The sequence below is a fragment of the Natrix helvetica genome, assembly GCF_964273705.1.
Source record: "Natrix helvetica genome assembly, chromosome: Z".
Classification (NCBI taxonomy): Eukaryota; Metazoa; Chordata; class Lepidosauria; order Squamata; family Natricidae; genus Natrix; species Natrix helvetica.
Genome location: NC_138554.1, coordinates 123,916,922 through 123,977,869, shown reverse-complemented (window position 1 = coordinate 123,977,869; position 60,948 = coordinate 123,916,922). Strand labels below are relative to the sequence as shown.

The window sequence follows — 60,948 nt, the reverse complement described above, 5'->3', positions numbered from 1 at the left end:
TCCTGTTTTTGAAGGAATTAATTGCTGCTGGAAGCAGAGGATTAAATTTGAGGCCCAAAACTCCATCTTGAATGCTGACATTTAACCACTAAATATTAACCCATTGTATTATAAATGCGTTATCAAACACCATAAAACCCCAGTAATTTAACTGGAAAAGTACCTGAAGTTAATATGAGCATAGTACTCATGGTATTTCTGTTCTGAAAAGAGTGCTCCTAAGCAAGATGCACATATAAAACAATAGTATTCAGTTCAATTTTTAAAAATGTGTATTTTGTAAGATCACACTACTTTTTGAAAATTTGGTTTCAGAGTTAGCATGTCAAGAAAATTTGGTAAGACATTTAAAATATGACGTGAAATTATAATTTTATTTACTTACTGGATTTATATTTGTATTTATTTATTAAAATTGTTTGCCATTCATCTCACCATTAGGTGACTCTGACTTACAATATTTAACAGAATAAAACTATATAGAAACAAGCATATAATAATAAAATATTATAAAAATAAATAATAATAATAATAATAATAATAATAATAATAATAATAATAATAATAATAATAATAATATCAGCTGTAACTATAAGTGGGGGAAGGGAGCAGGATGGGCGGGAGAGTGGGTGGAGAAGTGGGATCTGTTGTTAATCTATCAATCATCTCCAGCCTGATGCTCCCCTATTGGACTAAGCCAACCAACAAGCTCTTGCAAAAGGGCAGGAAGGCAGGAGCCAATCTCACAGGGGGGGGAGAGGGGGGGCGTGAAACTGACCAGAATTCCCTGGCTGATGGGGCCTGCAGCATGTTCCCTCTGCCAGCATGGGTGGGGCAGGCCAATCACATTGGGATGAGACAGTTCATTAAGTAACTACCCATCTTCCTATTCAAAGCAACTCTGGTCTTCAATATAATACAATTATATAAATATAAAAGCATTAAAATTAATAGCAATTACATAAATATAAAAAACCAATAGCATGAACAGTACAGGAATACACTTTTGTCTATTATTCCACAAATACCTCCAGTATAGCATGTCCCCCATTGTTACCCAAGACAACTGGCAAGCCAGATTTTAAGGCCCCATCTGGCAGTAATATGTTCCAGAATAAGATGTTCCAGAGAGCAGGGGGTCCTGGTATAAAAGGCTCTTTCTCCAAGATCTTGCTAGTTGAAATTCCTTGACCGATAGAATCTGCAGCACGCTCCTTCTGTTAGAGCAAGTGGGATGGGCCAGTCCCATTGTATTTAGTTATGAATGACCGGCAAACTAGCTACAATTAAAAAACAGCACAAAAAGCAGTCTCAAATACAATAAGGTCAATAAAACCATTGTGCAATTAAAATGTGTAACTATAAGGAAATAAAACACAATTCAAAGCAAAATAAGAAAAATAAAAACAAAATAAAAAGGATAAAAGGAAATTCTGGTGACATCATCCCAAGGTTAATGTCTATAGAGATTCTCAGTCATCCAGGTCATGGTTGTTCCAAAGGTGCTTTTTCAAGAGGTACCTGGACTTTCTCGGTTTTTTTAAAGACATTTCGCTTCTCATTCACTTCATACATGCATGGCACAACATAGAACAAACCCATCAGGACTAGATTCAGCAGTCCATCTGTATTTAAAAGAAAAAGACCACTCTTTTGAAGACCGCATTTTAGACAGAGAGGATCCTTGGTTTGAAAGAGGCCATCTATGTTAAAATTGAACAGCCCTCTCTTAACAGAGGGGGGGGTATATGACATCATCTATCTCCAGTCTACAATACAATCCTTTCAACAGTTCCAAGAAGGCTTCAGGCCCATTTGCACGACACAGGTGACCCTCATGACACAGCTAAACCTTCAGGTGGCTTTAACAACTCACTAAAAAAAAATGCAACTCACCAGCTGTCTGCAAGGAGTATAAATCCTTCCATTCCCCACCATCCAGTCAGAACTAAAGAAGCATCTTGGATGAGAAGCGAAACATCTTCAAAGAAAAACCACGAAGTCCAATTGCCTCTTGAAATTAGTACATTTGGGACATTCCATGGTTAAGACACCACAAAACATTCTTACAGCAATAGTTGTTTATAAAAACTTGGCAACTTTGTGATAACGGTTCCATCAGAGTATAACAATATAAGCCACTTTTCCCTCGCTGAAAACATGATCTGTATTAAAGAGTGGCACTTATTCTAGCTCATAAATTCTTACAGAAAAGTCAGCGATGAAATATATGCACCAGAATCTCTGGTTCATTTTGATTACAGGGACAATTTGTCTCATTAAACATTTTATGAAATCTTCCATTCAGTACTGTTGAGGGTAGAACACTAAAGCGAGCTCAAGAAGTGTAAGCAGTATGGATTGCTAAGCATGCCAGACTGAATAGGTAGCTTGCAGGTCTAAAAAGTTTGCAGGAAGGAACCCTATCCTACAAATTAATTATACTTTGGTGAAGGAGGAGGAAGGTGTGTGGTACATGTTCGCCGTCTTGAGTCATTTATTTAGCGTATGGGGATGTATAGAAAGCCTTATGTTAAAGAAAGTAGATGTCAGCAGCCAATGGGACCTGGAAGCAACCACCAAGGCGCTTCCAGGTCGAGAGATATTAGTTAGTGATGTCATCATTGCCCAAAGGGAACTCAATGGGGGCCTCCCCTCTTTTATCCCCACATGAGTTCCAATTTATCTACCTATTTATCTACTCACGTTTTTATGTTTTCAAACTGCTTAGGTGGTCAGAAGCTGAAACAAATGGCAGGAGCTCACCCCAACACGCTGTACCCGAGCCTCAAACCTAGACTTGCCAATCATCAAGCCTCAGTTCTAATCACAGACCCACCATGTCCCTTTGCCGCCTTCAGCTATTTGTAAAAATAATATAGGTGGGATAGAAATAAGATAAATACAATACAATAGTAGAGTTGGAAGGGACCTTGGAGGTCTTCTAGTCCAACCCCCTGCCTAGGCAGGAAACCCTATACCGTTCCAGACAAATGGCTATCCAACATCTTCTTAAAGACTTCCAGTGTTGGGGCATACACAACTTCTGGAGGCAAGTTGTTCCACTGATTAATTGTTCTAACTGTCAGGAAGTTTCTCCACAGTTTTAAGTTGCTTCTCTCCTTGATTAGTTTCCACCCATTGCTTCTTGTTCTGTCCTCAGGTGCCTTGGAGAATAGCTTGACTTCCTCTTCTTTGTGGCGACCCCTGAGATATTGGAACACTGCTATCATGTCTCCCCTAGTCCTTCTTTCTATTAAACTAGACATACCCAGTTCCTGCAACCGTTCTTCATATGTTTTAGTCTCCAGTCCCCTAATCATCATTGTTGCTCTTCTCTGCACTCTTTCTAGAGTCTCCACATCTTTTTTACATCGTGGCGACCAGAACTGAATGCAGTATTCAAAGTGTGGCCTTACCAAGGCATTATAAAGTGGTATTAACACTTCACGTGATCTTGATTCTATCCCTCTGTTGATGCAGCCTAGAACTGTGTTGGCTTTTTGGGCAGCTGCTGCACACTGCTGGCTCATATTTAAATGGTTGTCCACTAGAACGCCAAGATCCCTCTCACAGTTACTACTATTGAGCACGGTACCACCTATACTGTACCTGTGCATTCCGTTTTTGTTGCCTAAATGTAGAACCTTACTCTTTTCACCATTGAATTTCATTTTATTAGATAGTGCCCAATGTTCAAGTTTGTCAAGATCCTTCTGTATCTTAAGCCTATCTTCTGGAGTAATAATAATAATAAACCCCAGCTTTTGCTTTTTTTAGATTTAAAGGTAGTAATGAGTCACAGCAACAAAGAGGTTAGAGAGACAGAGACCAGCTGAGATTTTTACCCTGCAAAGCCACCAAGAGGAATTAGCGGTGTCAATGGACATCAGAATATGTAAATGTGAGTCAATAAGAGTTGAGGGTATAAAGACTCTTTCTACCGTACTAATGAGATCATTCCCAATGACATGCAAATTAAAAGATTATAAACCATCCAGAATTATCCTGTAGTAAGATGGGTGACCAATATATTTTTTTAAAAACTTATTTTTTAATGTAGCAGCTTTAGATGACGCTAGATTGTTCTTACCAACTTCTAGAAGATTGAACAATTACTTTTACATATTTTAAAGAGGAACTTATTTTATTTTGTTATTCCTGTTTATCACTGAAGTTTATGGAAGCTAGATGTTCTCAAGAAAAGAAAAGAAAATAGTTTTGGAGTAATTAATTGTAAGCCTTTTGCCCCTGCAGAATTTTGCTAAAGCCCGAAATTTATCCCAAGGACCACCTGTGTAAGCAAGAAAATTGAACTTTCAGGGTATACCAGTATTTCCAAATGTCTGTCCCTGATCTTAGTAAGATAAACTTTTCTTACTTTTTCTTTCTTTCTTCTTCTTTTTTTGATAAGTACAGCAACCACTAAATATATATAAATATTAAAATGTAGGGAAGACAACATGCATCTCTTTCATTTCTCAGCAGATTGGAATATCTGAGGCATATTAGAATAGCCAGCTTTAATGTACAGTATCTAACCCTAGTCATTAAGCATGTGATAAAAGGAGCTGCAGCTCACAAAAGCTTATGCCTTTAAATAAATTCTGTCACTTGGAAAAAGTGTTTTCAAAATGTCCTGATTATTTGCACATGATTCTCCTACAGAGAATATAAATTTCTGTGTGCAGCAGGGGGCAGTGCATAGTTTTCCTGATCTCAAGAAAACCATGAAAGCTGTACCTGCATGGAGAGACAACTGGAAAATAGCAGGGTGGTAGAATTTAAAAGAATAAAATGGAAGAATCTCTTGCTAAACAAATTACGCAGAATATACCTGCAAAGTCACCAAGATTAAGTTTTATGTTGCCAGGAAATAACAAGGCTTTTAAGTTACTTTGGCCAGATCTATTCTCACTAGAGGTTATGTGTTTATTTCTCCCTCACCACTCTCTCCAGCAACCGTTCACTTGGGGGCTAATCACACAAGGTCAGAGCTTAAATTAAAGATGAAGTTTAAAAATTAGGCACTTTTATGCCTTCCTATTCCTGCATTTGTTGAAAGCAAAACAAAACAAAAATAGAGGGTGGGTTGTCCCTAAGGTGCTTTTTTCAAGAGGCGCAACTGGACTCTGTTTTTTTCTTCGAAAGTGTTTCGCTTCTCATCCAAGAAACTTCTTCAGCTGACTGGATGGTGAGAATTTATATTCCTCAATAACGCTGTAAAAGGATGCAAATAACCAGCTGTCTGCAAGGAATATAATTTTTCCCATTCCCTACTGTCCTGTCATCTCTGTCCTGAGATGAAGAAGCTTCTTGGATGAGAAGCGAAACGTCTTCAAAGAAAAACCAGAAAGTCCAGTTGCCTCTTGAAAAGCACCTTTGGGACAACCATGACCTGGATGACTGAGAATCACTACAGACATTTAGGGAACGGGTAATAAAATACCTGGAGTTCTGAAATAACAACTGTCAGTTTTGGACTTCAGGGACAGTTTTTACATAAATTTCAAAACATCTTTGTCGGGGCTTATGAAAAAACAGGCTTTCCAACACCATATTTGATTATATATCACAGTATCTTGTCAAATGTTGTAGCATTTGGAAGATAAATCTCAGCAGGGACCCTTGGGGGGGGGGGGAGAAGTTTGTAGAAAGCCCAAAGAATCAACCGTGAAATTGGAGTCACGATTATGCTGCAAAGTTACAGCCCCCTCCTCAGGTCTCGGAGCCCAGCAGTTTTCGATAAGGTACATCCTGTGGTCCTTTATATCAGGGGTCTCCAATCTTGGCCACTTTAAGCCTGGAGGACTTCAATTCCCAGAATTCCCCAGCCCCTGCTTTATATAAAGTCCACCAACCAGCCCTCAGTCGCAGAAGCTCCCTGGGTGACCCGATGTCAGCTGGCTGGGGAAATCTGGGAGTTGGAGTCCTCCAGGCTTAAAGTGGCCAAGGTTGAAGACCCCTGCTTTATATGACCTGGGTTAAATCTACCAACCAGCCCTCAGTCGCAGAAGCTCACTGGGTGACCCGATGTCCGCGTCCATTCTCAGATCACCTCAAGGGGGGCTTTTGTCGGGGAAACCGAAGGCAGGCGAATGTTGAGTTCCTGAGGGAAAAGCGAAATATCGTAAATCTAGGAACCGAAGCAGCATTTAACCGGACTATTGTTTCCCTCCATAGAGAAATCGATTTTAAAAAACTATTCTAAAAAGGCTTCTCTCAAAAGAAAGGGAAAGAGAGAGCACACCCACCCCCTCTGACCGGAAAGCAGCGCGCTCTCACCTGAGACTCACTTGAGACGGTGAAATCCCACCGCACAGGTTAAAGTCTGACTGCGCCTGCGCAATCCAACCCCTCCGTTAAGCCGGAGGAAACAGCAATTTATTCATTTATGTGAAGGAGCGGCGGCGGCGTGATTGTTTGGCCCTTCTCGTGCCCCATACACGGGGCGAAACCAACTCTCCCCGCAGCCTGGGAGGGAAGGAGAACTATAAAAAAAAAGCGACGAAAAGGAGTCAGGTTATTATTGGTGCCAGTCCAAGGCGCGCTGTCTGACAGGGCGTCTTGACATGCTGACAAAAAGTTTGTGGGAGGGAAAAAAACAGCTTCGGTGGGCGTCAAAAAAAAGGGTTGAAATGGTTGCGCCCGCTCTGCCCCACAACCCCCACTGCCCGCTCTGAGCCAATGGGAGCCTAGTGGGCGGGGCTCAACGGGCAGCCGTGGCGGCTGGGTAATGGCAACCCTGTGAGGAGGGTCTGGGAAATCAATCTGCGCGCGAGATACACACGGTGCAGCGAGGGCGTGGGGACGCGACGCTGACCCAGGCCTCCCCTTGTTGCCAGGTAACAGCGAAAGGGAAGAGGTTACGGGGATCTATATGTGTGTCTGTGTGATGGTGGGGGGAACGCTCTTCCTTCTCCAATCTCCCCACCCCCGCGAGATCTCCTTTCATCGCTCCCCGGAGGATCCGGTGCCTCCCTGCCTCCCTCTTTAATTTACCGCTGACCTCCGTCTTCATTGCACTGACATCCCCCCAGTCCCTTCGGCAGCCTCTCCGTCCGCATCCCTTAGCCGATCGCCGCCGCGCTTCTCTCCTTTTCCCCGCTGCATTCGATGTGAGTATGCGAGCCACACGCGTGCCCGTGTCTGGAAGGGGGTGCCACGAAACCCCTTTTCAAGCGGATCGGCTGGCATCCGTGCCGGCTGAGTCCCGTGAAATCGGCAGGACGTTTAAAAGGCTGCCGGGTATGGATGCTGGAAACGGGCACCGAGCAGGCCCTGACCCCGCAAGGCATCCGCCAGATCCGCGTGTATCAGTGGATGAGGGCAGAAAGTACATACAGGGTCGCCCCGTCCACACACACACACACAGAGCAGTGTTTTCGTTTCTATCCATAATCAGGTGTTTGGGGGTTGAAAAAGAAGATTTGCGAGATCCCGAAAGCAAACCGGCAGATCCAGTGTTTTTTTTTTTTAACCGTGTTATTTCCTTTAATCTCGGTGATGAGATATAAGGTAAATTGCCTTCAAACTCCGGGGTGTCCAAACTTCTGCCGATTTATTTATTTTATTTATTTCTATGTATGTATGTATGTATGTATGTATGTATGTATGCATTTATTTATTTATTTATTTATTTATTTATTTATTTATTTATTTATTTATTTAGTCAAGCCTTAATTAGAGAACAGATATAAGTATAAACTTGATTATGAATACATGACATGAATAAGGAATACAAGGGAATATTAGGACAGGGACGGTTGAGTTTGGTTGTTTTGTTTTTGTTTTGCTTGTCGATTCAGAAAAAATGCGAAAATGATGATTAAATGTTGGCTGGATCTTTAAAAAATTAGAGAGTTATATTTAAATGGTACATCTCATAAGACATTCCACACACCACCTCCCCTAATAGCATTTTTTCTCCACGAGAATCTTTTTTTTCTATCAACCAGACAGAGGATATTTACTTTGCTTTTGCAATGGGAGGGGGAGGGGTAGGATAAGAGGAGATTGTGCTCTAGTTTAGAATTTGTGATATAAAAGGGCAACCAGATTATAAAGCACGTGGGAAAAGTAATTTGCTGTCAAAACCATGATGAATATAAATGTTATATCACTTGTACTTATTCTAGTAATGTAATGTTTTTATAAAAAGTCTCAAGCTGTGCTTATACACCATTACTCTCAATTACAAGTCAGTGGCCATGTCAAAAATGATTCACCAATTTGGCCTTTTTTGTCTTGTTTCAATTGGCCATAAGAAAAGTTAATTTGGGGCTCCCCTAGTAGTCTAGCTATTTGCTTTAATTAAACCTTTATAATAGCCAACCTGCTCTGCAGATTTTATTGTATAATAGAAATAAACACATTTTCTTGATACTATGTTATTTTTATGCTTCCTTTCACCTAAAAGGTTTTGCTGGAAATTTATCTATTCAACTTTCATCCAAAATATTCTACCCTGATTTAGGATTTGTAATTCAGGTGGCAGAAGTAATGATCATATAATATAAGGATAAATCACCAGTAATTGCAACTTTTTAGGAGCTGTGAATGGTAGAGTTCAGTAGGAAGGTTCAGAGGAAATACCAGCCTTTCCAGCAATGTAAGATGTTTTTGACATAGATATTTTAACAAAAAAAATAAGATTGATATCTCAAAAATATATAATCATATTTGCAGCAGAAATAATTAATAATTTGGATTTTTTTTCCAGATTCATTTACTTCCCCACAATGTCCTTGAAACCACGAGTAGTTGATTTTGATGAAACATGGAACAAGCTTCTCACAACTATTAAAGCTGTTGTTATGTTGGATTATGTTGAAAGAGCAACATGGAATGATCGCTTCTCGTATCCTTTTATTAGAGGACAGATATTGATTACACAGGATTAAATGATGTACAGAAATTGATTTCTTTACAGAATTCAGAGCTGAATAAAATACATTCAGCATGAGCTCTAGCACCAATAGATTTTATAACATAATGTCTATAAAATACATTCAGCATGAGCTCTTGCACCAATAGATTTTATAACATAGTGTCTATTAAGAATTATGTATGGTATATACAGTAGATTAAACAAAGTCTAATATTTGCTAAGAATGGTAAGTATGTCTAAACTATAAAGAGTATGTTTAGTACATGATTCTGTCCAATCTGTTTTAAATAGAAAATGTAATTTCTAATTAGGAAAGTATGGTTCTAATCAAACCTACCAGTTGCTCTGGCTAACCTCATTTGAACTACTATTAAGCTTTATTATGGTCCCACCAAAAACCAGAAAACAGATTTTCATTCGGAATTATTTTGAAGGAAGACTAGCTAGAACTAGAGAATCGTGCTCTAGAGCATTGATGGCAAACCTTTTCTGCACCGTGCCGAAAAGGAAGCGAGCGTGTGCATGGCACAGTGCCAAAAAGGGAGAACTTTGCAAAGTGCATATGCACTTGTCTGGGCCACGATCAGGAAGAAGAGTTTCCCAGGGGGCACGCGCATGCTGAAAAATTTACTTCTGGGTTATGGCACGCACATGTGTGCCAGCTTGAAGTCTTCCGGTTACTGCCATGCATGTGCACGCGCAGATCATCTAGCCAGCACACATGCTAACGCTGTAAAACGGAAGACCAGCTCTTCCAGTTTCCGCATGCACAAAGGCCAGTTGATCTTCGTGTGCGCATGCATGCCAGAAACCCGGAAGAGGAACAGCTGACGCTGTACGTGCCAAGCAACATGGCTTGACGGGCCACTTCAAGCTCGCGTGCCATAGGTTTGTTATCATGGCTCTAGAGGAAATGATAGATTCTTGTCTTCCATCTCACTAGCAATTTTGGATCTTGTAAACTTCTGTTTCAAGGGCAATACGTTAGTAAATGACCTATTATTTGTGCTTGACCTAATGAGTTGTGCTGAGTTGGATATAATCTATCTGCAGTTCATAGATAAGCTTTATTATTATATTAGGATGTCCATGACAGGGAGATTAAAGTTGTTTATGGAACAGAAAAAAACAACTAGGAAGTGAAAGTTCAGAAAATCTTTTTCAGGGACTATGCATCAGTAGCCGTAGATCCAGTCAGATTACTGAACTGCAATTTATATGCCATCCTTCATTTTCTTTAGATGTAGGATGTTATATAATTCTAACCATTCCAGTCTGTAAACCTTTGCTTAAGCTTAGCATATTTTGTGTTGTAGGATGCTGTGCTTTATTGACTTCAGGTAGCATGGCTAACTATAATGTGACAAGCTAGCAATTGTTTCATGTTAGTATCAACTTTTTAAGTGTGTTCCCAAATGACATGTATGAATTTTTACTTTGAAGAGGGGTCCTATTCTCCTATCTCCAGCTTTTTCTCTATTAACTTAATTCATTTATGTCTTTTAACTATGGTTTGGGAAAGCAAACAAATGCTCTCAAAGGTTTTGGTGCATAATTAATATATTTGTGAAGGAAGGTAGAAAAAAATTTCAATCATGCTTAGTAGATTTAGATGTAGCCTATACTCTATATCTAGGGGAAAATACCTTGTATCCTTCTTCAAAATATAGGTTGTTTTACTCTTTTAATCGAAAGCAGTGTTTAGTTATATCATAGATTTTAATCCCACTTTTAATTAAGAAATGCTCCTTATGGATCTGAAAGCAAGATTAAGCACGCTTGAGACATTGTGTGTCCAGAATAGTGTCTAGTCTTTTGGAAAAAAGCAATGAAAGGCCACATAGCACTTTTATTTAAAGCAGTAACTCACTTTCTCTTACCTTTTGACCTTCACATCTCCTCTGTTCGAACCTCTTTAGAAGTGAGATATTTCTGGCCCTGCTATGTTTGTGTCACCCTCCCAGCAGATGTATGACAACTTAAATCTGTTTCTAGAAATAACTGAATGTTTTATGACTTCATTTTATAAAATGATAACTCTTTTTTTAATATATTTGGTCCAGGTTACCTTCAGAATGTTGTTTTTTTCTTCATATTAAGGAGCTGTTTTAAATTTCAGTTCTGCCCTCTCCTTTATTTATTTATTTATTACCAAATAAATAAGACAATTTCTTTTTGCTCAGGGACTTCTGACTTCCTGCCTCTGGCTTAATTCAATCACTTTTCACAAAATCTTGCTATTTATTTGTCAATGCTAGGGTTACAATACTGGGGTTACAATTGAAAAAAACTACAAGTAGTCCTCGACTTATGACCACAATTGAGCACAAAATTTATGTTGCTAAGTGAGAAATTTGTTAAGTGAGTTCTGCCCCATTTTATGACTTCTCTTGTCACATTTGTTAACTGAATCACTGCAGTTGTTAAATTAGTAACACTGTTGTTAAGTGAATCCAGCTTCCCCATTGACTCCTTTTGTCAGAGGGTTGCAAAAGATGATCACAAGACCCTGGGACACTACAACCATCATAAATGTGAGTCAGTTGTCAATCATCCAAATATAAATCACGTGGGGATGCTGTAAAAGTCATAAGTGTGAAAAACGGTCATAAGTCACTTTTTTCAGTGCCTGTGTAACTTTGAACAGTCACTAAATGAACTGTTATATGTCAAGGACTACATGTATACAGACACTTAAACCCTGCCCTTTGGGTAAAAGTCTAACCTTCATTTGAACATTGCAATAAATAACATCATCAGTCTTGGTAATTGTTTTATTGTCAACTTGCTGTGTTAGGAAGTTTTTCCTGTCTTTTAGTTAGAAAGTCTTTTTTCTTACTGATTTGTTAGGGTTTTTTAAATTCACCTTTATTACTTTATGAGTAAACTCAAGGTAGTGAACCTACATAATACGCCTTCCTTCTCCTATTTTCCCACAACAACTTATGAGATGAGTTGGGTTGAGAGAGTGACTGGTCCATTGTTTCATGCCTATAGTGGAATTAGACCTCAAGGTTTCTAGCCTGAGCCTTTAACCACTAGGCCAAGTTGGCGCCTGTAGTTTCAAGTCTGTGGTCTGCAACAAGGGAAAACATTTCATGGCCTTTCAAGTGTTTAAAAAAAGTGTTATATTTTTCCTCAGTTATATTTTTTCCAAGGCTGTTCCAAATTCTTTGACGAAATTGGACAATGTTTTTATGAACTAAGACCATGGTGATCTATAAACTGCGAATGGGGGTGATCTTCAACTTAGCACAGAAAGAAAACTTTTTTTTTTTTTGCTGACATACAATTCCTTTTATATTGTATTTTCACAGTAGTGGTATGTAGTCAGGTTAAAAACCCACAGAAATGCTAAGTAAGCCCTTTAAGATGTTGGCACAGGAAAGATAAAATTTGAGCATTAGGATCAGGCTTTCTAGCCCCAAGGAAGGCAACTATGCCAACACATTTGTTGAAATACTACAGCTAGGTTTGGTGGGTTAGTGAGTAACAGGCTTGTGCTCTAGAATTGAACAAATCATCTGGTCTTTAGAAAACAGTGATTTGAAAGATAGTTTCCTTCTCATAGATTCAGCCCAAAGGGCTTTTATCAAATATCCTTTGAATATGTGGATGCTTTGCACTTAATTCCTTGCAGTGCTGTAATTTGGAGAATGTTCTATCTTCCACCCCAAAGTATTCTCTACACTTTCTGAAAGGCAGGGATCACAGAATTCCCCTCCAGTCCCGTAGCCTGAAAAACTTTGAAAAGTGTCTTGGCTCTTCAAGCAGCTGGAAAAGGCCAATGAATCAATCTCTTTGGAACTCCAATAAGGCATTGGTTTTCTTTTTCCTTTCTGTCAATATTTCATTAGAACTTGAGTTGCAAAAACATAAAATGTTTTAGCCTTGACTTAATACCCAGGGACATATACGCTCTGTGTGTGGCCTATCCCGAACCTCTTGGAGAGAGACTTTATATGGAAACTAAATTTTTTTTGGAAAATCATGTACGCCATTTGCACAAGGTAACTGGAATGGATAAAAATAAAATGTTAATGATGCATGTCAGAATTAAGTAATGTGCAAGCTATTTTATGGTCTGCTAGAAGAAAACAGCCACTTGGTTTTTAAAAAACTTTTATTTTCTGAAACAAGATATAAAGGTGTTAATATAGTATCTCTCAAATGTTTGAAATAGTTCATAGAACTGAATTTATTATGTAGGGAGTTGCTTTTTAACATTTCAAATAAAATAGAGCATGTATAATAAAATTAATCTATTTCCTCTGGGTTTTTTTCCCCATAGAAAGTCTTGGACTCTGAAGAAAAAATATTGGTAATGTATCATAGAAACTGGGATGAATACAGTAAAGGGGCAGACTATATGGACTGTTTATACAGGTAAATGCATTTTGAACTTATTCTGGAGTTTGGAAATGTGATTACTCTTAATTGAGTTATGGTTTTGATCCAGTGGTGGCTTCCTATCGGTTCGGCCTGCCATGCCCCTGAACCAGTTCTCTTGTTTTTTGCTTCTGTGCATGCGCAGAACAATTTTTATTGCATTGCGCATGTGCGTGCAGTGCACATCAAGCACGCATACACAGAGCACCTACGAGTAAACTGGCAGTAGTGTCGGCCGGAACCCACCCGTGTTTTGATCCATTGTTTTGATGTTTGCTTTGAACATGCTTACTAAATTTTCATGGGGAAAATCTTGCAAGTGTACAGAGTGGAAGGTTTTGAGGCATGGCTAATCACATAATATCCAAAAGACAATTTATTGCATTCAGGCCACATGTTTTCCACTCCTGCTATTATATTGGTAAAACAAAATAGGACCCCAAATCTGTTGGAAACTCTCTTTTTTTGTCTGATATCTAGTGTGTGTTTGTTGGAAGGTGGAAAATGGAATAGGAATTTTAGAGAGATGTTTATCTCTACAGGAATTTTAGAGCACAGTTGTCTAAAATTGCAGTGATGTTTGTTTGTTACAGTGCTTTTAGAAGAATGATTGGTGTTTACTTCTAATAGATACCATGACCTTAGCTCAGTGTTTCTCAGTCTTGGCAACCTTAAGATAAGTAAGACCAATTCCCAGAATTCCCCAGTCAGCCAAGGTTGAAAAGCGCTGTCTTAAAGTTGCCAAGGTTGAAAGACACTGCCTTAACTTATTAAATTTTGAAGGGTCCTTGATGCTTTCTGAGCATGGTTTTTTTCTTGGTAGATGTTTCATTACACAAACTAGGTAACATGATCAGTGCCAATGTTGCCATCAGTTTGGGCAATGAAACATCTTCAAGAAAACAACCAAATTCAAAGAACACCAAGGGTCTTTTATTTGAACCCTGAGCTACGATTATTCTCCTTTATTGGTTAACAAATTGTACTTTTCAGTAGAAGATGTGTGTAACATCTTCACATGAAACTCCACAATCTTACACATTTTCTTAATGTTTTTTATTGTCTCTTTTCCTCCCTCTCTCATTCACACAAGATATTCTTATTATAGATTTTTTTATGCTCACGCCAGTCAAGAGGTTCAATACATTTATTCTCAGGCTTGTTCTTAGTCTAGAGAAATGAAAGGGGAAAAATGTTTTTCTAAATAGTTTGGAATTCCCACACCTTTGTCAAGCTTTCTTGTCAAGCTATCAAATCATAGTTACCTTGTGCATCCTTATAAAACTGTTACCTGCTCTATCCTTACTAATGCTTCAACATTTTTACCAGCCACTCCATAGAGCTGTTTTTTTAAAAAAACATTTTTTTTAATTTGGAGGAAATGTGAATCTTGGCACAGCTATCTTTAGGACTGATCCTCTCTCATGCTGATCCTTCCAGAAGTCTTATAGGAAGTTCTCTTAAAGGTTTTTAAAAAGAACTGCTCTTCTTCCAAGCAATCATGATCTTGATTCATGATCTCGTTCAGCTTTCAGCTCATGCTGCATCCTGAGTTGCAGGTTCCTCCTCCTGCTATACGGTTTCTAACCGCTAGTGGTTTGGCGGCCTGTGTCACTGTAGCTGGCACCAACCCAGGCCTACCACACCCCTGTACTGGTTCCCTGGGCGGCGCCATGTTGTTTTTCAATTTTAATTGCACTGTGCATCAAGCACGTGCGAAGCGCACACATGAGTGAACCCCCTCCTGATGTATACTTAGTGCACATTCAATACCAGCCAACCGCCAACTGTCTCCTCTAGTGCCTATCACTTCTGCCTTTTTATTTGTTTTCATTAAAAGACAGAGGTGTCTGCCTTAAACAGACAGGAAACTTCAAGATCTCTGCATGACAGTTTGCCCTAAAAAGTCTGTAAACTTGAAAACATTTTACATCATCCAGTAGTCCCCCTACCAGAAAATGTTCATTATGGGGGACAGTTTACCTGTGGGAAACCTTAATTGGAAATAAAACCACAGGCTGAAAGCTCTCTCTCTCTCTCCCTCTCTCTCTCTCTCTTTCTCCCTCCCTTCCTCGCTCCCTCTGTGTGTGTGTGTGTGTGTGTGTGTGTGTGTGTGTGTGTGTGTGTGTAGGCATACCAGGGGTTGTAACACAAATACATACCTATTTCCCTGGCTCAGCTGATAAGGAGAGCCTGTGGCTTAGTGGCTAATACAACTGCCTAATATGTAATACAGCCCTGGTTCGAATCCCAGTAAGGGTATGGCTAGCTGATGAGAGTTAAATAGCTTGAAATAGATCTATACTAGTCTCCCTTTATTTATTTATCAGCACAAATACAACATACATACATACATACATACATACATACATACATACATACATATATATGTGTGTCAACTGAATTCTCCAGGGTCAGCCAAAACCTGAGCACCAGTCAAGCGTGGAACATGGTAGAGATTCGTCACATTACATGCGTCCAAAAATGTTTTTAAAAACTGCTCTGCATTTAGTGTTATTTTCTCTTCCATAGAACAATTTTATAAAATATATTACGAGAATTTGTTTTTTCATAGATACCTCAATACGCAGTTTATTAAAAAGAACAAATTGACTGAAGCTGATCTTCAGTATGGTTATGGAGGTGTGGATATGAGTGAACCATTGATGGAGATTGGAGAAGTAAGTAATATGGAAAAGAATTTTGGAGAAGTAACTGTAAAGTACATATTTTCTGACTGCCTAATCATCCATTAAAATAATTTCTGCCTTTCAAAATCATGTAGCTTATTTTGTTCAGACCATAAAACAAAGCTTGCTTTTATTATTTTCCTGACTAAAATAAACATTTGCAGCTATTATTGGCTTTTAACTAGCTTTTGATTTACTCGTTGATAGAAATTGAAATTTATGTAGTTAGACGGAAAGGAGCAGATATGGGCTGCAAGGTTCTGACAAAAGAAATACCAAGTATAATTAATGGTTGTGATGTACTCACTACTTATTTATTTAAGGTAGCTTTAATTAGAAGTAGATAAGAACAGAGTTAGTTGAGACCTTTTCAGGACCCTATGTGACAAAAAGTTAATTTTTTCCACAGTATTTCTCAACCACAGCAACATTAAACTGCACTTCAACTCTCAGAATTCCCCACCTGTCATGGCATTCTGGGAGTTGAAGACCACACATATGATAAGGTTGAGAAACACTGCTTTAAAGCCTATTTTATATCTTTGCTTATATTGATAAAGTAAACAGTAAGATCTGTTTACCTACAGTATCTATATCACATTTCTGTCTATCACCAGCAAATAGTAAATAGTTCTCATCCTCCCCCCCCCGTCCCCCCCCCCAATGAAATAAAAAGTCAAATGGAATTAGTTGAAGATAGAGTCAGGAATAATTCATGGGTAAAAAGCAAAAGGTAGGATTCCATTGCAATCAGTTGGATTAAATTAAGATTAAATTACACTGATTTCTGAGAGCCCCAAACCAACTAAAGTTGTTGTATTTGTTGATAGCTGTTCATAGTATGTCAGACAGAGACAATAATGGATGTAAACCTGGCCTTTGAAATAGGGAGGGAATGATCAAATTGTTAAGGAGAGGCTCTCAGAAAAAAATCATTAGTCTTGGGAAAGTGGAAAGCGGAATATAAAATTTAAAAAATTACTCTGACTTGATTTTTGTTTGCCATAAGACGGGACATACAGAAATCCTAACAGGCTTTCAAGATCTTTTATTCTATTACAATAAGGAACATTTGTAGAGTCCCTGCCATACCTGCTTACTGATTCGTTTTTAATTTTTTGGTTGAAAGTAAAAGGGCTACTTAATTATTGTACAACATTAATAATCTTTTCCTTGAACTCTTTTTAAAATCCTGTATTTTAAACAAAATATTTACCTTATGCAGCAAATTTTCCTAAATTTATTTCCCAGAATTTGGGGTCATTCCAAAAGTTCCTCTTACTTGTGCTTAAAAGTTAGGTGTAATACCAATCTCCCCCGCCCCTGAAAGTATGAATGGTATTCATACAAAATACCACAAAATAGTATTTCAAAACCATGTAAAATATAGTATATTTCCTTTTATCAAGGAATTGAAACTCCTGTTTTACATATGTAACGTATAATCTATGGAAGTAATGTATATCAATAATGTAAGCATATCCATGTAAGCATTTTTGAATTCAGTACACGTACTGTAGTCCTTGACGTACGACCACAATTGAGCCAAAAATCTATGTTGCTAAGTGAGAAATTTGTTAATAGAAATAGCAATAGCACTTAGGCTTATATACCGCTTCACAGTGCTTTACAGCCTTCTCTAAGCAGTTATCAGAGTCAGCCTATTGCCCCAACTATCTGGGTCCTCATTTTACCCACTTCGGAAGGATGGAAGGCTAAGTCAAGCTTGAGCCTGGTGAGATTCGATCTGCCAAACTGCTGGCAGTTGGTGAACAGCAGAAATAGTCTGCAGTACTGCACTCTAGCCACTGAGCCACCACAGCTCAGAAGTGAGTCCCCATTTTATGCCTTTTCTTGCCACCTTTGTTAAGTGAATCACTGGTAGTTGTTAGCATTAGTAAAACGGTTGTTTAGTGAATCTGGCTTCCTCATTGACTTTGGTTGTCAGAAAGTCTCAAAAGATTATCCCATGGCTCCGGGACACTGCAACCATCATAAACGTGAACCAGTTATCAAGCAGCCGACTGGTAAACCATGTGACCATGGTGGTGCTGCAATGGTCATAAATGTGAAAAATGGCCATAAGTCACTTTTTTCAGTGCCGCTGTAACTTCAAATGGTCACTAGGCGAACTGTTGTAAGTCAAGCACCACTTATATCTGCTAAATTGTACTTAATTTGTTTAGGCATAACATATTTTATGCCAGGTTTTCCAAGAGGAGATAAATTGCTCCTCAATTCCAAAAATTGACTTATTCCTGCATATTAGATACAATTTGGTCAATGGAAAGTGATTTGTTAGAAAAAGAAAAACTGGTAGGGTCCAATAAAAACACAAGGAAACATCCCTCCATCAATTATTTTTCAAGTGACAGGAAGCTAATATGGTTTTTTATTTGGTAGATATTCAGTTGCTGGAAATTTCCTTCATAAGAGGAAGAATTGTTGCACTTTATTTAGCTATTTGGTATCCTTTCAGTGTATCCCTCTGCTTTTGAAGCATTTGAGCATTTAAAAAAAAGGAATGAATGAAATGGCAGTTCTATTATTGACTTTGTGGTGTTTTTTTTAATTGTACCCTGACAGCTAGCACTTGATATGTGGAAGAGATTAATGATTGAGCCCCTGCAGGCTGTCCTCATTCGAATGTTGCTTCGCGAAATTAAAAAGTGAGTGCTTTTTTTAAAAAAAACCAAAAATGTATTATGTAGAATAACTTATTTGAACGCATATTGTTACACTATGAAAATCGTATTTTATGCACACTGCATATGAGATACCAGACTGTTGGTATATTTAAAATGTAATATTCACAGCCACCTTTTCACTACAAGTATTTAGCAGCCTGCCTAAGTAAAGCCAGTGATTTCTGCTATAAAATCAAAAAATGTGTTCTAGTGAATGAAAGCTATGGGAGTGTTAGAACCATTCTCGCTCCACTAGTTATTGTTGGAATCTTGAGGTCCGCCTTTTTTGTAACTCTAGCATAGAACATTTAAATAATTCCATTACTAAATGGGTCTTGTGATTTTAAAATTATTTTAAATTGGGCATTACAGAGTATTGTATAAATGTTTTTTTAAAAAAAAGACTGACCCCAGATTAGATTCCTTTCTGAAATTCTGAATGTGTTACAGAACTGATCAGCAGTACAAGCTTCAGCTACTTCTGTCAGTCAGCTTTGTTTCAGGGTAAGGCTTTGAGTGTCAGCAATATAAAAACCTTACATATTCTATAGTTTATTAGCAATTTTATAGAAAAGTCAAGTCTAGGCCATCTGATAATTGATTTATTGTAGTTATATACCACTGAATTCAACAAAAATTACTCCTGCTGATTTATAACATGCTATGTTTGACTGTATGCTGTCATTAATTTGTAATATCTGTTGTAATATAGAGTTTGTTGATAAAACCCAATATTCTTAAGTTTTATTATTATTATTTTATTTTAGAATGTCAGTATGTTTATTTATGGCCTGGGTTACACCCAGTATTATGTATAACTCAATACTGTACAAAAGAGTAATGAGCCCAAGAATTCTTAGTATCAAATTTCAAGCAGATGTCAGGTTTTTTTAATGTCTACTTATTCAAATATGTATGCACACTTTTTGTGGAAAATAATTATTTTAGGTATTTTGAGGAAGGAGAGGTTATCTATCATCTTTCCTCTTCCTCTCTCTGTATCTGTCTGTCCATCCATCCACCTACCTTCCTACTTATCCATCTTCACCTGTCTCAAAAGGAGGTGTGGGTGTGTATGTTTGTGTGTGTATTCAAATATAATTTCAAATTGAAAGATCAATTTGAAATAATTGAAGTTGAATTTATTTAATAAGAAAAGGAGGTGTGTGTGTGTATGTTTGTGTGTGTATTCAAATATAATTTCAAATTGAAAGATCAATTTGAAATAATTGAAGTTGAATTTGTTTAATAAGAAAAGGATTATATATGTATTCTTCCTTTTATATAGGACACACACACACACACACACACACATATTCACATATATATTTACAGACATACATACAGTATATACATACATACAGTATATACATACATACATACATACGTGTGTGTGTGTGTATCCTGTATTTTTTGCTCCATAAGACATAACTGACCATATGATACATCTAGGTTTAGAGGACCACATATCAGGCGGAGCCTGAGAGGACCACAGATAGGTGTCCTCTCATGTGCCAGCTCTGCCTATTGACTCCTGCACTGCGGAAAAGAGACAGAAGAGGCAGGTAATGACAGACAGAAGAGGTGGGATTCAGCACTGTAAAAGGATCCTGCCACCGTGGCCTGGCTGCTATTCACCAGACATTTCCACTTACTTTTTTTGGGGGGGGGAATGCGTCCTATGAAAAATACGTGTGTGTGTGTGTAAAGGAGACTTCAACACAACTGCTTCTAAATCTTCAAAAATGTTGATTTGTAGAATATTCAGGTTCACAGCGAGTTCAGGACTTAATACTACAATAAATTATCAGAATTAGGTTACATAGCATTACAACTTAGGTGAGTTTAGATGATTTCATGTGGGGAAATGTCGTGTAGTATTAATATTTGGAGCCAAATATTCAATGGCACATTATTCAGCTTCAACTTCAGCATCACTGACTTGTGAAAGCCTGAAAGGAGATAGAAAGGAAGTAAAATTCGCCAGGGCTCCACAGTGTTAAACTTTGGATGGGTTGAATATGATCAATTCATGACTAGAGAACTATTTGCATACAAATATCAGTATATCAAAAGCTGGTGTTCAGTCACTGCTGTGATACATAGAATAAATGAGATAAGGAATAATTGTAGAAAGAGTAAATTTGCAGTAAGTTTTTGAGTAAGAAAAAATATTGAAGGCAAAAGGAGAAGGGGACAACAGAAGGTGAGATGGTTAGATGGTATCATTGATGCAGTAGGCATGAGTTTGGGTAAACTTCGGAGACAGCGGAGTACAGGGGGGGTGGGGGGTCTGACATGCTATGGTCCATGAAGAATCAGACATGACTTAGCAACCGAACAACAACAAAGAACAAAGAAAATAATTCATAAGAGTATGATTTTAAATTGGTGTTTGAATGGTCACTTTGAAATAATTGAAGTTGAATTAGCTGAAATAGTCTTGAAATGTATCTGCTAGCATGTTGGTGTGGAAGCCCAAAGAAAGTTCACATCTAGATCATAAATCCCTGACAAGTTTGTTTGTTTATTGCCCTTTGGGAATCAGCTGGGTTTTTTCCCCCCCTCGGACCTCTGAGTGTGAGAAAAAGTCAACGCATTATCTATTTATTATTACAATTTCATACCTTATTTTCACTCATATCTAGAACATGTCTGCTGAGATAGCAACCTTGATTCCCAATTTTAATCTGCTTGGTGTAAAGAACAATATAATTATAGTGTGAGATGTAGTTGTTAAATATCAAGGTTATTCTTTCCTTCCTGCCTATGCTTAACGGGGGAACATTTGGTGACTGAAATAGCTTTTCTGTTGAATCTTTATTTGTTGGCATGCCTCCTTGTTGCCTCAAATAGTAGTGGTTGTAACTATTTTAATTCCAACCTGGAGCCTACACTATTTGACACAAAGGTGAAAACTTGAAAAGTATTGATGGATCTTTCTCTACTTTCTTAAGAGTATTTTTTTCTTCTCCAAAAATCCTTTCAAATGGGGAAAACTCAGGATGTAAGCCAATATTATTGCCAAACATCCTCTATTCCAATTGTTTATTTAATAAGAAAATTATTCCTTATCCTTGGCTAAGAAGGGCTCCCAGAAGCTTTAGCTAAACTGTTACTGAACTGCAGATGAATTAAAGAAAAAAATAATTTTCCATTTTTACTACCTTTGCCAAAGGTATAAGTGAAACATGAGTTCATCTCCTGATTTTAGGTTTATCTGAGATTCTAAGGATTGCCTTGATTGATCACTTTTGACATAAATACTTGAAACAATTCTCCATTTTTGAACATGAACCACTTAGCACTATTTTGTAACTACTATAATATGTCGTGAAGAATTTGGGCGAGAGCCTCCATCCTCAAAATAAGTTCCAATTTTCTCAGGGTCTTTTATACAAACATAGTGATGTTTTTGAAATTTGTATTCCAGAGTGTAATATGCTTCAGTATTGAAAAGAAGCTGTTATCTCTGTGAACAACAGTTTTATCATTGTATAGTTAGAGTTTAGACCACTGTTTATCAATCTCAAGGTCTTTGAGATGTGATGTGCTGATGTAAAACTCCCAGAATTCCCCAGCCAGCAGGTTGGGAATTCAGGAAGTTGGTGTCTACACATTTCAAGGTTGATGAAGCTAGGAAAACTGGTTTAAATATCTATCTATCTATCATCTATCTATCTATCTATCTATCTAGTATGAATTCTGAGAATTTTATTTTTCCATCTTTCAGTGATCGTTGTGGAGAAGATCCAAATCAGAAAGTAATCCATGGGGTTATTAACTCCTTTGTTCATGTTGAACAGTATAAGAAAAAATTCCCTCTGAAGGTAAAAATAAGTTTTATTTCGGTCATGGGAAACAGTGACAAATATTTGTTCCATTTCTTGTCTTTTTTTGGGCTTGATCCAACTTTCTCAATTTAGTTTTATCAGGAAATTTTTGAGTGCCCTTTTCTGAATGAAACGGGGGAGTATTATAAACAAGAAGCTTCAAATTTAATGCAAGAATCAAACTGCTCACAGTATATGGAGAAGGTAAGATGATCATATGTATTCTTTCTTCTGTGTATTTTGGAACAAACTGTTTTCCAAGAATTTCAGAAGCAATTGTGAGGTCAGAGTCATCAGTGTCATGAGGGTTAATGGTTCAGGGGAGAAAAAAAAATCAAAATTCCGTTTTGCTAACATTCCCTCATCATGCATCTAAAATGCATTTTCAGCTGATTCATGTACATACAGATAGTCCTCACATAGTGATTACAATAGGGACCGGCAACTCCATTGCTTAAGACATGGTCATTAGGTGTGATGTTGCATGATGACAGGACTTTAGTCATTAAACAAATCACTATGGCTCATTGAGCATGGGTGACTGATTTGTGACTTCCTGCCAGTTTCCCCATTGACTTCATTGGAAACTGTCCGTGAAGGTCATAAACAAGAGAACGTGTAACCTGCAACTGTTGTAAATGTTTGCCTGTTGTCAAGCACCAAAACTGCAATCACATTTCTGCAAGGATGTTGCAATGACCAAAAATTCAAGGATCAGTCAATGTCTCATTTTTCAGTGCTGTTGTAACTTCGAACAGTTGCTGAATGAGTGGTCAGTAAGTGAGGATTATCTATATATCCAAAGTCACATGAAGGCTAAATCAGAGAAAGCATTTGTTCTTATTTCCAAAAGCATTACTTTTTTTAAATTGAGCTGTAGTCAGATTATATAATTACTCTATTTATGATGTGATCTGTAAGTTAGGCTCTGTCAGTGATGGCTAACCTTTTTGGGTGCAATGAGAGTGCCCCCCGCGCATGCACCTCGCCCTCATCCCCGTGCATTCATCCCCGTGGATGTGCCCTGCCTCCTGTGCATTCACACGTGCCCCCATGCATGTGCCCCCCTCCTCACCCAATTTTGGCTTCCAGGTTGGTGCAGGAGGCCTTCCAGGCACAAAATGGGGTGCAGAAGGCACACGCACAAACCCCAAAATGCAATGTGAGTGTCCCCCAGACATGCATCCTGTCCCCCGTACATGCGCGGCAGAGACCCGAAGACCAGCGGGAGGCGCACGGTGAAGCTGGGGTGAGATTATGGCTGGCATGCCCACAGAGAGGGCTCTGTTTGCCATCCATGACACGTATGTCATAGGTTTGCCATCACGGTTCTATGTCACAAATCAACACTCTAAATTAGCTAGAATAAGATGCTTAGAGAAATAAAAGACATCCACTTGCAAATAATATATACTTCATTGAGATCAATAGCAATATCACTTAGACTTACATACCACTTTGTACAGCCCTCTCTTAAGTGGTTTACAGAATCAGCATATTGCCCCCCAACAATCCTGGTCCTCATTTTAATGACCTTTGAAGGATCGAAGGCTGAGTCAATCTCGAATCGGTCAAGATCAAACTGCCGAACTGCTGACAGTCAAAAGAATTAGCCTGCAATACTGCATTCTAACCACTGCACCACCACGGCTCAATAGCTTTGAACCATTCTGTTGTCTTTTCAATAGACTTTTCTTTCCTTTTTCTTAGAAAGCTCACCTTTTGCACCTTTAAATTTATATAGTTTTAGGTAACCCTTTGATAGATTATTTGACTTGGTGCTGTGTCAAAACATTTTGTTTGATTGTTTACTTTTTAGTCTCTGGTACTGATTTATATTACTTTGTTTGTTTGTTTGTTTATTTATTTATTTATTTATTTATTTATTTATTTATTTATTCAGCCTCATTTTCCTCACAATATAATCACTTAGCAGGCTCTCCAACAATATCACTGCATCCCCAGGTCAGATGGCAAAGCTATGTCTTCAGGCTGCTCTGGAAAGCCAACTAGATTGTGGCCAGTCTCACCTCAGGTGGGGATGTTGTTCCAGTGGACAGGCATTGTGGCAGAAAATGTGTCTTTCTGAGTCCTACCAAGTGACATTCTATATCCGTGAAGGCAAACCTATGGCACACATGCCCAAAGTGGCACACAGAGCCATGTCGCCTGGCATGTGCTGCATTGCCCATTCTTCTTCTGGGTTTCTGGTGTGGTATGTGCATGCAACGATCAACTGGCCTTCATGCGCGCGGCCGTTCCGGAAACCGGAAGAGCTGGTCTTCCATTTTCCAGTGTGAGCATGCGTGCAGGCCAGCTGATCACCACGCATGCATATGCACCAGTAACAGGAAGACTAGCTGGCTGGCACGCATATGTGCCCCGGAAACCGGAAGTTCATTTTTTGGCGTGCAAATGCTCCATGGGCAGCTCCTCTTCCGGGTTGCGTCCCAGATGAGCATGTGCGCACACTCCCTTTTTGGCACTCGGTGTCAAAAAGGTTCGCTATCACTGTTCTATATGGAGAACAGTGATGCACAACTCGTGGAGCAGTTGGTGCACAAATAACTGCCCACATCATACCGTATATCAGATAAAGCTTCTGGATACTTGGCAAAGGCAGCCCATGTGTTACAGTAATCTACACAGGTGGTGAACAGGACTTGCTCTATGCTGCTTGTAATTATCCTGATGCATGTTTATTTACTGATATTTTGTAACTTATTTACTTTCAATTGTGTATATTTTATATAAAACAGTAAGCAAGATGTAAATGTTCAGAATGATGCCATTGGTTTGAAGCATTAATTAAAAATAGAACAGAATTATAGTTGATGCTAGCCAGTATAACTAATATCAGTATGAGATTTTGGATCATCCTGCTTTGCTTCCTTTTTTGTTAAACAAGAAAATGAAGCCAGCAGCCAACAAGTCTCTAAAAAGACCTTCACAGGAGACAGTCCTGATAAACATTTTGAGATTGAAATCTTAGGAATATTTGTTTGCAAAAGTTCCATTATAGCATTACAATCTTAACAGTTTTGCTTGTTCTTTCTTAAATTCTTGGAAGTCTCTTACTTGGCACCCCAGGTCATCCTAACCCATTCTTCCAGGTTTTTTCTAAAATGTTTTTCCTTCATAATAACATCACAAAAAATGTGATTAGGCATTTTTAGATGTAGTTTGAAAAATGAACTTTTTATATTTGCCTTGCTGTTGAATTGGCCCTGTTAACTTGAAAATATATACCGTGTTTCCCCGAAAATAAGACAGGGTCTTGTTTTCTTTTTACTCACAAAATATGGCTTGGGCCTTATTATGAGAAGAGGGTTTATTGTTTTGGGGTTGCTGGGCAGCTGCTCTCTTGCAAGTGGGCTCCCAAAGAGCTGGGCACAGCCTCAAGGGCGAATGGCTGTGTTGCACTGTCGCAGCAGCACAACACAACAGTCATGAAGTGACTATGCCCACTAGCAGCCACCCGGCAAACCCCCTTTCCAGCCAAGCACAGCGCCACTCACTGACCTAGGGGTACCGCCAAGCCGCGTGAGTGCCTGTTCGCTGCCGCCTGGCTCCCGCGGCTTGACGCCTTCGAAATGCCAGTGAATGGCGCTCTGCACGGCTGGAGAGGGTTGCGTGATCAGCTGTTCCGCTCTCGCTCACACACCTCCCAGCCTCATGATGCCCTGGCTCAGCTCTCCCCGCAGAGCCAGGGCACCTCCGCCGCATGGCTTTTTCAGCGGCTTCCAAACCAAGTCTTCCGGCAGTGGCCGCTCTGGGCGTATGCTCTATGGTTGTACGCTCTGCCGGCAGCTGGCCCACAACCATAGAGTGTACGCCCAGAGCAGCTACTGCCGGAAGACTTCGTTTGGAAGCCGCCGAAAAAGCCACGCGGCGCAGGTGCCCTGGCTCTGCGGGGAGAGCTGGGCCAGGGTAACATGAGGCTGGGAAGCACGTGAGCGAGGGCGCAACAGCTGCTCACACAACTCCCCTCTCCAGCCGTGCAGAGCGCCATTCACTGGCACTTCGAAGGCGCCAAGCCGCGGGAGCCGGGCGGCAGCAAACAGGCGCTCGCGCAGCTTGGCGATACCCCTAGGTCAGTGAATGGCATTGTACCCGGCTGGAAAGAGGGTTTGCCGGGTGGCTGCTCATGAGCGTGGTCGCTTCATGGTTATTGTGTTGCATTGCTGCAACAGCGTAACACAGCCATTCGCCCTTGAGGCTGTGCCCAGCTCTTTGGGAGCCCGCTTGCAAGAGAGCAGCCACCCGGCAACCCCCCTCTTCAGCTGGGCACAGCGCTGCTTACCGACCTAGCGGTATCCCGAAGCACCAAGCAACGCAATCACCTTTGCCTCCCCCCCCCAGTTCCCACGGCTTGGCACCTTCGGGATACCGCTAGGTTGGTGAGCAGCGCTCTGCTTGGCCGGAGGTGGAGGGTCGTCCAGGGGGCTTATTTGCGGGGAAGGGCTTATATTTTTGCCCACCAGAAAAATGTGGCATGGCCTTATTATTAGGATATGTCGTATTTTCGGGGAAACACGGTACTCTCTTTTACTTTTAGGCTCTTACTATTTAATTGTGTTCTTAATGTGGAAAATTACTTTTAGGTTTTATGTAGGCTAAAAGATGAAGAAGTAAGATGTCGAAAGTATCTACACCCCAGTTCCTACGGCAAAGTAATTAATGAATGCCAACAGCGAATGGTAGCAGACCACTTACAATTTCTTCATGCAGAATGTCATAACATCATCAGACAAGAGAAGAGAAATGGTAAAAAGTGTCCTGTGAGATAAAAGTTTGAACACCTATTAAAAGCAATACATGTGTTCAAAAGTACTTTTCCTTCTAACCAAAGTGAATCAGATGTAAGAAAGATGGCCATTAGTCTGTAGGCTACAACACAGAATAAGCGTGGATTAGGGTCAAGAGTTTCATAGGAGGTGTATAGATATCTCTATTCCTTTTATTAAACCTGTTTTAAAGCTAATCTATGATTCAACCTTCTATCATATCCAATGCTAAATAGCATAGCAATAGCATTTAGACTTACATACTGCTCTATTGTGCTCTATAGCACTCTTTGAGAGTTTTGCAAAGTCAGCCTATTGTCCCCAGCAATCTGGGTCCTCATTTTAACCACCTCGGAAGGATGGACGGTTGAATCAGTCAATCACGCCAGTCAGGATCGAACTCCTGGCTATGGGCAAAGTTAGTTTGCAATAGTTGTAACCACTGCATCACCAGGGCTTCTAGTCTGTTTACCCAATGGCATCGGTCAACAACAGCCCATACAAGGTGATTTTATAAAGCAGGGTTCCTGATTTGAAGTAGAGTGCAAAGGTCAACATACATCTTCACTCTCTTTCCTTTTAATGTCTTAGGAAGGAATGATGGTTTCCGAAGACATCATGCTGTTTATATTATATATTAGCATTTGAGAATATTGGTTTTTTTGGGGGAAAAAGTCTCTATCCTGAAAATCAAGTTCTTTCTTTACACAGATATGGCAAACATGTACACACTGCTTCATGCTGTGCCAAGTGGCTTACCTCATATGATTCAGGAACTACAAAACCATATCCATGATGAGGGCCTTAGGGCAACTAGCAATCTTTCTCAGGAAAATGTAAGTTTTTCTTCTTCAGCAGAAGAAAATGATTTGATACCTCAAAATATAAAGACGTTGCTAGTGACTGTCCGTTTGCTTGTTTGCTTTATCTTAAGTTTTTATAGTTTGGTAAACAGATAGACCATATTGCTAATTTCATTACAGACAAAAAAAAGGAGAGCGAATTAGCATTTCATTGGCCTTGAATGATTTACAGTGGGTTTGAGTAAGTACAGCAAGTCCTCGACTTACAACCATTCATTTAATGACCATTCAAAATTACAACACTGAAAAACCATTTTTCACACTTGCAATAATTCTAGCATTCCCCCATGGTCATGTGATCAAGATTCAGAGGCTTGGCAACTGACTCATATTATGACAGTTGCAATGTCCCAGGATCATGTGATCACCTTTTGAGACCTCCTGACAAGCAAAGTCAATGGGGAAGTCAATTCACTTAACAACTGTGTTACTAAGTTAACAACTGCAGCGATTCACTTAATGACAAACTGGCAAGACAGATTGTAAAATGGGACAAAACTCACTTAACTAACGTCTCACTTTGCAGCATTAATTTTTGGCTCAATTGTGGGCGTAATCGAGGACTGCCTGTGTTTTAGCTCACGCATTCAACCTTGGCTGAGGTTAAAAATGGACCTAGTATTTGAACAAAAGACAACAAAGAAATCCCACGTCTGTAAGCAAGACTGAGGCAGTAACAGTAAATTATTTCTCTTTTGTGGTCACAAAAATAGCACAAACACATGTATTTAAACATCAGTGAAGTTCAACCTAAGGGGATCTTTAACCCTGGGTATTTAACAAAAGTCCTCTCATACTAGTTTGAAATGCATTAAGCTTTCCATTTTATAGAAGAAAACATGTATAGCTCAGGGTGGAACTATGGAGTCTTTGATGCCCTCTGAATTTGGTTGTTTGCCTGCGGACATTTCATTACCCAACTAGATAACATCACCAGTGTTAGTGAGAGTGTGGCTTTCTTCTTGGTGGTTCCTTGATTAGGGTTTTCTGTTTTCAAGCTTCTGCATGTGTAATGGAATGTGTGGATGATCTTGGGAACACCTAGGAAACAATGAGAAAAGAGCCCCTAATGAATTAACAGTCAGAAGAAGAAATGTAAGAAGAATTTGCCCTAATTGTTCAAATGGTTAAAATGTATACCTTTAGGCTTGCAAAATTCTGCTAAGGTAACTTTATAATAAAGTAGAATTAGCTCATCTAGTGGGGTTTTCTGTCCCACTTAATCGAAACAGCTTATATCACAATACCTTAATCAACAAGCTACCAAAGTGAAAGCCATATTCCCACCAACATAGGCAGGGCAAGCGACTATAGAAAAACAGGGAGCAAGCCCCTCACTCGCCCATCCTGATGACATTATCTAGTTGGGTAATGAAACAGCTGAAAGCAAACAACTTCAGACAGCATCAAGTACTCCATATTCCAACATCAATCACCCTGACCTAAATCTGTAGCCCATCACATTTGGAAGGTTGCTTATAAATATAATATACAAAGATATGTCAGCACTATAAACCAAAGTACCAAGCATAGGTAAATACAGTCACGGCCCTGCCTGAGATTATATGCCTCCCAATTATCTTTGCTAAACCTGAATTCTGGCAATCACGAAGATTCTTAAATAATAATATATACAGTACTATTCATATATCTGCCAACACAAGAAAATACAGATTTTGAATTGCGCTGTCAGTTTGTTTTTTTTCCATGAAGAACTAGCAACCCATTTATCAAATTTGGGCAGTGTTTCTTAGCAGTAATAACCATCACACTTCCCTTTAGATGAATTGCATTTTAACTTGGGAGGTTCAATGAACTGGGAATTGAGGGAATTGACTTGCAAAACATCGTGCAATGTACATTGTGAAATAAAATTCAAAAACCCAAGTTATAGCATTGTAAAACAATGATAGCAAATATATCCTTATATTATTATTATTTTGGGGTTTTTTTTTTACAGACTCATACTTTTTACAGGATATGAGTTTAAGCTGTGTTCTTAATTTTCTTCCTACCAAAATTATTTTGCCAAGAATTGTTGCAGAACTGGCTGTTTTTTTATTATTCTGTCTGATTTTGTCTTCAGATGCCCACTCAGTTTGTAGAATCAGTGTTGGAAGTACACAGTAAATTTGTTCAGCTCATAAATACTGTTTTGAATGGCGACCAGCGTTTTATGAGTGCCCTTGATAAGGTGAGCCCAATGAAAATACTACACAGACCATGTAGTGATGAACATAGGGTTCACTCTAGAAGTCAACAAATTTAGAGCGAATGCATGGAAATTAATGCTATTTGGAAGCCAAGCAGGGTTGCCCGGGTAAAAATTGGACAGGAAAACCATATGGAATGCCATCGTGGTTGGCAAGGCTAAGATGTGGTTTAAAAGAAAAATCAGAAGGAGCAGCGTCAAACCCTTTTCACATTGTTGCGAAGAAAAATATTTGGGTAGCTTCACTGAGCCCTCAGCTTAAGATGAAACAGACCTTACCCTTTTTTATTATTCATACCAAATCCCTTTCCTTTGAGTGAGTCTTTTAAAAGATGCCTCAAAACAGTCCTTAATTTGCAGGCTAACCTAAGTATTTTGCAAAACTTGGGAAAGCATTAAAAAATAGAAAAGCAAAGAAACTGAGATAGATTTTTTTTGAGGAAAAAAAGAAGTGTACTTAATTCCATTTTATTTCCCCTCCCTTGCAAAACCTCATAGTTTCATACCTCTCCATACTTTGCAGCTATTGGATTCTGAAACATAAAAGATTCTTCGGATGGATATGCTTGCTGCACCTCTCAATGTTTGAGTTAAGTTAGCCCTTACAGAGTAGAAGAAGATTGTCACCACACTCTGTCCCTCACTCTTTTATCCAAATTGGTATTTTCCTGGAACTGCATGAGTGTCCTGCAGGTGGCGAAAAGTTGTGCTTTCTTTAAGAAGGAGCAGACATGTATCACTGAACCACTCTTTTGGCTTTGGATCCCACAAGCTCCTGTCTTCTTTGTTCTTTTCACAGGACTCTTTTCTGGGGGAATCTCTTCAATTCCATCCAGTCACAATGTTTGTCTGACTTCCCTTCCCTCTTAACTCATTCTCTCTTTCTTCATATACTTGTTTTGCAGTTCAAATCCTTTTCATTTGTTCTATCACTTTGTTTTTATGCCCCAGTCTGACTCTCTTTATTTTACCAAATAGATTTCCTGACCCGTTATCCCTGCATTCAGTTTCATTTTATGTTTTCTCTGATGTTCCCCACCGCCACCTCAGGATTAGAGTGTGGGAAGAATTAAGTTGCCATTCTCCCCCTCCACTCCTCCTCGTTTTTTAGGGGGTTGACAATCTGTTTTTCCTTATAAGCATATACTGCCCTATACAACAATATTTTTCAAAGCTAGAAATTTTAAGATATACGGATACAGAATCTGAAAAATTCTGGGAGTTGAAATCCACACACCTTAAAGTGTGGAAAAAAAAACACCATTGCTCTGCTATCTCTTAAAATTTCTCCATCCTGTCCCCTGTTTTTAGTGTCCATTAGAAGAAAATGTAACCTACGAAATTTGTTTTGTAATCCCAATTGTGTGATTTCTTTTTTAAGCCAAAGAATATATGGATGTACTTTTTAACATGTGCTTTCAAGAGGAAGAGCAAGGCTTAGAAACAGTTGAATACTTGCATAAGAATGTATTTGCTTTGGCCTATTTTTACCTCCATTTAATCACACACTACAAAAGAAGATAAAACCTACTCCAAGCGCATGAACAGCTTGGCTGCCTTAGTTAAAATCACTAAGGTCCTCTGAAAATGGGTTGACAGGTTTTAGCAATCTTGGAAGCTGCACCCCCATGTAGGAAACCACAAATGTTAAACTTTCCAGCCCATAAGGAAACAATTAGGCAATAACTGGTCACAAGATGAAAATGAAGTCACTTATTTGTAGATATCACTCTGGTTAACAGATGCATCTTGACTAATGAACCATATGTAAAGCTCCAAGGGATAAGGAAATTCCAAACAGCTTCATCAGCCAACCAAAGGGTGGCCTATAAAAGAAACAGATATCATTAAAGACATCTGATTTCTGTAACTTCGTTTAATTTAGTAATGCTAAGAAGAGGTACATAGTTGCATCTCTCAAGGAGCAGGAAGAATAGACTACCCCTGAGTTCTTAGGCATAATATTATTATTTTAGAAAATATTTCCCCTTTCCTCCCCCCCAATTCTAATGATGTCTTTACTAAATTGGGTTTGGAAAACATCTCCCAAGTTGAATCAGCCAAGATGGTTCTTTGCATAAACCAATCATCAGTGTAGAAAAGGGAGATTAACATATTTAAATTAAGGGAGATGAACATATTTCTGAGTTAAACAATTATTGGGAGGAAAGGGGCAGCATTGGTTGCTGGGACAAATTGTCCATTAAATAGTAGTTTTCTCTAGAGCAGAAGTAGTAACTAGTTTTTTATTTTTGATTTAATAAGACACCATTATTCTTGATTCAAATTTTTAATTGACAAAATTATACATATACATATATTTCTCCCCCTATTTTTATTAAATATACTCTTAAGGTTGACAAATTCCTCTTGGTTTTGCCACATTTATTTGCAGAACTCTACTCCAATTTGCCCTTCTTATATTAATTTTCAGATCAATATGCTTTATTATATCATGCAATCTGTGTAACAATTGTGTAGAACATTTGGCTTCATAGCTAGTAATGCAACAACATCTGCACACAAATATACATGTATCCCTGTACCAAACCAATGAAACCTCTATTGCCATTGCATTTGTCCATAAAATATTAAATTCAGGGGACATTCTGTATCCTTGTCCTATTGTATGCACTGATGTAATTAAAGCCCATAATCCAGCCTACTGTTTATCTTACTAATTTTTTTGTAAATAATGCAGCACATGATATTTACAAGTCAGTTTCAGTTTCCATGTGCAGTCTTAAAATTTAATAAGCAGTTAATACATTGGTGTCCATGTCATCACTGTAGATTATACAATGGGGATTTGGGGAAGAGAATAGTCTGAGATGTAGTGATCGATTCAGAGTCATTAAGAGAAATTCCATGATATCAACTTAAATATGAATTTCTCTATTCATAATACAGCTTCCCTAATCACAGGATAACCCAAGTTCTCCCATGTCAGCAATCGGTTGGGAATTTATTCTCAGAGGTATTGTTTACATATGTGTGGTCAGTGCTGTGACGTTTGCATACCTTATGAAAGTTATTTTTCTTGCGCTCCTAATTAGGCTTTAACATCGGTAGTGAACTATAGGGAACCAAAGTCTATCTGCAAAGCTCCTGAGCTGGTAAGTGTCAAATACTAGTTTTATGTACTTAAATGTAAGTGTAGAATACCAGATAATAATTTTGAAGTGTTTTTTTTTTGCAAGGAAACAAATAATGAAAACTTCCAAAATGGTGGCCAGAATTGTTATGGACGTAGCTTGGTTTGTCTGGATGACAGTTGTATTGCAGGAATTGCACTGCAATACCAGATGTCTTTGGGGTGCAGATCAAATTCTGGTTGTCACTTTGAAGTCCTACAAACTTAGGACTCAGGTATCTTCACAATTATCTGCTTCCAACAGTATCTGCTCATCCAACAAGGTCTGAAATGAAAGATCTAATGTCTCCACAAGGGATCATCAGGTCTTTTCCATTGCTATCCCATTTCTATGGGAAAACATCCCTTTTGAGTTCAGGTCAACACTGGTCCTGTGGGAATTAGTAAAGCCATTAAAACTTGGTTTTTCTAGGAAATATTATGGTCTGTTCTCAATCCATAGAGCCTGTTTGCAAATGAAATGGCATTAAGTTTGAAGAACTAATATATAAATAAATGTAATTTCCTTTAACTTCGATAAATCTCTTCAGTGTGCTGCATCTGATTGCTTCACTTAAGTTGCTTACCATTAGTTAGTTATCATTATAATGATTTCCTTTTGCCTTAATGACTATTCTTTTTGTTCCTTAACTTGAGTTGGCCAAATATTGTGACAATTTGCTAAAAAAATCAGCAAAAGGCATGACAGAAAACGAAGTGGAAGACAAACTAACAAGCTTCATTACAGTTTTCAAATACATTGATGACAAAGATGTTTTTCAAAAGGTAAATAATCATACAGAAAATCACTATGCTTTTACTTTTCCCTTTGGCGAATACTTACGTTATGCAAGGAAATCTGAACTCCTGTTTTTTTTAACTGTAGTTCTATGCCAGAATGTTGGCAAAAAGGCTTATACATGGTTTATCGATGTCCATGGATTCAGAAGAAGCTATGATTAACAAATTGAAGGTAAACAGTAGTTTATCAGTACAATAAACCCAACTCTTCTTTGTGCTTAAATTTATTCATGTTATAAACAGTTACTAACCTGATTGCAAGTCAATTTTTAACAATATGGCGAACTTTTTTTCAGGCTGCTAATATAATTATATCTAATACAATTAATAGATTCTAGTTGTCTTCCAGCTAGAAAATTGCACTGAGAATTAACTTGCTGAAAATTGCATATTAAGAAAAGAACCTGCAGGTGGTGCTAAGATTATACAAGTTAGAAAAATAGCAATTCCTGATTTAAAGTTGTGTGCAAAAAAAACTTCAATTAACTGGGAGATGTTCTTCACAGAACTTTTATTATGTGCAGTACACAGATCTCACCAGAATCTCCTGTAAATTGGTTCTACTTAATTCGGAATAGATGGGAATTGCTCTTCATAATTTTTTTGTTTGTTTGCAATATGCACTTGTTTACTTGTTTACACTACTTATAGAACAATAAGAAAAGGTTTGAAACTGTTCCTAGCATGAGAACAAAGACGTTGCTGTAGAATAACAGACACTATCCAGCTTAGTACTGGTTGTAGTTGGTATCTAGTCATGAATACTGGCTGAATACAGGTAGCCCTTGAAGTTATGACAGCCCACCCCTAAATTATTTATGACGCCATTCTGACAATTGCCCCTGTAGTCACTTCACTGGATGTCAGACTTTTGGCAATGGGCCACATTTATGACTGTTTTTGGCGAAAATGGCCCACAGCAAACAATGGGCTTACAACTAGAGGTTGCTTCCCGACCACCACAAAAAAGGTTATATAATGAGTAGGCTCCATTATGGTCATAAACCAAGGATTACCTGTAGTAGCATTTCTTTTTTAAATTATTCAATATCAATATGATGTACAGCAGTGCTTCTTAAACTTGTTGCTTTCAGGTTGCCTTCTGACTTTTAAAAATAAGAGCTATGGTTAGATTTATTGCTCTTAAAGGTAAAAAATTGACATGCTTGTAGAATATTTACTGAATCACATTTAACACCATACTATATTTCTCTAAGGTCCTCATTCTCCATAAAACAGAAGTAGCTTCTTTCAAAAGCATTTGTCTTTTAACACATATGCTTTTTTGAGTAAATACCTCTAGCAAATATGTTGGTTATGGTGTTATAGGTTATTTGTTCACTTAATCCTTATACCTTTTTCAGTGTAAGGATTAAGTCAAACTACAAATTTGGCATGTGTGTGTTCTTTTGTTTTACAGCAAGCCTGTGGTTATGAGTTCACTAGCAAACTCCATCGAATGTACACAGACATGAGTGTTAGTGCCGATCTTAACAACAAATTCAACAACTTCATAAAAAATCAAGACACCGTCGTAGATTTGGGAATTAGTTTTCAGATATATGTTCTTCAGGTATTTGAAAAGGAAATGTATCCATTTGTGTTTTCATTTGTATGTGTCCACATTTAGTGTGTAATGTTGATGGCACAAGAGCAAGTATAAGAGGTACTTCTGCTGCTTCTGGCTTTCAGATACTATAGTGAGTATAGAGAATGCTATAGAAGGATGGAGAGAAGGTTCACTGGCAAGGCAGTGATCAGTAAACAGGACTTGAGCCCAGATCGAGAAAATAGTTTATGAAGACACCTTAGATCAGTGGTTCTCAACCTTCCCAATGCAACGACCCTTTAATACAGTTCCTCATGTTGTGGTAACCCCCAACCATAAAATTGGTGTCTCGGTTCCTAAGACCATGGAAAATATGTGTTTTCCAATGGTCTTAGGCGATCCCTGTAAGGGTCGTTCGACTCCCAAAGGGGTCCGACCCACAGGTTGAGAACTACTGCCTTAGAAAGTTCCCCCACACCTTAATTCTCATGACAATAAAAAGAGGAGGAGGGGAAGCACGTTCATAGAAATAGTTCTCAATTAATGAACATTCATTGAGTGCTTGTTTGAAGTCATGATGGCACTGAAAAAAAGTGATGACTGGGCCTTGCACTGGTGACTGTCACAGTATCCCCAAAACCATGGGATCAGAATTAGGAGGATTGACAACCAGCATATATTTACAACAGTTGCAGTGTCCTTATGTCAGGTGATTTTTCAGTATGGGACTTCCCAACCTGAATCCAGTAAGCAAAATCAATGGGAAAAGCTGGATTCACTTTAACGATGGTGATTAACTTAACAACCATGGAAAAAGCATAAAGCATAAATCAGGTGTGACCATGTTCAAAATTGCAGCATTGCTTAGCAATGGAAATTCAAATCCCAATTGTCCTATGTGGTGAGCTAGCTGTGCTTGCAAGATTTCTGTGCCTCTATTGTTCTAATAACAGCAGTTTTAGGTCTGCATAATATCTGTTTCTTAGTCTGGTCTACCTTTTAGGGTAGCTTGCTTTCAACTTCAACTTTTCATGGCCACTAAACAAAATAAATCTTCTTAGAGATATATTTTTCCTTTTCAGTCTTCAGTTTATTTTTTTTCTAAGGCATTTTGTCAGCATCTATAAACATTAATTGATAACTTTTGTATGGGCCTCATTTTGATTAGATTAAATTTTGATTCCTGGGTTAACATACAAGGCAGAGCAAGCATTCATTGAATGTAAATCCTAAATATTTTGTAAAGAAATCCAAATTTCTTCCTATAGATTTTTAAAAAATATTTTATACAACATCCCCATTAACACAGAACATTTTTCACAGAAGTGTTAATGCAGTAGCATCTCTACAGATGAGCCAGAGGCAAGTCTGCAAGAATATGATGGGATGCTGCAAAAATAAGTCTTCACAGACACCAGCATCCCAAAATCTCTTGAAACATGTTTATGACATGCTTGGAAGGAACCAGGAGTAGTGCTTGGTTTTCATATTGTCCATGATTGCTTTTATCAAGACGGGAAGCTCTGTTAAATGCTTTATATTTGTGACTGGTTGAACAACCTGGTGAGAAAAGTAAAGTAATAAAATCAAAATCTTTTAGCGGCTAGTAGGAAAGTGAACATAATTTTCAGTGTTCAGGAATAGTGTGATAATTCCCTGAACACATTTTACTTTGCCAGGAAAAGGCGCTGAAGAGCCTGTGCCTTTTCTGCTATTTTAATTATTATCTACTAAAGTCTGCTTTTTCTTTTAAAGTCAGTTTGCCTTTTTGCAGCATTTTGCTTGGTTTCCAGTATTACTGATATAGATATGTTCAAGAATTCATAAGAAATCATGGTCAACCAAGGAGATTTTCCTTTATTTAGCTTTCCATGGATTTCTATGCTTTATAATTCCAAATAGGATTATTCACAGCTCTAGTTCTCTTATTATAATTGGATTTTTATTTGCTTTTTAAAAAAAAAGGATGATAGCTGCTTTATGTGCTTTTTTAGAATGACGTAATTTATTTTGGTGGTGATGTAAAAAATAATAATTTCCCCCCCCCCCTAGGCTGGAGCATGGCCTTTGACCCAGGCGCCATCATCTACCTTTGCAATTCCTCAGGAACTGGAAAAAAGTGTACAGATGGTAGGTTAGTAGGAGTTTTATTGCAGATTTGTAGGAATGACTGAACAGAAATTAAAGACGAACTATGTACACCAGCCTTAGAATAAACATTTTTGGAGTTTTGACTGCCATGAAGATGTAACTAATATAGCTTTTGGCTTGATCACAGCAACCCTTTTCAATCCGAATATACTGGACTAACATTTTACCTTTGTGGTTTTTGCTGAGAATTGTCAAAGTTGGTATACATATCTGGAGGTTTATCTGCATTGGGGAAGATTCTTCACAAAGTACTTCCTCATATCCATATGTCTTCTTTAAGATGTAGATGATGCAAGCATATCATTCTTCTAAGATAGCAGTCCAAATCAATATCCTTACATATTCTATAGATTTCCTTGTGCTAGATGAAAGGGTAGAAGTCTGAACATTGTCTAGCATTACAGAATGAATCGTAAGCAAATCTTCCTTGGTTTTCAAATCAGTCAAATTGAGTGAAAATCCAATTAAAACAGGAAATAATAATAATAATAATAATTTTATTTGATTAGCCGCAACCCTCTCCCGAAGGACTCGGGGCGGCGTACAATCAAAACGAATAAAAATACACATAAGACAAACATATATACAAAAAGAACAGAGACATATACATATGTGCATGGAGGAGAGTTGACTTATAAGTGAAAGACAATTAAAAACACAATTTAAAATCCCCTTAAATAAAATTACTAAATTAAAAAAAAAAAAAAGTTTGCCAACAGTTCATTCTGTAATGCTAAACAAGGCAGGTGTGCTGACCTCTGAGGTAAGGCTTAAATAGGCCTGGTTAAAGATAATTTTCAAAAATTCAGAATATCTATTAGGACAAACTGAGTTTAACGAAGATTAATTTGTATCTTACTATTATATGTCTTTTGCTAGATATTTTCCTAACTACAGTGATCCATATGGCATTTGTAACAGGAGAGAGTAAATATTAACAATGTAGTCATCTTAAAATGTGACTGGTCTCCTGGGCCCCCCACGCTGCCTGAAATAGCCAAGTCTTGAAGGACTTGTGGGACATATTGGGGGGGGGGGGATGTTCTATAAGGCAGGTATTGAATTAATAATCATTTCCTAGTCTTACTTTGTCTTAAAATTGAATGAATCTGTATGCTCTTAGATTAATTACCTTGCCATTTCTTTTCTGTATTAACAGAATATATTTAGAAAGATTTTTGTTCTTCGTTAATAGTCATAATATGCCTTTTTGACTATCAACTTTTTAGAATTCAAATGTTTTCTCATTGCTTTCTTCAATCATTTCTTCATTTACCCAAGCTGTTGCTTAATGATTGATGGGTTTAATTAGAGGAAAATATCCCAAGTTTAGCTGCAAAGGTTTAACTATTGTTAGCAGTAACATTATTATTATTATTATTATTATTATTATTATTATTATTATTATTAGCTTATAAAAAGGGTTGCTGATATGACCACATGTTGAATATATAAACCTTTTTTGTAAATATACCTTTAAGTTTGCGAGATTGCAGAGTACATCTTCAGTTCATCCAGTTCTGTCCGTAACATTAAATTGGTACTCTGGTAAAATGTATTTTCTCTGCCTTTATAAACTATAAGACCTGGCAACCTCTACTATTTCTATAAATTACAAGGGTGTGTACTTATAGTCTAACCTAGCTATTGAATTCAAGATCCTGACTTTTATGGCATCATATTTCTTTCCTGAAGGAATTAAATTCTACAAAATGTGAAATTGCATATAGGGAAACTACATACACCCCCTTTTAAGGAATATTTTTATATCTCTGTATACTACAGGCAAGGACTTTTGTGTGGGGGAGAGATAGATTTTCTCCTGAAATATTTATTTATCACACTTTTATTATTTCTAGAAGTAACTCAAGGAAGTGAATCTAATACTCTTTCTTCCTTTCTCAACATCAACCCTGTGGGGTGAGTCAGGCTGAGAGAATGACTGGCCCCTGATCACCCAGCTGGCTTTCATGGCTAAACTGGGACTAAAACACAACAGTTTTCTGCTTTCTAGCCTGGTGCTTTAACCATTAGTTTTTTCTAATCTTTGTTGTGTAGGAATGGTTCAGGCTCCCCCCCCCCCCCTTTCCTGAAAGATCTTCACTGGAAGATTCTTCTTTCATATCTGTTTTACCATTATTACAATTCAAATTTCATATATCAAACTATTGGCTAATATCTACTTATCAGTATTTTTTAAAATTGTGGAATGGTTTTTCTAACAATATTTTATTTTCTGTGGTTAGGGTTTTCTGAAACACCCATTGTTGCTTTGTGTTTTGTCCTATAAGGCCCCGCAACATAAAATAAATAGTTGATTAATTATCTTCTCTCTGTTTTCTTCCTTGTATTCTCCATTTTTTTCTATAAACTTGTGAAAAATTCAAAACTACCATATTTTTTAGAGTATAAGATGCACCTTTTTCCCTCAAAAAAGAGGGTTAAAATCTGGGTGCGTCTTATACACTGAATACAGCATTTTTTGCCTCCTGAAACCCCACCCCCTTTACCAAAATGGCCATGCATAGCCTTTAGGAAGCTTCCAGAGTGCTCCTGGGGGCTGGAGAGGGCAGAAATGAGCGGAAAATGGGCTGTTTTTTGCTCGTTTTGCCCAGTCCCTAGGAGCACTCTATAAGCCTCTTAAAGGCTATGCATGCCCTCTTTTTTTTGACAAAAACCAGGCCCGTTTTTTGCAAAAACGGGCCCATTTTGTTCATTGTTGGGGGGGCAGCCCCCAGGAGCACTCTACAAGCTGCCTAAAGACAATTCATGCTCTCTTTTTGACAAAAAATGGGCCCGTTTTCATGAAAAATGGTCAGTTTTGGGGAGGTCTGCAGAGTGCAAAAACTTTTTTTTTAAATTTGCCTCTTCAAAATCTTGGTGCATCTTATACTCTGGTGCGCCTTCCCCCCAAAAAATATGGTACTTGAAACAGTTCTTATATTCCTTCAGTCAACTTTCAGCTGAAGTTAATGTTTTATTCTCAATTCTCCAGCATCAGGAAAGAAGCCTTTGATCTTTGGCTTAAATTGATGACAATTTAAACAAAGCCCTGTATCTGTCTCTTGCCCAAGCCATCTCTCAGATTTCTGAAAAAAAATTATCCTTCTTTCTTTGCCTTAAATTTACTTCCATTGCAATTAATTAGTCAGAGGAACATAAAACTTTTCTGTGATAAATCTTTGGCCATGAACTTCTCAGAGTCACTTAGCTTTTCTTTTTAGCAAGGATGCTTCTCATAATTCATTCTTTCTCTTTTTCTTTGCTTCTTCCTCCCCTTTAAGAGCTTCATCTTTTCTAGCAATCTCAAGGTCAGTAAATTAGGCAAAGAAGGGTCTGTGCTTTGCCACTAAGATTAATGTTCTAACAGAACCATCCGCCAATCCTTAGTGTTCCCGTTGTGTCTTGTAGGCAGTTCCTGCCCATTGTGAATGCTTTTAGAGTTTGTAAAAAACCTGCTGGAGGTATGAAGTACTCTCTGTTTTTATAGGCTAGGACAGTGATAGGGAACCTTTTCAGCACCGAGTGCCCAAACTGGAACACCCGTGTATGTGCGTGCATGTTCTTGTGCCGGAGGATGGAAACCCAAAGACCAGCTGGCCGCAGTGCACATGCCTGTGTTTTGGCTATTTTCAGGCTGTTTTGGAGTTGTTTCCTCACTGTTTTGGGGTTGTTTTCAGGCCATTTTCAGGGCTGTCTCAGGCCATTTTTCATGCCCGCTGGAAACCAGAGGAGCAGCTGGCAACGGCATGTATGCTCACAAAGAGGGCATGCCACCTCTGGCACGCGGGCCATAGGTTCGCCATCACAGGGCTAGGATGTAGTTTCCAAGAATATTCTAAATAGCTTCTTCAATTGCAAAAGCTATGGTCCTGGGCGTCTCAGCAATATCTGGATTGGCATATTGACTTGGGTACCTTGGTACTTAACTCAACTGCTTTGAAATTCATTGAAGTTGGTACTCAAAATGAATTTTGATCTGAAAATTTTGCCCTGGTTCTTATTGTTCCAATGCACGAGCTAGAACCTGTCAGTGTTGGCTGCATTGTGACTTACTACATTATTTTTTATGAGGAAAATGTGTTTGGTACTTAACACTTTTGGTATTATGCCTCCCAGAACCAATTAAGGATGAGAACTGAGGTATCACTGTATATCTGAGATCAGTTGACTGGTGAGGAATAAAACACTTGAATAATAGCAATGCTTAAAAATCATTTCCACTCCTAATAATCCATTCTATAGGCATATTCTTTTCTCCTTTTTGTCATTGGTTGTTACCAATTAGTAGCTTTACATTAGGGACTGAAAAGTTCAAAACTACCAATCATGCATCCAAGCTCAAGTGAATGTGGGAATACAATGGCATCAATTACAAAAGGCAGCTTGCTTGCTTTCTTTCCATCCCGCCTTTATTATTTTTTATAAATAACTGAAGGTAACACACATAATTAGTACTTCTTTCTCCTGTTTTCCCCATAACAACAAACCTATGAGGTAGGTTGGGCTGAGAGAGAGAGAGTGACTGGAGCAAGATCATCCAGCTGACTTTCATGCTTAAGATGGCATTAGAATTCACAATATCCTTGTTGCTTGTCTGGTCCCTTAAACACTAGACCAGGGGTATCAAACTCGATTTCATTGAGAGCCACATAAGGGTTGTGTTTGACCTCAGAAACTGGGGGTGGACATGGCCATGGTTGGTATGGCCAGCTCAATATCATTCGTGTCCAGGGCACCTGTGGTGGCTGAGTGCTAAATCCTTCCTCACTCTCATTATAAGCCTTCCTTCCTTCCTTCCTTCCTTTTCATTCCCTCTTCTTTCTCCTTTCTTCTTCCTTCCCCTCTTTCCTTATTTTTCCTTCTTTGCTCCCTTCCCATCTTTTTCTTTGTCTTTTCTCTTTCTCCTTTCCTATCCCTTCTTGTATTCTCAAATGCAAATGGGGAAACATTTCTCTTTTTATTTTGTTTTTATTTTGTTTTGCTAGCCTTCTGCCAGCTAACATGGAGCCCAGGGGCCTTTATAGGTAAATACAAATTGAAATCTAGTCTAAACTTCTGACTGCCTATGTGGCCAACCTTATAATAAAGAGAGGAAGAAGGATAAAATCCATAGAAAGAGAAGTTGATCATTATCAATTTTGTATCCAATTTTTTTCATAAATGAAACATCTGCTTCAGGTACAAAAAAACCCTGCAAAATAATATAGATAATTTAATGCAGAGAAAGTTCTGATAGGGACAATTTTGTGATCTGATTTTGAAAATGCAAAGCACATAAATGTTATCCTAAGCCTGTGACTCCACTGGATATTAAAAAAATAGAGATACCAGAATTCCACGCGTTAATAAATAGATGGTAACTAGCTAGAGAATGAAAAGCACAGGACAGGAAAGGTAGAACTAGTATCATATTGGCATCCTTTTCTAGTGTATTTATTTATGTTCCTGTAACATATCATCCTTAACATTTTAACTTTTACTGTTTAACATTTGTATTGAGTTCTAAAGTATAAAATACAAAGTAAGTAATTAGAGGGGAAGGGGAAGGAAAAAGAGGTGATGAAAGATAAGAAAAAGAAGCTTCCCACTCTCTCTGTTGCAGTAAAATAAGGCATTAACATCAAATCACAACTTTTTGCTTTTTCATAATGAACAAGCCATTTCTATAAAGATCTATCAGTCTAATTGGTAAAACCCAAAGTCAGAGTTTCATTCTTTTCCACTTCAAGCTCAAAGTTCAGAAGCAGTCTCTATGTTGAATTAAAAGCACTTATGTTCTTTTCTTTAATCAAAGTGGTCAATTTTGCCATTTCAGCCAACTCCATCAACTTCTGCAACTATTCATCCATGGTAGGAATTGAAGTGTCCTTCCATTTTTGTGCATACAATAGTCTTGCGGCTGTCAGCATATATAATAAAGAAGTTCCCATTTTTCTCCAGTTCTTTTTCCATTAGGCCCAAGAGGAAAAGTTCTGGTTTTATTTTTATCTCCATTTTCAAAACTTTCTGTATTAAAATATGAATCATACTCAATTTTTTTTTTTTGCTTTATCACATGTCCACCATGGATGATAAAAGTCCCTTCTTTACTTTTTACACTTCCAACATTCACTTGATATACTAGACATCCTAGATATCTGGTGTTAAAACATCTTATATAAATTTTCTTTTAAATTACAATTTAATGTCAATTTTAAACCCTTCATCCACATATTTTCCCATTGTACAGCATCACATTATATCCATACAATGGTTTTATATGTTCACTTTCCAAATTCAATTCCAATAACATTTTATAGATCTTAGCAATAATATGTTCATTGTTGCCACATAATGAAATTTCCAATTCATTTTTAACAAAGTCATATCCATAGCATTTTTTTATCCAGTTTAAACCTTTATTTCAGTTGTTGATTGGTAAGCCAATGGCAAATGTAACCCTTCTGATTCAAGTTCTTCCCTCAACTTTAATATTGGGTCACCAGGTTGAAAGTCAATCAGTCTGGCTTTGCCACCATTTGTTTTCTGAAAAAGGCTTCCTGTGGTGACACACAAAGGGTCTGTAAGGTTTCCTAAAAATGTCCTAATTGATTCATGAGTATAGGTTCAATTAAAAAAATGGTCATTTATTAGGAGCACCAGTAGGCAAGATCTATTCGGTCTCTGGAGTTTCGTCAGATATGGCTGCCAGATGTTTTCTTTTTGGGGGGTTCCCTGCTTGGGTGGTGTTTCTGCTTGCTGGCGTGGAAAGGGTTGGGGCCCCTTTTCTATCCTAAGTCTGCAGATACTCCCTGTCACCAGGTGGTCGGTCCCCACTTGTCTAGCCAGGAGAGTCCCAGTATGACTGCATCTGTCATTTTGGAGGGTATTATGAATCGAATTACTTCCCAGTGATCCGCTACTTCTAGTCTCACTGGCTAGGTCAGGTGGGTGGCATAGGCTTCCCCCATTAGGGACCCGTCAACCTGTTCGAACCAGATTGGGTGGGTCAGTCTTTTTGCTCTGATCTCCAGGTTTAGGACTGTGGTCAGATTGATCAAGCATCTAATGCAGCCTGAGTCTATTAGGGCTTGAAAATCTCCCAGGCTTCCTCTTTTGGGGGCTGTGAGGCGTATTGGAAAAAGGAAAGGGTGAGTTGGTCCTCTCACCATTGGGTCATTTTTGCCCTCGTCGTCACTGCCATAGGATTCTGGCAACTGGTCGTTGTTGCCTGGGTCCCCTCCCCCTTCGTCTGGCCACCTTGTTTCCCATGACAACGCTGGGAGTTGACAGGGGAAATTTCATAGAAAGCCTTTTTTAATATTTATTCCAAACTCTTAGTGGCATGTCTAACAAAATGGTTATTAAAATCAACATTAACTTTACTTTTGTCATACCATAAGTACCGTGCCATTCAAATCTTAATTCATGTTCCCTAGTTCAAGTAACCTCTTATTCTGAGAGCTCACCCATTCTTAACATGTTAACTTATGAAGCTATCTCCTCTCCCAGATCTTAGGCTTCTTAGGCTTCTTCTTGATTCAGACATTTGCAAAAAACTGAAGTTTCTAGTCATTACTGTAGAGATATACCATATAATCTGGAATGGGTAATATAAACTCTTCATTTAAATATTTTTGGAATTTCTTGGTTTATAATGAGAAATCAATGGAGGGAAATATGGAAAATTTTGTGGTCCAACTAATAAAATGGTACAATTAAATCAAGAGGAATCATGCTTTTGAGGATGTTTAACCAAAATCTAATAATCAGAACAATATCCTGCAGTCTTGTAAATAAGACAGACATATTTATCTGAAATACATTACATGTAAGGTATTGTAAGGTATTTTCCAGGAATAGCCATTCACCTGATACATATAAGCTAATAGTTTGAATATGCATATTAATTAGTCTAAAAACTTTATTCAATGAAGCTTACTTCCTTGAATTGTCTCCTACTACCTGTCTCATAAAGGTACACAGTGGCTCAGTGGCTAAGATGGTGAGCTTGTTGATCAGAAAGGTTGGCAGTTCTGCAGTTCGAATCCCTAGAGCTGCATAATGCAATGAACCGTTCCTTGTCCCAGCTTCTGTCAACCTAGCATTTTAAAAGCATGTAAAAATGCAAGTAGAAAAATAGGAACGTCTTTGGCATTTAGTCATGCCAGCCACATGACCACGGAGATAGCTTTGGACAGCACTGGCTCTTCAGCTTTGAAACGGAGATGAGTACCGCCCCCTAGAATCGGGAATGACTAGCACATATGTGTGAGGGGAAACTTTATCTGACTCATCCTAGGAATTGCAATTCAAGCACATTGGGATGATACCTGATAATAAAAAGTTGCAGGAAGCTTAGTACGAAAATAATTGTCTAAAACTTTGAAGAGGCTGCAAACTTCCAAATAATTTTGGCCAAAATTTCACTTGTGTCGTTACTAAATCAATCTGGGGTCCAAATATGGCTGGCATTATGTCAGTGGGCATTCAAGACAGCTGTTGGGGAATTGACTGAATGTTTAGCTTTTGTGTGTGTGCTTCTTTGCAGCTAGATAAAATTGCATAATAAGCAAATTCTTAATTGACTTCCTTGCACATTTCACAAATCAAAAGCTAGCTTGATCCTCAGTGAGAATGTTTATCAAAGTATGTGTTTGCTTTCTGATTCACTAAATTAGAGTTAATTGGCAAATATTATTTGAATTTAGCTAGAATTTGCTTTTGCTTTTTAGTTCATTTCAGCTAGATCCTGAAGGGGAAAAAGAATTATGAAATAGAAAATTTATTCTTTCTTCTTTTAAATCTCATGACAGCAATAGGAGAAGTCACAAACCCCATACTAAATTCTGAGATTTGGGAATAAAATTTAAATCAGTTAAATTAAGTTAAATGATATTATTGTACTAATTTCCACTCTGGGTATTAATTTCATTTAGTGCACCATTAACATAAGTAACAAGTGATACATGTATCTTAATACAAAATATATTAAAACACCAATTAAGGTGTGTGCACTTGACTTATGGGATTAAATAGGCACTCTTGTAATAAACATTTTTAATATTTCATCATAAGTCATTAATGTGAAGTTTATCTTTTTGCAATCAGTGTAGCAAGAGATTCAAAATATTTTTTGGAATTATTTGAGAATCTGTAGAAAGCCTGTTCCATTTTTCTTTCATCAAAGGACAAATTGTTCTAAGTGCTGTTTAAATCATCTCAGAAAATAGGTTGCCCTGTTAAAATAAAGAGCTAAAGGAATGGGGGTATTGTAGTTCCTGTTCTGTATGTTTTTGTTATGATAACAGACTACTGTGTAGTCTTCTCAGGTGTGGCTTATTGTTGAGAATTAATTTGGAACTTTTGTAGCACCGTTTTAGGACTGAGGTTCCTAAATCTATTTTAAATTGTCATCTACGAAGAAATTACTAGCTAGAACATTTTCCACATTCTTGTCAGTATGTCTTTAGGAGTGACAGATGCCCAGTGAATAAAAGAGTAAGGTGTCCCATTTCCCCTACCTATGGATGATGTGGACTTCTTAAAAGCAGTTCCCAGTTTTCCTTACAGTCTCCATTTTTCAAATGGGACTGATAGTGTTGCCATGTTATATAAAAATGTACAAATTCATTTAAAAGAAGCTCTGAGTATAACAATCAGAATAGAGCTGAAAGGGACCTTGGAGGTCTTCTAGTTCACCCCTCTGCTCGAGCAGGAAACTCCATACCATTTCAGGCAAGTGGTTGTCCAGTCTTTTCTTAAAAACCTCCAGTGATGAGGCACCCATAACTTCTGACATTGTACAATAATTATATATAATTATAATACAACAATTATAACAAATCTGATGTGAGTATAACATTAAAAAAAGGATGAATTCTGTCTAAATCTATACAGGTAGTCCTCGACTTACAACAGTTCATTTAGTGACTGTTCAAAAAGAGTGACTTATGATACTTTTTGACAATTGCAGCATCCTTGTCATGTGAACTGATTCATATTTACAATGGCTGCAGTATCATGGGGTCATGTGATCCATCCTTTGCAACCTTCTGACAAGCAACGTCATTGGGGAAAATTAACAGCTGCAATGATTCACTTAACAACTGTGGCAAGAAAATCGTAACATGGGGTATAATTCCCTTACCAAATGTCTCACTTAGCCACAGAAATTTTGGGCTCAGTTGCGGTCGTAAGTCGAGGACTACCTGGAATAGAAAATTGTAATGGTATGTGGAAATAATCACCGACTGGACAACTAGTGTGTAAAAGATATGCCATCCCATAGGAAAGTTTTTAAGGACCTTCAATAATTTTTGGGAAAATAAATAGAAAGGGCAGGAAATATTTTCAATCTTGCAAGATTCTGTTAATGTAGCTTTATAATAAAAATAGAGTTAGTATTCCTAGATGTGCTTCTTGACTGGGCTACCTTGCGGGGCAGAAATAAATTAGATTTAGATTTTCAGGTTGAGAAAGAAGAATTAGAATTTTAGAGATCTTGTGTAGCTTTGAATAAATCAGTGTTTCTCATCTGTGTGAAGATGAATGGATGTACATTGAGAAATAGAAAAAAAATCATTGTTTCTATGATGTGACATTCAGCTATGTTTTGCTTTATTGTGCAGGATTTCTCATTCAGAAGTGGAATTTTGTTTACAGTATATAGATGAATATTGTTACTATGTGTAATTCAGTTATTCCATCTCTGATCTTAGATAGGCTATCAAAAATGCTTATTTTTAATTAAGATGATTGTTGGGTTTTAGATATGGTCATTCTTTTTAAAGTTTTTAAACATAATCTTTTTTCTGCTTTTTATTATTTTTAAAGTTCATGATATATTTGACCAAAATAATTATTTTGTTTTTCAGTTTGAATTATTTTACAGCCAGCATTTCAGTGGAAGGAAACTTACCTGGTTACATTATCTTTGCACAGGTAAAATAAATTTACATGATCCTTAGCTCTTGAAAACATCACTATATTTTTTTTCTTTGCTTAGATGAAATGTAACTGTTTATCTATTGAAGTTTTGATGATAATGAAACCTTAAATTTAAATTATTTTCTCTGTCTTAGCTAATCTGGTTTTCTTAATACATCTCACTTGGTTATTTTTATTACTTTTAATTGTTATCTGAAAAATCAGTTGTTTTAAATTTTATATTTTACATTCTCAATTGATGATTCATTTCAGGGGAAAAATAAATAAATTTCATTGGTATGGGTTGCAAACAAGAAATGTTTATAATAAAAATGGATTTGGGCATGTGCTTTATAGCCACTTGTTCAGTGATCATTTGACAGTAATGAAGGAGTGGTACAAAGTTTTGGCCCACCCAGCACTTCCCCAGTTACGTGATCATGATCTGAATGCTTGGCAACTAATTTGTACTTGAATCACATGATCATCATTTGTGACCTTCACCCTTGTTTTTCCACAAGCAGAACCAAGCTGGTGGGGAAGAAGGTGTCAGGGATCTCATGCTCCATAGCACATGCATATACAGCATCTTGGTGTCAAGGCACTCTCTCCCTCCCATTTGCAGCCTTGATGTGCTTATGCTGTAGTGGCCCCCTGCACATCCTTTCTCACCAGGTAGTAGTGAGAAAGGCTCCACTGCACTCATGCCACATCATAGCAGCCACTTGTAGACTTTCCTGTCAACTTCCCCACTGATTTTCCCTTCCGTGAAGCCAGCAGGAAGTAACAAGGGTCCTCTCATAACACCTTATGATCCTAACAACTGCAACAAGGACTGTCTGGATTGCGCCCACTAAGCGGATACAGTCACGTTATGTTGCACTTTACAATCACATGACTTAGCAACGGAAATTTTGGTGCTTCAAACAAAGGCCTACCTGAGCTTGAACCAAAATTTGACGTGTTGGAGGGAAGGAGAAAAGCATCATAGAAAAACATCAAGCATAAGCAAAGTGATAGCATGTAATTGATTTTTGCTGATTGAAATGGGGGGGGGGGGACCTAAATACAGCTTGACCAAGTCAGGATTTTGATAGAGATCACCAAGGAACCCAAAGATTGTAAACTAGACATTGTAAGAGCCGCAGTGGTTAGAATGCAGTACTGCAGGCTACTTTTGTTGATTGCCGGCTGCCAGCAGTTCAGCAGTTCAATTCCTGACCTTCCATACTTCCGAGGTTGGTAAAATGAGGACCCAGATTGTTGGGGGCAATATGCTAATCCTGTAAACTGCTTAGAGGGGGCTGTAAAGCACTGTGAAGTGGTTTTTAAGTCTCAGTGTTATTGCTATTGCTAGACAGTCAACTGGGGAAAAATTCCAATGAAAAATGTATTGGAGAAAATGGTGGCAAACTACTGCTTTGTTGCCCAAAGTTGTTGTGCTTAGCATTTTCCATACTGTATTCCCATAAACCAAAGAATATATTCACATAGCCCCCCAGGATTGGAGCATTAGAGTCTTTAAATTTTGTTCAAGGGAGTGCGTTTTTGGAGCATTTAAAAAAAATGCTTCTGTATTTTTCAAAATACAGTTAGTCTGTTAAACTGTTCATTTAATTGCCGCTCAAAATTACAATGGCACTGAAAAGAGGTGATTTATATTTTTCATACTTAGGACAGTTGCGGCATCCCAATGGTCACATGATGAAAATTCTAGATTCTCGGCAACTGATTCATATTCATGATGGGTTTCAGTGTCGCTGTGTTCTCCATTTGCAACCTCCTAACAAGCAAAGTCAATAGGGAGAGCCAGATTGGCTTAGCAACTGGGCTACTAACTTAACACCTGCAGGGACTCACTTTAACAACTTTGGCAAGAAAGGTCGTAAAATCGGGCAAAACAACCGCCTCGCTTACCAGCATGAATTTTGCGCTCAGTTGTGGTCCTAAGTTAAGGACTACCTATAGTAATATTTTTAAAAATCTAATTTCTCTTCAAGACAGTTGCAAATTCAGTTCTTGTTTTGCTATACCCTTGGATCAGATATTGCTTTCTTCCCGCTGCCTTTGTTCTTGGAAGAACAAAATGAGGCTTTATTAATAAAACTTGAGGTTTTTATTCTATTAATTCATCCGTTTTTATACTTAATTTGCAGGTGAGGTCAAAATGAATTATTTGTCCAAGCCCTACGTAGCCATGGTTACCACCTACCAAATGGCAGTGCTGCTGGCCTTTAACAATAGTGAAATCGTCAGTTACAAAGAACTTCAAGATAGCACACAAATGAATGAGAAGGAACTGACCAAAACTATCAAATCCTTACTTGATGTCAAAATGATCAACCATGACTCAGATAAGGTAAGTTACCCACCCCCCCCAAAAAAAATAACACATTTGAGAGTGGTGACTTATTTCTATTATGTTTTGAAAAAAATAGGAATAATAGATAGGACAAATAAGAAAAACAGGTAAAGGTAGAGAAATACAGACAGATTAACAACAAAATTGAACTATTATGAAGCAAATATATTCTATAACTGTATAACTATAGGGAGGATAAAATGAAAATGTATTTATAATCGCTGTAAAGAACATCAGAAATCATTTGTTTGTAGCTTTTTTCTTTTCTGTCTCCCCTTCCCCTCTAATTATTTTCCTTTGAGAAAAGCTTCTAATGAAAATTAGTAAATTAAAAAAGCTTGTAATATTGTAAGATATTTCATAGCCATTTTTTGATCAAAAATTTTCATGTCCCCCTATTGAGCTTTAAGTTACAAATACTTGTTACTCAGTTCAGTTCAAAAAAGAATATAGATAGTAAAGCATTAATGTAAAGCATACATTTACATTAAATTAGGATATGGAGTTTGAAATTTTGGAGAGAGGGTGATTCTGTGGATAAGACTGTAGTCCAAGAATGGTTTAAAGTTAAAACTGTATTCTATATTGAATTTATTTTTTAAATACAAAGCTCTCCTAGACCAGGGTTCCCAACCCTGTTCCATGGACTGGCACTGGGCCATGGCATGTCAGAAACTGGGCCATGTAAACAAGCAAAGCCCCATCTGCAGAATGCAGGCAGCACACAAAATCACATCCCCTCCAGGCTGCAGAAAAACCTCTCCACAGAGCCAGTCCCTAGCACCCAAAAGGTTGAGGGCCATAGTTCCAAACATCAAAGCAATTTACTTAGTCATTTTACCAAAAACAGGGTTTTTCTGTCAAAATGCATATAAGATGTTTCACTCTTTTATTTGTTTTGTTCTTTTATTGACTGAATACATATTATTGATTGATATTTTACAAATTATTGTGCAAATGCAATTTTAGAGACAATGGTAGTATTGAAATGTATCTTTTGTCACTATAATTTAAACCTACCTTAATGTTATTTCTATCCAATAGATTGAAAGGAAGTTACTTCAAAAAGAGATGCTGTTTTGTTAAGGGCCTCTTAGCTGTAAAATATTCTGTTCTGTAGCCAAAAGATATTTTCCAAAAAGATCACATTTACTACATGTTAATCCTACTAACATGGATGTTTCTGTATTTCTTTTATTGGAAGAATTATTTTGGGCTGAGTTTTAAAACATATCATTATTTTGGCCATCCAAGATGCTCTGTAGAGAATTGAAGTAGTTCAGATTTGCCAAATTGAATAAGTAGCAATATGTTTACATTTCATCAGTGGAGATGTAATCCATATGCAAGCACAGATTTTCAAAGCAAGATGTTCTTCCTTAAACTGACACATCTTTGATATGTTTGGCATCATTGATACATGTGTGAAAGGAAGGAGAAAAACACTCTCTTTTTTTTCTTGCAGGAGGATATAGAGGCAGAGTCCACTTTTTCATTAAATATGAATTTTAGCAGTAAACGAACGAAATTTAAAATCACTACTTCAATGCAAAAAGACACCCCCCAGGCAAGTATTGTTAGTGTCAAGAACAACATATAACAGTATTCCATGAGGGATTTAACATTGAATAACATCTCTTTTAAGTCAAGCTCACTTCTGGATGTTTCTGTACAGCTTTCTTGGCATTCTTTTCTTCCAAAATAATCTATGGGCTTCCAAGGCTAGTTTATATTAAAGTCCTTCCTTATCCCAGTACTAACCAGTTTCTGACATTGATTAGCAGGTGAGCTCAGACAACAGATATAGGGGTTGACACTTATGGAAACATAAAACTGAAACTTGAAAACAGTTGGAGACTTTGTAAAATCTGTAACCATACTTTTTGACATTCCTCTTTCTAATTGAATTGTCTCAAATATGGGTTGGATCCCCAGTTAATAATATGTAGAGGAAGCCCATTGACATCATGATTAACAAATTCTATTACTTTTAGCAGGTCTTCTTTAAAACTACATCAAACATTCACTAATAACATCAGAAATAAATAATTAAAAAGCAGCTTGTTTAACACTTCTACCTAACCAGCTTTTCTAATTTTTTAAATTTTTTTATATTCCTGAAGGTTTGGGGCAATTAAAGGCAAATTCAGGAAATTTTTTTAGTAATTCAAAATTCAATACAATTAAGTAATAAAACTCTAAATGAGAAGGAAAATATATTTTAAAGGGGAGAATCAATCAGAATATTTTTAAATGTGTGTCTTTTCAAAATTAACAGCCATAAAAAAACATGAAAAATAGCATGTTCTGTTTTCTGATTTATTGCTGCTTGGTTCTTTTTCATTTCATCTGGTGAAAACTACCTATTCTCTACTCTTTGACATAACTTGGAATCTTTTTTGGAAATACAACCCCTATGCATTTTTAGTGCAAGGTAAGATCCATTTACCGCTTCCAGACACGGAAGGAACCAGAATTGTTTATTGCTTATAAATAAGCAACATGGTGGTTTCTGCTACCTGTGGATGTTGCTAGTAAATTTAGACAGCTTTATCTGTTTATTTTGTATTTATTTCATTCTTTACAATATTAGCCTATATGATCAGTGCCCATATGTTCAGTGTATTTATCCCCCAATAAAATTATGACATTAATTCTTCATTTATTTTATTTACTGTCTGTTTTTGTTCAGAACATCTCAGATTTGCTTCCACATGCATTAAGTTCTATTTATCATTTCCCTTTAACTTACAAGATATATGTAGGTCCCCCCCACAAGACACTTATTTTGTATTTTATTTATTTGCTCACTTATGATTTGGGTATATTCTAAACTAGTAACACTATTCAAGAGCATTATGATCATTAATACATTGCTGTAATATTAATTATTACATTGTCAACATTATTACATTAAAAAATATAATAGTTCACACCGGATATTTGTAACACAGCATTACCAATAATTATTTCACTGCCACTATCTAAAATTAATTTAATTAGCCAATACCCTGTTTTGGAAATGATAGCCAAAATGATATTGCCACTATATATTATACATTTATCTTCAAATAGTTTTTATTTTCTGTTCAAAGAACATTTTTGTCGTATTGAAAATTTTATCTTTTGCATTAATTTGTTTTAACCGATTTCAAATGTAGTTATTGTACTATTTGTTGTATAATAAAATGCTTTTCCCAAAACCCATTATTAGTGGAGATTGGCTGAGAATTTCTTCTTCAAAGGATCACTTGACATCATTGGTTCTGTACAACTAACAGTCCTGGTTACTTCAGCGTGTTAATAATGACTGCAGCCTCAAAAGTATAAAATAAACTTGGAATGTCATTCCCTTCAGCCATATGTTTTAGGAAATATCTAGAGCAGCTAAGAATTAATGTTTCTTGAACTTCAATTTCATAACAAGTATCACATTGTACTTATTACTCCACTGATCCGATAAGAGTCTTTGGCAAAGAAATGCTAAATGTACTTATTAGGCAGTAAGCTTCTCTAAGATGATTGAAATTACTCCTTGTTTTTAAGATGTCTGACTATGTTTTCTCAAAAGTATTTTCTGTTTTTCAATGTATGTGGAAAAAGATGAATTTTTATTTCATTCCTTAAATTCAGCAGCACTATACTTCACATTCTTGTTGATTTCATTTCAAATTTTATAATCTGACAGTCAGATTTAAAGAATAGTAAAATAAGTTTTGTCTTTGTTTAAGATCTTAAAATTATCAATTCTTTTTCATCTTCAATGATAGTTCTGTAATATTCATAATTTTATTGTGTCTGGAATCTTTCTGGTTCTGATTAAAAGATGAGCTGAACTGAATCTGGCTAGTGGTTCATTTAGTTCACCATTCTCTTTTCCATCCTCCCCTGATAATCCCAGGAAAACCGGAAGGTAAATACAAAATAGTTAATTCTCTGTTGTAGTTGCATTCAGCCGCTTGGTAATTCAGTGGCATATCTCTTTTGAGCTTAAGGTTTATGCAGAGCTGCAAAAAAGTACTTAAAGACTCTGTGGTGACTTCATTTTATCACAGAGGGGAAAGAAGAAGTCTTAGTGCTCTATCTCTATATAGAACTATTTATTTGGATTTCTACCACAGGATTTAGGAATATTCGGTGAATCCAGAATTTTTAAGAACATGGGCATAGTTTGTTTGAAGCTCTGAATTATAATAATAGGTAAGAGATTTACTTAAGGTCTGCATCTTATTGGCTGGATTTGAGTACCATTGGAAGCTAAATCGCAATATACCTGGTATGTTGTCCCAATGAAATTACTTCAGAAAAGTTGTTTTACAACAGGGGTGTTAAACTGAAGGCCCGTGGGCTGAATCCGGCCCATGGGGTGCTTAGATCTGGCACGTGGGCCTGCCCTGGAAACAGTGAAGGACCGCCCTGCAGTGCCTTTGCCAGCAAAAAGGGAACTCATGGCTGCATGTGCCCCTGCCGGGCTCCGTTTTGGGCCACGACAGCCTCCTGCAATCCTCTGCTAGCGAATATGGAGGTCAGGGAGGCCACGAGCTGGCTAAGTTCCCTGGCCATGCACCCCCCCCCCCCATCCCTCTGAAGTCTGATGCGGCCCTCAATGAAGTTGAGTTTGACACCCTTGCTTTAGAGGATTAAACCAAGTATGGTCTACTCAGATCTATTTTTAAATTGTCAACCTCTTTCTTTAAACCAGTGTTTATCAAACTAGGCAAAACTTTAAGATGATTCAATTTCCCCATGCTGACTAGAGAATTCTGGGAACTAAAGTCCATAGATCCTAAAGTTGTCAACTTTGGAAAACAGTGGTTTAAACTCAGCAAAATAAGCTAAAGCAAAGGTTCCCCGTGGTCCCTCATTCATGGTTCCTTTAGTTTCTAAGAATGCCAGAGGATTAGCTTCTTCCATATAGTTTATTAAGAAAAGAATCGTTTTCATCCGGATCACAAAAGACTACGCCATTTGAATAAGCCTGGCTCTGCAGGAGATCTCAGCTCCTAACCCACTGAATTATACGGTCTTGTATTGCAGGAAGTGGAGCAAACCAGGAGCGCTGTAGATGAAGATAGGAAAATGTACCTTCAAGCTGCAATTGTTCGCATCATGAAAGCACGAAAATTGTTGCGACACAATGCTCTCATTCAGGAGGTAAGATTATGTGCCACTTGGCAAGTAGAAATCTTGTTAAGTCGGGTGGTTAGCTGGGCCAATTGAAATAAGGTGTGCCATGTTACATGCTTGACCCCTGGCTATAGAATATAGGTAGTCCTTGACTTACGACTGTGATGGAATCTGGAATTTTCTTTTGTAAGTCATTAGTCAAGGCACCCATGAGACCAGGCCCAATTTTACAACTTTTTTCTGGCTCTCAATAAATGAACACCATGATTGTTAAGCAAATCAATGTACTATCAATGATTTTTTATGGAAACCGACTGGAAAAAAACAGAAAGTGGCAAAAAAATCATAATGGTGAGATGGTTGCTAAACACCTGAAATGCAATCATTTGACAACCATTAAAAAGAGTATATGCAGCTCCAGAATCAGGTTGTAAATAGTTTTTGGGGAAAGGGGTCTTCATATCTTCAAACGATCACTAAGCAACAAGTCATTAAGCACAGACTATTATGATGTGTAGTGTCATGCTTAATACACTTTAGCCTCCACCAACTCACAAACTTAAAATATGTTGTCTTGCATCAGAAAGATTGTTGATGACTCTTGAACTTAAGGGATTCTGTTTATGCACAATTCTGAGCCTGTTCATGGAGACACATGGCATATTAGTATCCAAGCGTAAATTGAGTGGTAGTATTTTTCCTTTTCACAAAAGTGCTTTTCCAAAAGTTGTGATCCTAGACATTGCTGCCTTAGCATGAATTGGGAACTTGCTCCAGAAATACACAAACTGGTCTGCAATTTTGAGAAAATAAATCGTATTTAATATATAAATTTGGCTTAGCTTTGAAGTCCCCCCTCCCCCCACATCTCTTTTCATTAGGCAGCATTTACATCAGGTTTTCTTTCTTCTCTCCTTTGCACAGGTAATTAGCCAATCAAGAGCTAGGTTTAACCCAAGTATCAGCATGATTAAGAAGTGTATTGAAGTTCTGATAGACAAACAGTACATTGAACGGAGCCAGGCCTCGGCAGATGAGTACAGCTATGTAGCATGAGTTTAATATTCTGCAGATACGGCTGTAAGGAGATCGTCTCTGTCTCTGCTTGGTGTGTTCTGTGGGGGAAAAAAGCAGGTCTGTGGTGCCTCCATAACTGGCCACTTGGCAGCTCCTGTTTTTTCTGCTGTTTACAACATCACCAGTGCCACGTCATGAGCGTCAGTGAAGAAAAAAGCCTATAGATATCCCGAGCTCATGTCATTATGACATTTCTTAAAACTTTATTAAAAGAGAATGAGTGAAGTCTTGCTGAAATGTGGAAATTTTGGTTGGATATCATTCTTCCCCTTTCACCTCTCCATCCTCCCACGTTTGCAGTTGATGTTTTTTTTAATGTATCTTAAAACACAAACTTAAAACAGACTAAATATTGTAATATGGCAGATAACATAATAATTGTATCTCACTGAAATGTAAAAAAGACAAACACGATACTGCTGCTTATCAAATAAATAAAAAATGGAGTATATTGTGCAACTTGTTTTAATTTATAAATTGAACTATTGTTTTCCCTAATAGGCATCTTTGTAGCTCATTCCTGGGCATTTTACTGTATGATCAGAAGGATTTAGGTTCTATGTAAGCATGCCTTTGCTCTGTAGAACCAATGATTATATTTCTAAGTTAGCAATAGCACTTAGACTTATATACCACTTCACAGTGCTTTACAGCACTTTCTAAGCAGTTTACAGAGTCAGCATATTGCGCTCAACAATCTGTCTCCTCATTTTACCCACCTCAAAAGGATGGAAGGCTGAGTCAACCTTGAGCTTGGTGAGATTTGAACTGCCAAATTGCAGGCAGCTGGCAGTTACTCTGTTTACTGTAGAAGTCAGCTTGGAAAAGGGATAATTCTGATTGGCTGGTTACTCTTATGCTGATTTGTATAGGTTCTCCTCGTTGAGCAGAGGGCTGAAATGGAAGACCTCCAAGGTTTCCCTCAGCTCTGTTCTCTTCTGCTTATTTTAAGTATGAAATAATGGATCATGTGGATATTACTTCACTGTGATTGGATTTGCTTTAGAAGTCAGGGATAATTTTTAAAACCCTCCTTTCCATGCAAGCACCCAGGTAGGAAGAGAAAAACTAAAGGCTACTTTATTACGTCAGTTTTAATTTATATGATCGCAAATTGTGAAGGAAAGTTACTATGAACCAGGCTGTCTAAACTCACAGTGGGAAAAGGTTCCACTTAATGAGTTTGCAGTAAGATTTCACATATTTGAATTTTTAACAAAGTGTCACTAAATATATGTTTGGTTTTGTTGCATTTAAATAATGTTGAATAATGTCCTGGCCTATAAGAATTTTATAAAATCCCTGGTGATTCCAAAACCTAACCTTTTCTTTTCCTTACTTTAGACAAAATCTCTGTATGTTTCCCCGAAAATACGACAGGGTCTTATTTTCTTTTTACCCACAAAATATGGCTTGGGCCTTATTATGAGGGGAGGGTTTATTGTTTTGAGGTTGCCGGGCGACTGCTCTCTTGCGAGCGGGCTCCCAAACAGCCGGGCACAACCTCATGGGCGAATGGCTGTGTTGCGCTGTCGCAGCAGTGCAACACAGCAGCCATGAAGCGACCACGCTCACGAGCAGCCACCCGGCAAACCCCCTTTGCAGCCAGGCACAGCACCATTCACTGACCTAGGGATATCGCCAAGCCGCGTGAGTGCCTGTTCGCCGCCACCTGGCTCCCACGACTTGGCGCCTTCAAAATGCCAGTGAATGGCGCTCTGCACAACTGGGGAGCGGGATTGCATGAGCGGCTGTTATGCTGTCGTTCACGCATCTCCCAGCCTCACGATGCCCTGGCCCAGCTCTCTCTGCAGAGCCAGGGCACCTCTATGGTTGTGGGCCAGCTGCCGGCAGAGTGTATAACCATAGAGCATGTACCCAGAGCGACCACTGCCGAAAGACTCGGTTTGGAAGGCGCAGAAAAAGCCAGGCTGGGATGGCGGCGGCAGCAACGGAGGTGCCCTGGTTCCGTAATGAGAGCTGGGCCATGCATTGTGAGCTGGGAGGCAGGTGGCTGCTTGAGAGTGTGGTCGCTTCATGGCTGTTGAGTTACGCTGCTGCGACAGCGCAGCACAGCCATTCACCCATGAGGATGCTCGCAAGAGAGCAGCTGCCCAGCAACCCCCCTCTTCAGCTGGGCACAGCGCTGCTCACCAACCTAGCAGTATCCCGAAGGTGCCAAGCAACACAATCACCTTTGGCTCTCCCCCCCCTCCGGTTCCCGCGGCTTGGCACCTTCAGGATACTGCTAGGTTAGTGAACGGTGCTCTGCCTAGCCAGAGGTGGGTGGTTGTCCAGGGGGCTTATATGCGGGGGGGGGGCTTATATTTTTGCCCACCAGAAAAATGTGGCATGGCTGTATTATGAGGACATGTCGTATTTTCGGGGAAACATGGTAATAGTTTTGTTAATGAATATCCTCTAATCTTTATAACATCTTTCCCATCTGTGTAGAAAGAATAGATTAAAATTTAAATTCTTCACAGCATCTGTGGATTGGATTGGATTGGATTTATTGGATTTATATGCCGCCCTTCTCCCAAAGGACTCAGGGCAGCGTACAACATTAAAAAATACATATCACAAAAGTTAAAAGGAAATTAGATAAGTATCCAAAAAATAACATTTTAAAAATTAGATAAAATTAACAGGCCAGGCCGGCTTGCTGGAAAAGCCAACTTTTTAGGGCGCGTTGGAAGGACCGGAGGTCGGGGATTATGCGAAACTCCGGGGGCGGCTCATTCCAGAGGGAAGGCGCTCCCACAGAGAAAGGTCTCCCGCTGGGGGTCGCCAGCCAACACTGTCTGGCCGACGGCACCCTGAGAAGGCCAACCCTATGGGATCGCACTGGACGGTGAGAGGCTACTGGTGGCAGTAGGTGGTCTCGCAGGTACCCTGGGCCTAAGCCATGGAGCGCTTTAAAGGTCATAATTAGTACCTTGAATCGCACCCGGAAAACAACCGGCAACCAATGCAGGCCGCCTAAAAGGTGTGTAACATGGGAGCACCTAGGTACCCCCATGATAACCCGTGCGGCCGCATTCTGGACCAGCTGAAGCCTTTGGGTGCTCTTCAAGGGCAACCCCATGTAGAGAGTGTTGCAGTAGTCCAGGCGAGAAAGGACAAGGGCATGAGTGACTGTGCATAGAGCATCCCAATCCAGGAAAGGGCACAACTGACGTACCAGGCGAACCTGGTAAAAGCCCCCCCTGGTCATGGCCGTCAGGTGTTCTTCTAAACTAAGCCGCATGTCCAGGAGGACTCCCATATTGCAGGTCCTCTCTGAGGGGGCTAAAAATTTTCCCCCTATCATCAAAGATGGAACAAGATGCAGAAATCGGGATGACAGAAACCACAGCCACTCAGTCTTGGAGGGATTGAGCTTGAGCCTGTTCCTCCCCATCCAGATCCGCACAGCGTCCAGGCATCGGGACATCACGTCGAGGGCATCGTAGGGCATGGGGTAGAGATGACAAGTTGAGTATC

General features: G+C 38.2%; 1 protein-coding gene and 1 long non-coding RNA gene across 5 annotated transcripts; one reads left to right on the top strand and one right to left on the bottom strand.

Moving 5' to 3' along the window:
• Positions 1–355: 355 nt before the first annotated feature.
• On the bottom strand, positions 356–6,341 carry LOC309382062. Its single transcript, XR_014173626.1, has 3 exons — positions 6,286–6,341; positions 5,999–6,109; positions 356–1,280 (listed from the first exon to the last, which is right to left on the bottom strand). It is a non-coding gene; the product is annotated as an uncharacterized lncRNA (long non-coding RNA).
• A 66-nt stretch (positions 6,342–6,407) lies between these two features.
• On the top strand, positions 6,408–57,916 carry CUL2 (cullin 2). 4 transcript variants are annotated; one of them, XM_081933514.1, is made up of 21 exons: positions 6,408–6,522; positions 8,723–8,860; positions 12,798–12,900; positions 13,182–13,276; positions 15,855–15,960; positions 18,556–18,638; positions 22,390–22,486; positions 22,583–22,693; positions 27,094–27,256; positions 27,988–28,112; positions 30,226–30,333; positions 33,408–33,467; positions 34,142–34,270; positions 34,371–34,457; positions 35,706–35,858; positions 37,887–37,964; positions 48,845–48,911; positions 51,053–51,255; positions 52,724–52,825; positions 56,296–56,412; positions 57,310–57,916. In XM_081933514.1, exons 2-21 carry the CDS (start codon positions 8,742–8,744, stop codon positions 57,439–57,441), a joined length of 2,238 nt encoding a protein of 745 aa, XP_081789640.1. In that variant the 5' UTR covers positions 6,408–6,522; positions 8,723–8,741; the 3' UTR covers positions 57,442–57,916. The 4 variants fall into 4 exon arrangements, 3 of the variants coding, with proteins under 3 accessions (XP_081789640.1, XP_081789639.1, XP_081789641.1); XR_014173625.1 differs by lacking the exon at positions 6,408–6,522 and adding an exon at positions 6,677–6,845 and having other exon boundaries at positions 53,687–56,412; positions 57,310–57,342; XM_081933513.1 differs by lacking the exon at positions 6,408–6,522 and adding an exon at positions 6,687–6,845.
• Positions 57,917–60,948: the final 3,032 nt, after the last annotated feature.

Coding starts and splice junctions, on each gene's coding strand:
- CUL2 (XM_081933514.1), top strand. CDS start 8,742: ATGTCCTTGAAACCACGAGTAGTTGATTTTGATGAAACATGGAACAAG. Junction 35,859..37,886: donor TTCAGATATATGTTCTTCAG/GTATTTGAAAAG, acceptor CCCCCCCCCTAG/GCTGGAGCATGGCCTTTGAC. Junction 37,965..48,844: donor TGGAAAAAAGTGTACAGATG/GTAGGTTAGTAG, acceptor TTTGTTTTTCAG/TTTGAATTATTTTACAGCCA.